Here is a 72,089-nt window from a genome sequence, read left to right as displayed (position 1 = left end):
CCGAGAAAAGCCAAGCCATCCCCGCCCCCTAACAAGAGCGGATCTAATGGGGGGGAGGGTGACAATTCCACCCAGGCCTCGCCTACCACTCTGGGTCTAAATATCCGTATTAGGAAGTCTCCAAAAGAAAAAAAAAGAAATTGTCTGAATTATTTTTTTTCTTTGAACCCTTTGAACAACAGTGCTGTTCTGTAGTACTGAGCATACTCGAACCCCTGGCGTATCCGAGGATGTAGGTGTCTAAACTGTAGTTTATGACGGTCGGGGCTAGAGACAGAGATAGAGAATGTGTGTATAACAGCTAAATGTATATGAAGTATCATTATGAGTTTGATATAAATTATAAAGATATAGATATATGAATATAAAAAAAGAGTGTATCTGACTGTACACCCGTCACCAATACACGCAGACATGCACACTTTGTACATACAAATTAGGCTTGAACTTAAGTTATGAACGAACAAACGCATCGCTGACACACAAACATTCCTGGTCTTGTTGAGGGGAATACGCGTCCAGTGCTTGAGCTGCTGAGTGGCTACGAGACACAAGTGGGCGCCAATAGGCCTTTATTTTGATTTTGTCCCAGTTGCAGAAAAACAAGCAGAACCAATTGGAGCAAAGTTTACTTTCTCTTCCTGAAAACCATGTTTTTGTTCCCCCCGTTTATTACTATTGGTTTGGACTGGACTTCTAAAGCCAACAAGAAACCTGGTTTTGCAGACGACATATTTTGCAGATGTTTTTTTTGTTGAAGCACTTGGCGGTACGGCCGACTGCCCCTTTCCTTTGTCAGTATTACTCCAGGAATACTGATTGTTTACAGCCCATGGCTCCCCACTCCCAAACCACGATACTAGACGAAAGATGAAGTATTCACTGCAACAGTTCTTGTTTGTATAACAGATGTGGCTCTACTGATGTGTATGTTTTATATTCAAGAGTTCATTTTTATTATTTACAAATAAAAGACTGTGTGGAAGAAGAGCGTGGCCTTTTTGAACCCAGTGCTCCCAGGTTATTGTGTACCTGATGACTAAAGGCACATGTCATATGCTGAATGTGATTTTTTTTTTTTTATACGTTTCTTCACAATTTCAGAAGCACAAACTTGGTGAATGGTGGTAATGAGCAACATGATGGTACACTTGTGTCTTAACTGTCTCACTTTTAGATCCAGCCCCAAGTGGCTATAAATATGCTTCAGTAAGGAGAGGTCATTTGGAATTATTGAGCATAATTGCAGAAATGAATTAAGCTTTTGGGCGATTAGTCTCTGATGACCCATCACTGCAGAATGCAATGCCAATGGTAATTGGAATCAGGACAGGACCCCCTGGAGTCCAGTTATTGGTGGTGATGAAGATGAAGATGGAGGGTTGGATGGAGCTCTGAGTGACCAGGGAAAGGCGAAAACTGAGAAGGAGGTGAGTTGCAGAAAATGACAGAGGAGCACTGAGATAGAAAGTATGCAGAGTGCGGGTTGATTGGCATCTAAGGCAGGCAAGAAGATGGCTGGACCTGACCAATGATGTCAGCATTGAGTTGACAGTGCAACAAAGTGGAAGTGATGCAAAGAACAGCGGCCTGGCCCTAATTGCCACCCCCATTGTTAAATGATGAATTAATTGTCATTAACCACATTTTTTTTGAAAGCTGAGTTCACTTTCACTAGCCACATGCCAGACCTGTTGAATCAAGAAAGAAAGCTGCCTGATAAAGTGAAGCCGTGTAGAAGATCTCAAAAGCAATGCACCATGCCATGTACCAATCTAAAGAAAAAGCTAGGACACAAAGTCATTGACAGCTCTCAGTCTGGAAGGGGTTTCAAAGGCACTTCTAAGGTTTTGAGACTTTAGTGAAACAGTGTGAGCCATTACCCACAAATGGAGAAAAACTGGAAGAGTGGTGAATCTTCGCTGGAGTGGCCAACCAAGGAGGTCACAAAGGAACCCAGAACAACATCCAACGAACTTCAGGCCTCACTTTCCTCAGCTATGGTCAGTGTCAGCGCAAAAATGGGAGAGTTCATGGCTCGTCACATTTTACAAAAAAACATTTCGATAATCCCCCAAGACATTTAGGAAAATATTCTGATGACTGACAGTAAAAAAAAGCCAATCTTTTTTGAAGGTTTGAATCCTATTACATGCGGTGTTAAACTAACACAGCATTTCGTGAACATAACATCAAACATGGTTGTGGTAGTCTGGTGGTCTGGGGCTCCTTCAGAACATGGATGACTGGCCATAACTGGAGCCTATCGCAGCTACAATAGCGTGAGAGGTGAGGCACACCCTGGAGAGGTTGCCAGTCTGTCGCAGGGCTACCACATAGAGACAGATAACTATTGGCACCTTTGCGCAATTTAGAATCACCAGTTAACCTAACCTCACTAGGTGCATGTCTTTGGACTGTGGTAGGAAGCTGGAGTACCTGGAGAGAACCCACGGAAACACAAGGAGAACATGCACGATCCACACAGAAAGAACCCGGTGTGAACAGCAACAGTGGCAAAAGTCTAGTTTATTTAACAAAAATGTATTTTGACTTCTACTTCTAGTTTTTAGTTTAGTGTTAGTTAAGTATAAAAACCTTGTTACACGCTAAACTGTGAGCTGATATGAAGGAGGTGCATGTACGAGAGCAGACAGAGGATGGAAAGTTCTCTGACGCATTTATGATTGATCGATAGCAAACAATACATCCAGCCTCCTGAGCAAATACCGTCTTTACACTCAGCCTGTGTCATGATTTCATTTTTATTTCTCGTGGGTTTTGTTTTCACTGGCCACAAAACAAATAGTCTGGCTTTTTTTAAAATCTCACAATTAAACTCATAAAGTTACTAAACTACTTGACACACATACAGTCCGGTGTACGTTAGTGAAAGAAGCGCTTGAGCCCTAGGTGCAACATTCGTAGCTCTTTAGTGCCATCTAGTGGTGACTTGAAACGAATCAATTTGCAAATCTGGCAGAAACATCGGATCTCATCATTTTCCCTCTGTCAGGCGTGGTTTACACTAAGACAGGTGATGCACTGTTGTGCTGACAAATATTTCAGAGACGAATATAAATGAAAACAGTTTGAAAATTATGCCATGCCTGTAAAGTACACACAGTATGCGTTCAGCTTGTATACATATACTGTACATTTTGATAGTTTCTTTTTCAAAGTACTTTTTTTCTGTTCTTTTACATAAAAATGCTACTTTGTGAATCCCGATCCCAAAGCTCCCATAAAATTCATTCAAAATACTAAATGCCTCATATAGTGACATACTCACACGAACAAGAGACAAATTAAAGGAAAAAACGCCTCAAGCTCTCATTAAGGTTATTTTTTGTTTGTTTGTTTGTTTTTATCACCAAAACGTGTAAGTGGAACAGCTACAATGTGAAAACGGACTCTCCAAGTTTGTGGAAGTCCACCGGAGGGACGGAATACCATTCATCAGAAGACAGATTTTCATCCTGGATGAGAACACTCCCATCAGGACAGAAACGATGAAAGTGATGGCTCCAAACAAATTTGTACCCATTTGCAGTGATGATTCACCTCCGGGGGGCAGGTGGAGCCAAAAAGTATTAAAAAGCAAAACATTTTTGCTTGTGAGTTTTATTTTTGCGCCACTGTTCTGAGCCTTTGATCGGAGGAATACAGACTTACTGAGTTTCAATCCCCGTTGTGCTGTTATATGACATATATGCTTAGCATGTGTCAAACTCAGTGCAATAAACAAAGAAAAAGAGGCAATAATAAAAACGGCAAGAGAAACAAGATTTCATTACATTTTATTCTGTTAAAATGACCGAGTGTGGCATCTGTGGTGTTATGGCACAAACTGGTCTCATATACACAAATGAGAAAAGTCCATTTAGCTTCCTAAAACACAAGTCTACAGTTTGCACTGCAGTGAGACAAAAAACTAAAATTCTTCCATTCCTGCTGCGCTCTTGTACTGAACTGTAGACCGACTACAGAACATCTGTAACACCTGCACAGTGTCGAGATGGGCTCCTGGTTCCACAAATAAAAACAAAAAGGTTTGTGGCTCTCAGTAATAAAATAAATACTTTATTACTGCACAAATAACAATGTAGACAAGAAGCCAAAGATAAGGAGTGAAATGTCATGTCTTTATCACAAGTCCCAGTCAGATCACCTGTCCGGCGATCTTTTAAATGACACCGCTAATCAGCAGCCACGTTTAAATTTAACATATTAAGATTTGGTCGGTCTGATCCAATAGTGCCCCCCTGTTTTTTCTTTATTATTAATAATATTATTGTGGTTTCTCTATGCTTTTATTGAACACGTCGTAATAACCAGGACACTGGGCTGCTTCCATCTGCTGCTCTAACCTGAGTGAGTGTGGTCACCTCCTCTTCTGCTGGACGCGGTTCCGCTGTGAGGGGGAGGAGGGGGAGGAGGAGGGCCTGTGGAATGTTACAATATAACGTATAATTGAGCACTTTTGATAATGATATGTTGTCAGCCGTGGCGCGTCGTCCTCTGAGACGCAGTCTGCGAACACACAAGTTATTTTTTTTTCTTTGTGTGTTCGCAGTCAGCTGATTGGGGAAGTGTGACGGCCGCTGGTTAACAGGCACACTGAAACAGAAGGGTGTCATGTCACATTAGATTTGTCATGCAGCCTCACTCCACCAGCCCCAGCCTCACACACGCACACACACACACACACTGCTCCCCTCGGTGGTAATGGTTTGAAACCCACCCACCCCTCGTGGAGGGCTGTGTGTCAGCGCTTCAGAGCTCATTAGAAAGTCGGTGCCGTGAGATCAGTCCTTACGCACTGCTCCCCGCTCCTTCAGCCGGGCCGCACCGCCGCTGTAGGTACAGCTCTGGCCTCCTCTGCCTCACACCCCTTCTTTCTGTGCGGCTTTTGCAAAATATTGATATTCATTTAAAAAAAAAAAAATAAAGAGGAAAAAAGCAGGATTTATCATTGCAAGCTCTCCGATGAGCGGCCCGATTTATGGCGTATGCTATCATTTAGCCTCTGATCACGATTTCTTAGTAATAATAATAATAATAATAATAATAATAATAATAATAATAATAATAATAATAATAATATACAAGACTTAAAATGTATATAAAAGATGTGAAAATATTTTATTATAATAATAAAATATTTTTACAGATTTTTCAGAGCACAGTCTGACAGCTCACTGCACAGATACCTTTACTTAAAATATTCATTTATAAAACCTTCAAAACAATTAAAATTAGGCGCTTTAAAAAATCTAATAAGAATAATATGATCATAAACGGCTCATTTAACCGTTAAGCTGTGTTTTCAGTGAAGATGAGCAGATAGCAGAAAGATGAGCTTGTTTGTGGTTTTGTTTCCGGATTTCTGGGCTCTGAGGTTTTATTTTTTATTAATTTTTTTTCTTTAAAAAAATTCCTGAAAAACAAACAAAACAAAAACGACATTTGAGATTCTTTGTTCTTGCTTGAACAGCAGCTCTCACGCTGCTGCTTCTCTTCTTAAGTTTCTAATCTTTGAAGTATTTCATTGATTTGAGGCATCAGTGAATTTATATGTATATTACGTTAAAAAAAAACAAAAGAAACATGAATAAAACAGTTTTTATCAGAAAGTAAAATCGCCTAATTATTTGTCCAAAACGTATTTTCCTACTATTAATATGAGAAAAAACAAATAAAACAAATACTATTTGTATTTATTTATTTTCATTTGAAATAAATCTCCATTATATTTCCATCCTGAGTCTCCGGGCCCTCTGCGCTTTGTAAAGCGGGGGTCCCTTTTATGTTCTCACTCGCTCTCATACTGATCGCAATTGGACACAAGGGGGCGCAAGAGTCCGTGTTTGGACACGATAAAGAAGGCGAGCGACCGCAACTGGAAGCTTGTTGATTTAAATGGCGGTCTTTATGCTGTTATGTCACAGCGATCATGGAGTTTGTGGTTTTATTCACCCCGACATAAAACACATCAGCCAGGCTTCGTTCACTTCAAGCGCATGCGCTGCCGGGCTCATTCTGACCAGGAAAAGGTGAGTGTCAGAGACCGACGAAGCTAGTCGCTGTTTGAACCCTAATCAGCACCGTGCACCCACACACCATCCACTCATACACCATCCAAACACGCACCCATACAGCTCTTCATTTAAAGCAGCTTTGAAGTTTATTGGAGTTTTGTTTTGCATGTTTCCTCCAGTGTGAGTCAGTGAGCTGTTTCCAATAATACTTGGTCCTAAATTACTTTCCAAATGACTTTGGATTATTTGTCAGATTTCTGAAGTCGAGTTTTAAAATGGTGCTAGTCTGACATTACTGACATCCCTCCCTGCATCTGCAGGCCCGGAGACAGACGAATACTCGGCTGTCCCGAGTGCCCAGTTCCCCTCCTGTCGTCCATCCCCATAGGAACCAATTTAGGGAAAAATTAGCAACAATTTAGGCTTAGCCACCATTAACGCCGCTGTGTATGCTAAGGATGGGTGAATGGAGGTGGATGGATGGTTTGCGGTTCTTTGAGGCGTTCCCAGTTGACCTTATTGGTCGGCAAAACTCACACTAAATGTCTGCTTCCGGTGTGAGCCACACATTAATAACAGACTTCTAAACATTGACTGGAAATTTAAAATCTCTCATCTCTGCTTAATTTGACTGAGAACCTTCACCGTCTCATCACACACAAGAAAAGAAGATTGGGAGGACGAAAGCATATAAAGTTGTGTGTGCGTGTGTGTGTGTGTGTGTGTGTGTGTGGGGGGGGGGGGGTTCTGATAATTTGCTTTATAGCCGTGTAATCCCGCCCGATTTCATCTAATACCACCGCTCCGACGCAACGGCGTGCGCGCACATCTCCAGATGTGATAATGGGCGCGCTGTGGAAAGAAAAAAATCCAACCCGCTCGCGTTATTGTGAAGCTTTGTGGGATCAAAAAAAAGGTGTGTGTGTGTGTGTGCGCGCTCTATACGCGGGGATGTTCGGGGACTAGAGCCTGAAATTCCTCCGCAAAGAAAGAAAGAAGGACAGGAAGAAAAAAAGAATTACAAGGATCTGGAGCTTTTTATCTGTTTTTTTCTTATGGTTTCTTGTTGAGAAGCAGAGAATAAACGAATAAGAGAAGCAGGTTTGCAGGTACTAACCGAGTTAACAATTAATGGAAATTAATGGAAAGGTTTGACTTCTCTAAATAATTCCGCACTTGTGTGTAAATTCAGGAAACAGCCAAGCGCGAATTGTTCGGGTGTGTGTGCTCGTGTTACTGGCAGGATGGAGATCGGATGCTTTCATTTACACAAGCGGGAGCGTTTTAGGCCGCATCCGCGTGTGGAACGTGTCTGGTGGAACCTTGTAAGTGTGTGTGAGGCCGGTAACATAGGTTTACATCGCACGTTCTTACGCACAGGATTCTGGATAATTAAGATTGTTTTAAAAAAGCATCAAAGCAGGAGAGAGGAGGAGAGAAACGGATAAAAAGGAGCGTGGAAAAGGACGGAGGGGGTGTGTGTGGAGCTGATTTATCTCCGGAGCCCCCCCACATTCACACTCACGCACCCCACCCCACCCCCGGTCATTTCCATATATTGAAATGCGCCCCCAGTACCTCAATTTCCCCGGAGCTGTCGTGCGTGCAGAGGAAGGCGCGCATGTGACCACCGCCGATCTGACGCCCTGTACCCCCTCCCCCCTGTCAAAGTGCTCCAGTGTCCGGTCACCCGGCGTGTGTGAGAGTGTGCGTACTGAGGTGTGCCCGGAGAATAAAAGTGCTGAGCGCGAAACTGTGAAGTTAAAAAAGGCGGCGTGTGGCCTACATACGGAGCAGCTAACATCCTGCTGTCTGCTCTTTATCTGCGCGCGCGCACCTGACACCCCCCCCACACACATACATTTACTTTAAACACAGAGATGTAATAAAAGATTAAATATGGACCTCAGTGAGCCACACACACACACACACACACACACACACACACACACACACACACACACACACACACACACACACACACACACTCCTGCTGCAGCATTAAACATGCAGCCTGACTGATTTATGACGGAATCAGGCGACGCGCCGGCCATTTACATATCCCCCCCCCCGGCTCACTCCCCGAGTCCGAGCACCGCTGCGGGCTTTGATCAATGTCCCACCGTGACTTAGAGAGTATGTACGGGAGCAGAGGAGGAGGAAGAGGAAGAGACATTCTTTGTTGCCGACAGATGGAGATGGGTGTAGACAGAGGTCAAGGTTGGCGTTCTCGGATCTGCGCGCGGGGGTAATGAACAACACAAAAACAAAACCTTCTTATATAAGTGCGGGTGACAGAGGACGCTGATGGTCCGGGCCTGTTTACAACCACGTTTTAACGTCACATTCGTGCCCCACTGTGCGCGCAAACCTGAAGCCAAGAGTTTATCACACGGAGCCAATTTTCACCCCCCCGCCCCAAAACAAAAAACAAAAAAACGCTGATCAGGAAGTTAGAACAACCTGTCCACAGTGATCAGTCACGTGACAGATTCCCAGTTTGCTCCTGGATGTTTTCTCTCTCTCCTCTCTCTCACTCAGGTGCACCTCCGCGTGTCACCTTCTACAGTTACAGGATCAGGTTTAGTGGAAGCGGTGGCCGCCTGTCGCCAGCACGAGCAACAGGCCACCCAGGATACCAGATGCCCCGGACCGAGAGCGAAACAACCCCACTCCACCCCAACTCCACCCAGCCCGGTTTATCCCAGTTTGAAACGGACCAAGTCATTTATCAAATGAGAGGCACCTTTAACCCGTGTTTAACGCTTTCAGAGAGGAAACATTCAGCACGGAGTTTTTTTTTTTTTTTTAACACAGCTTTTGAATGATTAATGCACACCTCAGGGGGGAAAAGAGTAAATTTCTAACAACAAATCGCTACAAACGTCTCCCTAACTGCACAGACTAAACCCGGGAATCTACAATGAACGTCCACGTAACGTCTAAGAAAACAAAACAAAACGCGCTCCGTGAAGACAGAAAAATGAAAGGTTTATGCCTCTCTCCGTCGTCACTGGATTCCTTTGCTTTTCACTGCCTGCCTACAATAAATAAATAACTAAATGTCACTTAATGTGATATTTTAATCCACGCAAACGTACATACAGTTAAAATCTGACACGCTGGATTAAATAATCCACAAATCTCTTATTTACACTCACACAGAATAGCTCGTAACACGGATTATTATTATGATTATTTTATAATTATTATTATTGTACTTTTAAATAATAACGCAGATGTTGGAGTTTACTGCTGCTCTCCTGTTTCGTATCAAACTCTGAGCCGTAAATCAAACCCGTCTGCTCCGCTCAGCTTTAAATCTGCCTCAACTTCACCACACGCTCGCAAACGGGATAATCACCCTATGTGGGATAATCGTCGTGCACGCGCCCCCGGCACACACACACACACACACACACACACACACACACACACACACACACACACACACACACACACACTCTCTCGCCTCGCAACCGGTCGGTCTAATAAGCCACGCAGCGAGTTGCAACCTGCAGAAATTTTTCACTCACTGGTCACGCTGAACCTCCGCCTCCTCTTCTTATTTTTCTCCCCCCCACCCCCCACTCATCTCTTCCTCCTCCTCCTCCTCCTTTCTGCCTTGCCTCCCTCCACCTCCACCACCCCCTCGGTATTAAGTGCGCGTCCTCTTCGGTCAGTGCGCGTATCTCCGGGTCTCCAGAAGCAGCCGCCGGATCCTCCTCTCTCCTCCCGCACAGCAGCCGCTGGTGCTTCGCGAGCTTCTACCTTCTTTTCCCCGGGAGATCCTCTCCGTCTGCCTCTCTCCCCCTCCCGGTATACCGCAGCGATCTCCTTCTCCGGTTCCTCTGCCCGGCCCCGGCGGTACTCTCTCCTCTGTGCGTCCTCCGAACAAACCGGCGGAGTCGCGTCTTTGCTGCCGTTCTATCACCAAACCCCCTTTATTACCAGAGTATTTACAAGCTCTCCCCCCTCCTCCTCCTCTTCTTTTTCTTCCTCCTCTTCCTCCTCCTTCTCCTCTTCTCCACCCTCCACCAGCAGCAGCAAAGCACCCTCCCCTGTACCGTAAGCAGCTCGAACCTAAGGCTCATCTCAAAGTTGTTACAGCGGGCACTAACTGTCCCGCCGATAGCGAGAGGCTTCAGTTTGGATAGGGAGAAAGAAAGCAATGGGTTGACCCTGTAGTGCCCATCGTGTGTGGGCACATACTCCCCACACCCCCACTCAAAATACACGCTCATGTCACCGTTAAAGTTCTGCACAGTGTGCGTGACGCTCGCGTGAATAACCCCGGCATGATCTTCAGGACTCGAAGCAGTTTCTTAAAATCAATCAGTACTAAAAATCAAACCCTGTTTGTAAGTTGGAGTGAAGGCTTTGATTTCCTCTGACCTTGTTAAGTCAGGCTGGTGTAAATGATCGCGCATCAGTGTGCTGTACAGTCTGCCTCACTCACTTAAACAGTCATAAAACAACGTTCGAGTAAATAATTTGTTAAACTTTTTAGGCTTTTGGAGTCTGACACTTTAACACTGTTCCAAAACATGAGTGTGTGTTTTATGATTATTGTGATTATTATTACTGCGGGAGGTCAGCAGTGATACAGCCCACTTTGCGCATGTGAAGCCACCCAGGTTATAGACGGTGCCTGTGCTTCTTTGGCTGCCCGACCAGTTTGTCCTGTTCACTGCAACCGGATAGCTGCTGTCTGTCATTTTAACACATGCATCTCTCTGTCTGATACCCCCCCCCCCCAAAAAAACAAACAAACAAAAAAACCTTCCGAGCCTGCACTTTACGGACACATGCTTGTCCGTGCGCATGCCGTCCACGGTCCAGGTGAGCTTGTGTCCGTTCTTCTTCTTTTCTTATTTTTGCGCGCTTTTCTCGAATAGAAGCCGCTACATGCGACAGACTTTTGCACACACACACGCGCGCGCGCTCTCGCTCTCTCTTCCTGTATATATGCAGCAGTATCATATCCGCCCCCTCCAGTGAGCTCCTGTCCGCGGTTTCCCTTGCCCTGTTTTGCGTCCACCTCTCTCTCTCTTTCTGCATATTGCTTTCATTAGACATCTCTGCCTCTCTTTCTCTTTCTCGCACGCACACACACACACACACACACACACACACACACTCCTCCCTCCCTCCAAGTGCCTCTTGTCCGGCCCCCCTGATCTCTGTGTCCATTGGCTTCCACCGGGTCTATTTCTCATGTCCAGCCCCCTCCCTCCGAGCTCTCTGTCTCTCCCTCCCTCTCTCTCTCTCTCTAATGACCGTCCATTGGTGTTGTTACTGCGCGTCCCGTCCGTCCCTCCTCCCACTCCCACTCCCACTCGGGTGCCTCGGCCCTGCCCATGTTTTTGTATGTCGGGTGTCTGTCCATCGCCTGACGTTCAAGTTCGCCGGGAACGTCACGTCCGTGCACTTGAACTTGCACGGCTCAGAGGGGGGTGGGGGGTGGAGGGGGGGGTTGAGGGGAGGGGTGGCGTGTGTGTGGGGGGGGGAGGGGGGGCTTTTGCCATTTTTTCCATCTCTCTCCCCTTCTCTCTCTCTCTCCATCCACCTCTATCTCACTCTCTCTCTTTTTTCTCTCTGCTCTCCTTTCTCAAAAAAGCCATGACGGCGATCCCGCGATCCATCTTCGCCTCCGCGCCATCTTTATATTATTTCTAATTTATTTTTATTTTTTTTCCTCCCCTTGCCCCTCCGCCTCCTCTTCTCGTGGATGTCAGAGGCGTTGGATGAAGATATTTTTTTTTCTGCCCCACCGGAGTCTCCTCTCTAACCCTGGCTCTCCCCGATGTGATCCGCGCTGAACGCCGCCGCCGCCAGCCACCATGTCTCGCCGCAAGCAAGGCAAACCCCAGCACTTAAGCAAACGGGATTTTTCGCGTAAGTAAAAGATGAGAAAAACAAAATGTCATTTCTGGGTCCCTTTTCACTTCATTCAGCTACGATTTTTCGGGGGGGGAGGGGGCGGGAGCGAAGCTGGAACTCCTGGACACCGGACGCACCGCTCGGACCCGCGGTCATCTGGACTTAAACAGCGTGGCGAGAAAGTGCGACACCTCCGTGCGTAAAAGCTGGTCGGAGATCTCTTCCCCCCTCCTCCTTAAAGCCTGTCACAGAGAAAAAGTTTTGCGTGTGTGGGTATAAACCCGCCGCAGCTTCTCGCTTCTGTGGGCTGTTAAATGTACTCGCTGTGGCTCCGGTGCCCCCGCGGTCGCTCCGGTCAGTGGAAGCGCGCAGGGCTGCCGGTAGCAGAGCGCGTCCTCTCCGCGGAGCTTCGTGGAGAACTCACCCCGGAATATCGCTGCCTGCTAGTTCTGCATGCTGCTTGTTCATCTGCTCGCTCTCACATCTCTTCTTTTTTTGGGATTATTTTCAGAAAACCCCCCAAAACAAAAACAAAAAAACTTGGAGGTGGATTTTTGGATCGAGTGGAGGGGGGGGGGGGGGGGGGACAAAAATCTCGTGTCTGACAGTCTCTGTATCAGCAACACGGACGACACAGATCGATATTTTTCTTACACTTAAAAAAAATCCTTGTGCCTCTCGTGTAAAAGCTGTTTATTGATGTTTAGTTTAGATGAGAGGCTTTCTTGCTGAAAGTGCAGATCCTCCTGCAGTTCAGAGTTAAAGACAAGAAACAGCAACAGGACGACAGCATAGCCAGCTCGGTCTTTTTGTTCGTCTTTTTTTCTCTCCTTCCACAGAGATAAATGTGGACCAATTTAAAAAAATAGATTCCAAAGCTATACAGAGCTAAGGTAAGATATAAATGCCAGCCTGTTGGGTTTTTGGAGCTGCAGCGTGTGTGAGGGGAAAAAACTGACAAAATTGTTTGAACTCCGTGGACAGAATCTACTTTTACGCACGGCGTTCTTTTATCGCCGGATCTTTTAATTAATTCCACTTCATCAGAGTTATTTCAGCGTGATATTTTGAGAGAGAGCAGATGAGTGTGCTGAGAAACTGCAGGGCAATTGGCAAAGTGGTGTTTATCACCGCGCCATGTGCCGCACGGTGCGCCGCCTCGCAGCGTTTTCAGCGACGGAAAGTGCCCGCAAACACGAAAACGAGGGAATTTGGGCATCTTTACGCTTCGGTGTTTCGGTATGTTGACTGTCTGTAGTCCGTGTTAGGCTGTTGGAGTGAGACAGAGTGTGTGTTTCTGCATGAGTCTGTGTGTGTGTGTGTCCAGTTGGGTGACAGTCACAATGACCGCGTGCCGTCGCTAGGAGGCAGAGCGCGATCAGAAAATCCAGCTCTCGACTTGAACCTGATGAGTTTCACTGCCGCCCCTATCTGCACGGGCTACTATTTGGCGATCTCTTTAGAATAAAGGGAGAGTGTACAAGACATGGGGAAGGAAAGAGGGAGGGGGGAGAAAACAAGAAAAGCAGGGAGACCCCCCCCCCCACACACACACACACACCACCTCCACCATACATCCCCATCTTGAATTCCTCTTCATCACCTCAAACCTACTTTCTTTTTTATTGTTCTTGTGCATCATTTATTTACACTCAGAATATACATCACCTCTGCAGACTTTTGACCCCCCCCCACCCTATAGCTCTCACTTGACACACACACGCTTATTTTATTTTTGCATAAATTTTGTTACTAAAGCAATTCAGATTTTTTGGCCTCAGAAAAAAAAAAATCAACATCGTGTGGTCAGTTTTCAGTTTTAGCACCTGTGTTTTTAAAATCGATTTTTTTAACTTCTTCTTCTTTAATTTTTATTACATTTCTGTTTTTTATAGAACATCATTTTCATCGCAGCCCCAGTGCTTGCTTTTACACATTGGATTTTTTTTTGTTTATTTCCTCTAGAATAAACTACATTATCAGTCATTTTTATGTTTTGCCAAGATGGTATTTAAAAAAAAATTCTTATTATTCTGGGAGGCAGTCAGCCAGCAGTTTAAACATCTACTTTTACAGATCGATGAGAGAGGTGGAACTTTAACGGTGGACTTGGCTGAAATGATTTTCTAATTGATGAAACATTTATAACTTTATTTTTTACAGTCATTCCACCCCCCCTCCTTTAGGAAATGTGATAGCTTTGTTGTGCATGTTCCGACATGTGGATTTAGACACATAATCCTCCTCTCTGCTCCTCTCTGCCTGTTTATTTCATCTACCTGCACTGCTCTAAAAATAGACACACGGCTCTCATTTAAACACGTTTTGTATGAATTTAGCGTTCATATGCTTTTTGAATCAAATCTTATTTAAGGTCTCTCGCCCTCCTCTCCTCATGCTCTGCTAAACACTCCAGACATCCCCTCTCAAGTTCAACTTTAGAGGTGAGGGGCTTATGCAGCTTCCATTAGATTTTGTTGTTATTGTTGTTTTATCCGGAGAATTTAATGCCCCCTTCTTCTTCTTCCTCCCTCCGCCTCCTGGGAGCTGTTGTGTAACTTGTGTGGCATTGTGTTGACCCAAGTTAAATCAAAGAGAAGTGTGACTGTGTGTGTGTGTGTTTGGGTGGGGTGTGTGTGTGTGTGGGGGGGTGTTGATGGGGCAGAAGCAGCGGCTGCGGTCTTGGTGGAATTTACCATGTTATCTTCATGTCCCAGTTTGCGTACAGATGTCGCGCAGGGTTGCGGCATTCTGATGATATTTCCTTGAGGGGATGTAGTCCACGTTTAGACCCCCCCCCCCCCCACACACACACACACATACACATTCCCACACACACGCAGGAGCTCTAACCTATCCCTGTTATCAGACAAAATCTGTACCAATCAGCCAGACAGTGAAAATTAAAATCTATTTTTTGATTCTCTGTGGTCTTAAGTTCATTAAAATGTGAAATTGGCGGCTGAGTAAAGAAGGTCAACACGCATCAGGCGGCTAGTGCAGAGTCACACTCTTCACCTTGGACTGGAAGATTTTCTTTAAAAGAGGGACGGTGAATTATGTTCTCCCGTTTCGCCTCCCTAATTCGGCCGACTGCGCCGCTCCTCTCCCTCCTGCTGCAGGACGAGTCTGGCCTCCACAAAAGGCTTCTTAAAAAAAAAAAAGCAGCGAGGAGTTAATCCGGCCTCGGAGGGGTGAGGAATCGGGTTGAACGGCTCATTTTGGGGCGATTTTCCCGCTGTACAAGAGCCTGGTATCTAAGAACTATAAGTCAGCCACATGTAATCGAGGCCGAGGATTGAGGGAAGAGTTTTATTTCGCCCACACGCATACATGCACACACATGGGCACGCGTGCACACACACACACACTCTCTCTTCGTGCAGCCTGCCCTCGCTTCCCGTTCCCCGGCACATATGTTGGACATGTTTGTGACAGTTTTCCCTTCTGCTGATTACAGGATCAAACCCTCTACAAACAAGGTTAGGCAAGTCAAACTCGTCCACATCTTTAGTTTTTTTAATTTTATTTTTCTTTCGGTGAATACTGTGTTTAAGCATCATTTTCTAAGCTCTCATTGGCTACCAAATTGTTATCTTGGAGCAATCTGATTGGAGCTTTGCAGATTTTCAGGATAGAATTTCCCACCATTTATTGTTGTGATCCACACCGGCTCGCGTTGTAATCATTTTCCCTGTATTACATGCTTTTCTATCATTACAAGGCACATTTTCTCACCCCCCTTATTGTGCGTGCCGCATGCCGACCTTTTATTTAGCTTTGTGTCTCTCTAACTGTGATCCACACTGAGAGAGGTTTTGTGGATTCTTCCTTGTCATCAATTCTCACAAAAAAAACAAAAAACAACTGTATTAATAGGTTCGAATTACAGGAGAGAGAAAAAAGGAAAATATAAACATGTGGTTTTTGCTTTTCTGTTCTGAGTAAGCATCGCCTTCTAATTTCCCTCTTTCCTCCCACCCCTGTCTTCTTCTCTCCCTCTTCCCCTCTGACTTGCCAGCAGCTGAGCCCCTCTCCACGGCTGTTGTCTCGTCGGAGGAGCTGTCGGAGCGCTGCTCGGAGAACTCGGAGGAGAGTGGCAGCCTCAACGGGCACCACCCGGGCTCGAACGTGGGCCGGCTGGCCCGGCTGGGTCATGACGCTCACCCGTCTCTGGAGCAGGACCTGCTGACCTGCGGCCAGTGCCAGGCCACTTTCCCCCTGGCGGACATCTTGCTCTTCATTGAGCACAAGAGGAAGCGATGCCACGGTCCGCCCTGCCTCACTGTGGGCAGGGGGCTGGACAAGCCCCCCTCCCCCTCCCCCGGCTTGGCCCTCACTCCTTCGCCTGCAATGGGCTCCCTGCGCAGCCGGAGGCTGGAAGTGGGTGTCCAGGCCACACTGGCAGATGAAGATGATGACCGGTTCTCATCACCCCGGGGCATTTGCCCCAAACAGGAGCCCCTCCCAGGTAACCAGAGCTGCTTTCACACCAACCAACACACATCACCTCTTTCTGGATACAAGCACAGCCACCATGTGGCAAGATCATATCCCCAGAGGAGCCCTCAGTATCAGCTTAAGTGTGAACAAACCATTCAAATCAGACAGAAGCCAGAAAGTGACCAAGACACAGTCAGAAATGTCACCCGTAGGTGTTCTAACGCGCTCACTGTCGAGATTATTTCCTCAGTGTTTTGGATGCGCTCACTGCTGCAGATGAGCGGATGTGTGTGCTTTCTGCAGCGTGAGCTCTTGCTTTCATTATTTCACATTTTATGTCCAAGGAAGCTTTTTTGTTTGTTTTTTTTTGTTTTTGTTTTGAGACACACACACGTGACAGAAATCTGATTGGCTGTTAGTGGTTAGAAGGGGGTGGAGCGGGTGAGGTGTATGTGTGTGTGTGTGTGTGTGTGTGTGTGGGGGGGGGGGCTTTGTGTGAAAAACAACACAGGTGTGGCGAGGGTTCACCTGTGTTGACGCCCTGTGGTTTGATTTAGGGCGTCTTTCTCTTCTTTCTTTTCTTTTAATTTTTTTTTTACATGTGTGTGTTTTTATCAACAAAAAGCGTGTGTGTACCCCTTCTACAGTTCCCCTAAAATTCCAGTGTGTGTGTCTGCGTGTGTGTTTGTGTGTTATGGAATGTGAGTGTTTTCCCAGTTTGCCCAGCTTGGCCACAGTGACTAAATCCCACAGGCCAGTTGCAAAGAGCTAAGGGTGACCTTGACTTTGTGGTGCCACTGGTCAGCATTAGTTGTGTGTTTGTGTGTGACTTTGAGTCTGGGGAGTAACTGCGGCCTCTTTTTGAGTTTGGGTGCAGAGAATCTGTGTGCATGAAATGTGTGTGTGCGTGTGTGTGTTTTTCCCTCTCATGTGGCCCTAGCAGATGTGTCCTGCTCTTGGTGTGGTTTTCACCCCCCTCTTTCCCACCGCCACATCTTACCCGCCTAAATGCAGCCCAGCTCTCCATCAGCTTTCATTCTTCTTCTTCTCTGAGTTTACCTCCGTGCCAGACTTCATAGGTAAAGCTGGCAATTTTTCCTCCACTTTAGCTGCACCGCCTCTCTTCCTTTTCCCAGGAATCAAATGAGAGGCGAGCAGAGCGAGGGAGGAGGGGGGAGAAAAAAAAGTTTTGCTCATGGAGGGAAAGTCGTTTATTTAAAGCGTCTTAACGCCACTAATTATTTGTTGCGGCGCCATTTCTTTCTTTCTTTTTTTCCTCGTGCATTTTAATTAGCAGTAGTTTTTAGTGGCGGGCTGCCTGTACTAAATTAGCTGTTACAGAGAGAGAGAGAGATGACACGGAGCAGCGGAAACGCATCAGCGTTGAAACGCAGCACACTTTGCCGCTTGAACGTAACTCGGGAATCCTAAATGTTGCAGTTTGTTTTTTCCGCTTCAGCGTTCGAGGAAACAAACGTGATCGAAACCACCAGCTCAAAATTTACAGTGGAGGCGAGGAAACGGGATGGGTTTGACCTTTGACCTTTGTCTCTACGGCTCTAGAAAGACTTTTTTTCCCCCACTTTCTGTAGCGTCTGCATGTTTGATTGCACACTCCCCCCATACACACACTCCCACACACACTCAGACGCTCACCAGTTAAACTGGGTTATTAGAGCGATTTACATCATAATACCGGCGTCTGGTGGCTTCAATAGCGTTGTGTGTGGGAACGTCTTGGTAGGAACAGCTGTACGCTCAGAAGGCAGCGTTATATATCTTGTCTGATGTCGATGTCGAGGTGGACGGGAGACCGGCCGAGCGTTATTATTAAATGTTGGGAATTTTCGTCTGGAAAAGGAAAACCCCAGCCTTTAAACTGTCCGTCTGCTTTATTTACACCCTGTCCGCTCTCCTTCCCCCCCCCCCCCCCCTTCCCTTCTCTTCTTTTCTTTTCTCCCAGCCGCTGGATCCACACCAGCACAAACCTCACATGCTGAATTTGCGCAACACATTCAGTCTGATAGCCGATAATCAAAGCCAGCGTTTCCCTCCTCCTCCTCCTCCTCTTTCTCTTATCCCTCCCATCCCGACCAAACCCATAGCTTTCATCGTAATTGACCTCAAACTGTCACGGTGGAGTAAATATGTGAAAGAAAAAGTAATAATCTGCCGGAATTTCAGCCGAGATTATTGCCATCCAAAAACAATGACACACACACACAAGCAAAGCAAGGTGAGGGCTGCTGCTTCCTCCTTGCTGTGTATGAGGCCTCTGCTCTCACAGATAGGCCTTAAAACAGCAATGCAATTAATGGCATTAAAAAAAAAATCTACAGACTTGTAGACACATGCTTTGTCATTAATCTCAGTATTTTCAGTCTAACAGAATTTCTACTGGGGTTCAGTTTTTGCCTCATTATTACTCTGTTCATTTAAATCAGATAAAATAGGACCATACCATCTTCATTTTTCCTTCCCTTCCCCCCTTTTTTTTGTTGTTGTCGCTGCGTCTCCATCTGCTTTCTTTTAGAAACAACCAAATATTTTTCATCTCACATTGGAGGAATTATTTTACAGCACCCCTCCCTCCCTTTTTTTAATCGCTGCATACGTTTTCCTGCATGTATCTTCTCATGTATATAATGATACTCCGGCTGCTTGTTGTAAAATATGTCTGTGGTCAGAGAAGCACAGAGTGGCTGTGAGGCTCAGAGGAACACAAAGCGTCCGACTTGTGCCGGAACGCTGCTATTTACATATCAAACAGCCCCGACCGAGTAGAGCTGACACACACCTGTGTGTGTGTGTGTGTGTGTGTGTGTGTGTGAGAGAGAGAGTGAGGACTGTACAGGCAAAATGCCGATCGGTGATGCAAAAAAGCCAGCATAAACGCTCACCCACACACCCACACACACACATACACACACACACACACACACACACACACACACACACACACACACACACACACACACACACACATTTAGTGCTCTCTCTCTCTCTCTCTCTTGCCCATTTATTCTATTAATCCCTGACTGAGATGAAAATTCTGATTATAATCCCTGAGGCATCCCTCATTCAGAAACAGCATCGCTAATGTCTCAAAAGAGTGGGGCTTCCGCGTGTGTGCGTGTGTGTATTTGCGTGTGAATGGCTGAATCTTTGCTCCTTTTACTCAAATTGAAAAAAAAAGAGGCTTGAAAATTGAAATTTTAGCATCAATTCTTCGTGGATTACTTCGACGGCAAATGCATTTTTTTTTTCCCGCGCTGTCCCGATTTGTCAGTTGATTTCTCGTAATTAGCACAAAGGGCTGAAAACCAGTCCTAATATTTGTGTTAATGAGCTCAAATTGATACACGGCCAGTGCGGAGAATTGCTTGTCTTTACTGACCAGTGATTTCACTGAGAATTATTGGCTGATAAGCTGAATTAGCTTATCAATATTAGCTCATTAACCCAGATATTATCGCCGCTTGGACATGATGATAAATCGCTACATTTCTTGAGACAAATTTATCATTCCCATTTTTTTCCCTTCCTTCCTTCCTTCCAAAAAAAAAAAAAAAAAGGCAAATGCAGCTCTTCATGCTAGTCAACCCACTGAGGAGCCATCCTGGCTCAAAGCCTCGTAACATGAGCATTGTTAGTCTATGATCTACTGATTAGCAATTAGCTTATCATCACCGGCTAATGCTGCCCACCTCAATACACATTAGTGCATTTTTAACACCCATTCATTGCCTGGCTTGGTGTCAGATCGCTCGCTCTCCATCTCACGTCTGTCCTCTCTCTTTTTTTCTGTTTTGGCTCTGGCGTCTCTCTATCTTTTTCTTTCGTTCTCTCTTGATCTCGCTGCAACATTAGCAGTCAATGCAAATCCAAGACAGCCAATTGATACTGAATCAATTACAGTACGTTCGGTGTATGTGTGTGCGTGTGCGGCCATGTGTGTTGTGCTGTGGCGCATCCCAGCGAGCCTACAAAGAGATTTCACACGCTGGCTGCCATCACTAATCTATTGTTGCTGCCCCCTCCCTCTGTTTATGTCCATCTTTCTTTCATTCTTTCCCTTCACTGCGTTTTGTTTAGCGGCCTCGAGTGCAGCGTTTGAACAGTGGGAATGTGGCTTTTGTCTTGAAGGAAGCCTGCCGAACGTAAACGCTGCCGGTGTGTGCGAGGAAACATCAGCAGCAGGGTAGAGCATGCTGCACACTGAGATGAGTGGGAAAAGTTCATAATCCTTCAGAGAGGCCTTAATGTTTTCTATTTGATGCTCACAAAAAAAATTCATGATTAAGTAACTGAAGCTCTGCATATGGACAGCAGCAAAGGGGAAAAAAGCCTTTTGGTGCTGAGTGTTAAAGAGTAGCAATAAGACAAAGACAAGCCTGTTGATTCGCCCTTTATCCTGTTTTATAATGCTCATAGTTTTTTGTTTTTTTACATAAGTCACAGCGCTGAACAAAAACGTAGCCTGGATTTTCATTTAGAGAGCCACTCTAGTTATTTATCTTGAACTTCTGCAAAGCTGGATGGTGACACAGCAAAAGCACGGTGTGTCCTGACGTTTGTAACCCTCGCTGCCTCTACGTCATGCACATTATATGTAGTGGAGAGTTCCAAGATGGAAGTAGAAGTAGAACTTTTTTAAAGGTTTATTTTGGGCAAACCCTCCAAGCAGTCTTTATCAGATCTGACTGCTGATTGTACACGTGCAGTTCGTGAGTCCTTCAGACGTAAATCTACGTAATCCTAGAAAAGAGGGGGGCCCTTGCAGCGAGAGATGTTTCTAGAAGACTTTCCCCTCATCCTTCAAACCCGGTTGCTGCGGTTTGTGAGGCTGACTCGTGAGGTAACCCTGATGACATCACAGAAACATCAGCCGGGTTACTTGTGACTCCCCTAGGGGACATTAAACAGCTGATTTCTTGGCTGGAGTAGGACTAACAAAGGAAAGTAAAATGATATTCCAGCAGAGACTCTTTGGACGCATATTAGGTTGACCTCGGCTGCTGTGACCTTTGATCTGTTGAGCTTCTTTGTCACCGTCAGATTCACTTTGTTATAGCGCTTCTTAGAAGATGGCAGCTTTTCAATGAAATGCAAAGCAGATGTATTATTGTTGCAAAGGCGTGCTAGCTTCTACTATTTATGCAAAACATTTTTCCTCCGAATCATCGCCTGGTTGGGCAAGAAGCGTCCGTTTCAATTTGCACATGTTACACTGTTTACATTTACGGTGGTTTTGGAGTAAGTAGACGAGTAGAGAGCGTGTGCACATGTGCTGAGTCTCCCTCTGCACATGGATCGTGGCATAATCAATGCAGAATAAAAAGTGCTCATTATATTAATAACAAATAGATTAAAATCACACAATAGAATCCTTAATGTGGCGTTCTTTCTTTCATACTTTTGTCAGGTGCTTGCTCACAGGGGACTGTCGGATCATTGGGAATCTCGCTCCGATGTCGCCTAGTTTTTACTTTAATTTACCTCTTCACATCCGCCAGGTGAACCACTTGTTTAGGGTCAGGGATAAAATGCATCTCAGCTTCATGCAAAACAGGTATTTCATGCTACTTCTCTTGTACGATTTCCTTTTGAGTATGTCTGATTGATGAAGATATTATACAAAAGGCTAGACGTGAACCTGAACCTAGGCCTGAACAGGTTGCTGGTGACCTCGTGAATGTTAGGGGGGTAGAAAGTGCCTGCTGTTGTGAATTGAATTGACTTGAATTAAGTAGAAGAAGAGCATGAACTGTCTATGAAGTGGGAAATTACATAAGGTGCAATGGGAAGATCAAAACATGGAAGCCTCTTTTTTTTTTGTTTATTTTTTACAGTGCAAATCAGCTTTGTCAGCTCTGTGGGAAACGATTTAAAATGGATACAAGAGCCGTTTCTTTATTTACAGCATTGTCTGCTGAGTCTTCCTGGGACAAAAAAACCTGCTTCCACAGGAAGTGATGAGTTTTATATGTGCAGTGGGTTTGGACTAAATATAAAAAGAACAGGGCATGGACAGCAATCACCACCGCCACCAAGAGACAACAACAACATCAAAGGGTGAAAAAAAGAAGAAAAATCAGAGGGAAAGACGTCACGCTGCCCACACACTTTGACTGACAGCTGATCCCTGGGAAGTGCGGCGCAGACACTCTGCCGCAGCGACGTCGGCCAAACACAGAGACAGATCAGTTGAAACAAAAAGACCCCCGTCCCCCACCACCTCCAGACGATCATGGCCGGCAAAACCCCGTTCCAAAACAGTGACAGCAGCAGGCGTGATGAGAAAAGAAAAAGCAGTTTGCTGTATTTACAGCGGTGACAGCGTGTCCGCGACGTCCGTGACGTCAAAGCCCACTACTGTACGCGCTCTGTGATGGAGGATTGTTTATTGATCTGGCTCTTTGTGTTTATGCGAATGATTCGACATCCATGCTGCATTTACTTCTTCGTGGTGAGAGGGAAAGCTGCTGTTTTTGGCTGCTCGCTCTGTGTGTGTGTGTGTGTGTTTATTCCACACGCACTCGGCTCGGTCTGCTCGGGGGGTGCACATGTAACGCAGCTCTCTTATTATGTTGAAGCCAGTTGAAGGGCTGTTCATAAAACTGTTTATACACTACAAAGCTTATTTATATAGGCCACTGGATTACAGCCTGGCTCTAAACACCACACACACAGATACACGTACACACGCATGCATATATTCACATGTACATGCAGATGTACCTGTCATTACAACAGGCCTGCATGACTGTGGCACAAGTGTGTGTGTGTGTGAACTGGCAGTGTGGATGCAGGACATCCCTTTGTGAAGTGTGCCACAGCTGACAATGCATATGTGTGTGTGTGTGTGTGTGTGCATATGTGTGGAGGAGCCTGGCTCCTTGCTCTGGTTTTATGTTCCCCGCTTGGCTGAACTGCTACTACAACTGCAGCAGAGGGCCGTGCACACACACACCACACACCCTATGACTGTGTGTGTGTTTACTGTACACGCACAGCTCTGTATGAGTGGGTCTAATCTTTTATTTTGGCATTACGTGCATCAGTCTGTTTCTTTCTGTTGTTCCCGCCACCTTTCCCCCTCCACTTTCTGTCCATTGTCAGCAAATTGAAAGCATTTCGTAGTGCCAAATAAAGTCCTCTTCAAAGTAGGATAACGCATGTCGTTCCATTTTTTTTGTTTAACACGTTCGACTCTCGGCAACAGAGTAGACAACCTTAAACTGCCTGACTCCTGCAGTCTAAAATCACCAGAAACACAAGAAGCCCGAAACGCTCCCTCATTCAATTCCAGCAGGTATGTCATGGGCCTCGCTCTTTTAGTTTGCAAAGCCAGTATCATAGTAACCAGACATGCTAATCAGCATTTCCAGCTGCAAATGTGAATTCTTGTAGGCAAAAATAATGTTTTTTTTTTTTTGCTAATTTCTAACATTTTACAAACCAAACAGATATTTTATTGATCTGCATTGATGAACAATTAATACAAGATAATAAAAACTTACTCCTAAAATGCTTTGTCACAAATTCTGAAACAGATTTGACTCTTTATCCACGAATAGCAAAATTTTGGAAAAATGATATTGTTATCAGGTTTGATGATGCCCCCTACTCTTCTCATGAGAGACAGTGCTAACAAGTAGCAGAACTGTGTATCATCTTTTCTTCTTCTTCTTTTTCCAGAACCACTGAGTTGTTAAAAACCAAACGGCATATTGTTACGCTCAACAGTTCCAGTAGTTGCTGTCCTCAACTAAATGGTATCGTGGCAAGTTTCTGAATCCTTTACATTACGTAATAGTTCTGTATGAGACAGCGTTGTTGGATCATAATCCAGGAAAACACCTGATCCCACGGTTTCTGGCAGTATTTGCTCTTTTAATATTGATTATTTGAAAGAAGAAAAACATCACTGTTGGTGTGGAATTACAAAAAAAGAATTGTAGTACATTTCAGACGTATCGTTTAAAAACCTTTAATTGAATATTTCCATTCATGAGTTAAAAAAACCATCACATTGCCACAGAAAATTATTTTCATGCGATATGTCAGGTAACAAACAAACCTGTGATTTTTCTTGTTCCATCTTGAGATGCTGACGAACACGTCGCTTAATAATACTTAAAAAAAATCACACACGTAAACGCACAAACAGCACATATGGGGAACTCCCCCATCGCTGTCACCAACACACCCAGGACCAGCAGCAGCAGCGGCGGCGGCGCTGACTTTTCCTGATAATTTGCGGAGGCTCATTTGAATTTTAAGCACTACTTTAATCTTCAAAGCTCAAATGGCTTTATGAATATGCATGCAGTGGGCAGACTTTAGTTCATTACCTAGTTGTAAATTCTAATGACCATTAGGTCCTCACAGTAATTGCCAATTGTTTTGCATTTTTGATTGGCCTATTACCATGCACATTCGTGGCGCACATCAGCCACGCTTGTCAGAGCTGGCATGTCAAGGGGTGTTTGTGTGTGTGTGTGTGTGTTCTCATTTGTGCCTTGCTTTCAGATATGTGGGTGTGTGTTTGTGCGAGCTGGGTGTGTTTTTTAGGCTGATATAAATGAAAGTAACATTTTTTTTTATTGTGTGAAGATTGAGAGGCGAGCCAGAGATTGGACATATTTAATTTACATGATGTCTCGTCTGTTCCCTCATTACACTGCTCGTCTCACACACACACACACACACACACACACACACACACACACACACACACACACACACACACACACACACACACACACAAATTTACAAAGCACACCCAATGCAAACCATCTGGCTCGCTCCTGTACGTGTCGGTCCTGACATGGTGAAATGATTTCTCAATGCTCATCTCTCTTTCGCTCTCTCTCGTTCTGTCAGCCTATTCATTTTTAGCGCCCTCCCCTTCTTACTGCTTTCTGTTTCTCCTTGAACAAACAGATGTCAGATACCTCTCTCTTCTCTCTCTCTCTCTCCTCGTCCCTCCCCAGCTCCATCTAAGGCTGCCATTTTGGAGACAGCGATTCGTCTTGCTAAGTGAGTTTCTCTGTAAACATCGGTGAAAACTCTTTAAAAAAAAAAAGAGAGACGGAAAGAAAATGAATTCCATTGTTCTGCACTCAGCAGAAAAACATGCACACACAAAATGCAAGCACCTGTACGCACGCCTTCAAAAAGAAACTCATTCTGAAAAAGGTTCCTGTGAGAGGAAGACAAAAGGCGGGAAAAGTCGATGAAATAAAGCCATTTTTTTAAAAATCAAATAACGAGGCTGGACAATTAAGAAAGTGAGAACAGCAACCAAGAAGAACTAACGCGAGGGCGCTAAGCTTCATGTTTTCTCCTCCGCTTCCCTTTGTTGCTTTTCCTCCTCTCATCTTTTTAGCCTCTCTCAGCCTCACACACAAACACACCTCGTTTTCCTCATGTCTTCCCAGTTTGTGTACAAGCGCTGTGAGGGAGATATGTGAACCTACATAGCGATGAAAAGGAATTCTTAATTGCCCAGAAATGAGCAATGTTACAAACGGTGGTGTAATGGACGCAGTCGAGTGGAAGGTGTGTGTTTGTGTGTGTGTTTCGAGGGGTTGTCTCTGGTAGGACTCACGAGGCCTGTTTCCTGAGGTCTCTTTTAGCCCCGTTGCAAACACACACACACACACACACACACACACACACACACACACACACACACACACACACTATATATACCTCTGGCTGCTGTTACTCACTTCAAAGTTGTTAATATTCAGCTGGGAAACTGTATCCAGAACACAGCTAAATTATTAAGCGTATGAACTTTTTAGGCAGTAAGATGAACTGATGGGCCACATCTATGAGATCCTCCTCTTCTTCATGTGTGTGTGTGTGTGTGTATACATGCCCTCTCCTTCTGCCCGATGCTTGGTCTTTGGCCAAGGGCATGCATAATTGATCCTGGACCCGCTATCATTTTCTTGATGTAATTGCCCCAGCAAGATATGATGAAATCTAATGGATAATTTATCCCCCCACCCCCCAAAACACAGATAAAGAACCATTAAAATCTAGTTCTTAGACTTTTTTTTGTCTCGGTGTGCGCGGGTGTTTAGCAGTACACTTGTTTGCTGTGTGTGTGGTCAGTGTGGAAACTGTCACTGCTTTCCAAACACTTTTCAGTGCAGTGGCAGTCATTATTGTCCAGATGTTTAATAAAACTGTTTAAGAACAAAAGGTTTTAAGGTGGACGTAAAGAAGAACAAAAAGTAACTCGTTTCTTTTTTTCTCCTATGAAGGTGGGAACGTTTTTTAAATCGTAAAAATCTTTGAGAGTCCTTAAGATTTCCCAGCCTGCAGCAGAATCACACAATCATTTAACTTCAGCTATGATGACAAAATTGCCCTCCAAATTACACCGGACGTCACATCAGCTGCACTTAACACTTGCTAATGCTCACCTCCGCCAAATAAAAATAAAGTGGGCTTGAAAATGAAGACGTCTTTCTAAATGTAAAATAAATACATAAATGAAGACGTGTGAAAGTAGTTCCTTGAGCTCCTGCCCCTGCAAAAAAATTCATGAGTTTTAAATGTTTTCACCTGCTTTTGATGAACTACTCTCCCTGCTTTTCACTTTCTTTGTCAGTCTTCACCGTTTTTTCTTCACTTTTTCTTCTCCCGTGCTGCAGTTTTCCACAGGAATACAGATGTGTTTCAACACGCTCAGGACTGTAGCTGACACTGCTGATCTCTCTCTCTCACACACACACACACACACACACACACACACACACACACACACACACACACACACACACACACACACACACACACACACACACACAGGTCTGGAAGCTAACTCGTCTTTTGGCCTTTGTGTAATTTCCGTCCTTATTTTTTTGGTTTCTAGCTTGTTGAAAACCGTCCGTTCAAAGGTACTCTCCACTGCATAGGTGTGTGTGCGTGCGTGTGTGTCTGTGTGTGCATGCAACACACCCCGAGCGCCGTCTGCCGACAGACAGACAAGACAAAGGGACACACAAACACACACACACTGTTTATCTTTGCCGTTCGAGGGAAACGCAGGCCCCAATCTGCAATGCTGGGAGAGGTGTTGAGAGAAACGAGGGGAGGGAATGGGTGTGAGGGGGCAGAAAGACAGAAACATGGGGGCTATGAGGAGGAGAGGGCATAGGGGTAGAACGCCCTAGGGGGACAGGGGATGTGAGGGGGAGAAAAAGAGAGAGAAAGACGCAGGGGAGTGAGGTAGAGAAGACTGGGTCCTGGTGGCGACTGTCCATTAACAGATGAACTTGGCCGACGTCCAACTGTTTGATGAGACTGGTGTCATAAGGCTGTGTGTGTGTGTGTGTGTGCTGGGGAAGGGGGGCTTCACATGCACACGCTCACGTGATTACACACACCGTCTTTCCTTGCTCCTGCTCTGCATATTAACCCTCTCCTGGTGTTCAATGTAAGCTCGCATTCTCATTTTTATCTACCTGCACACACAGCCTTCGGTATCTCTCTCTCTCTCTCTCACACACACACACACACACACACATAATGTGCGCTCATAATTCAGCAGGACTAGTTCAGACCGGTTTGCTGGCATGGAAACCGTGCCATGCAGGGTTAAAGAAGGAAAGCAGAAAAGTGAAAAATAAAGAAAAATAAAAACTAAAAACAACAACAACAACAAAAGTTCAAATAGGCAGAGAAATTTACGGCAGAATTTCCACTAATGCCCCTGACCTGCCGAGCCCTTCACTTCAAGAGACAGAAAGACTGAAAACAAGGAAAACCGCACATCGAGTTAGACAGATGGGACAGATGCAGGCAAGGCAAAGGGAAAGCAGGAGGAAGTAAAATATACAGTTTTAACCTCCGTGGAACTGTTGCTTGTGTAACTGAGCGCGAGTTGACAGCGCAGGAGCACGCAGATATTTACAGCAACAGCCGGGGTCAGGAGGATCAGCAGCAAGGGTTACGCACTATGTGTGAATTCACACTGCTGCTGCTGCTGCTGCTGCCCAGCAGGTTCAGTGGGTTTGATGCCTTGCTTAAGGGCACGTTCACGTCAGTTGGCTGTCTGGTTGCAATACAGGAAGTAAGAGGAGAGCTTTTAGCTGTAACTGTCATGGGGGTTGTTGTTTGTTTTAAGATGCATTTACTTTATGCTGTGCTTCTTTACTTCTTCTTACTGTATCGCTCTGGGAATATTTGCAGCACTCTTGTTTTTTTGGGATCAGGTGACAGGTGTTTGATGCTGTCGATTTTTCTTCTAAAAACGTCTGCGTTAGGAATGTTGACTCTTCTAGACTCTGCCCTCTACTTGGATGTGCTTTGCTGTATTTTTCTGCCAGTATAATAAAGTACGGCACGTTCACCTCAACCCATCACTAACAAGGATCAGAGGTGACAGGAGTAGCTGAGTTGCGTTACTGTAAAATGGTTGTTGACATAAAGAAAAGAAGCTTTTTATAGTCAGCAGGTCAAGCACGTGTATGCTCACACCACTGCAGTTTAAAAAAAAAAAAAGAAGTTCCTCATAAAGCGTTATTAAAATGAGAACTTAATATCTTATATCATTTGCTCCTCTTTCACACATCCAAAGAGGCTGTTTGTATGTTTAAAGGCTATTTGCCTTTGCTGCATGTTCAGCTGGAGAAACATGGTCGATACCCGTGGTACACGACAGGTACGATATGTAGGAGCGTGCAGGAGCTCGACCTCACATAGTTGTGTAGAACGATGCCGTGCTCTGGTGAAATGCTTGCTGTAAATATGTACGTCTGGAGAGACACAAATCATTGGTCCTCATGAGAGTTTTAAAAGCCATGACCAAGAAATCTTTATGATTTTTTTTGTATAGATATGGAGCCATGTTTCTGACAGGGCTGTCACATGATTATGTCATTTATCATTGGTTGGCGGAGCTGTACTGTGTGTATGATTTCATGTCTGACATATGATAGGCCAGGTGGTATGTGGAATCTATGTGTGCTCTTACCTTCAGTGCAGCTGTAAACTGGACCCCATGACTTTACACATATACTGAAATACATGCTGAGAATGCTGTAGCGTCTTTTACAGCAAGCTGTCCTGCAGGCACACTATACATTATTTCTTGACCTTAAAAACCAGACTAAACTAACTTAAACTAGACTAGACTTTACTAACTAACCCAGGAGAAGTTTGTTGAGGCTTTCTGAGCTCTTTGTTGGGTGAACCAAAACCTAAAACCCCAGTTAGAGATAAAAGAAATCACAACAGTGCTCATCAACTTTCTCTGTTAAGATTTCTGTTTTAGACTGAAACAGAAAGCCTGCCCATGTTACAGAGCTTGAAACATCACTGGGCCTTTTTACATAACAGGCAGCAGGTCGTGTGTCTCTTCTTCCACACAAAATGATCTCTGTGAGAGTCACCTACTCCAATCAGAGAACTTATTAGATGGTAATGATGAAATGATTAAAAATATATAAAGGACATTAAAAATGAACAATAACCGTTTCAGATAAGAGATTAGTGTTGCAGAAAATTGTTAACCTGGTGAATTGCAAAGTTTCCACATTCTGCTCCTGACCATGTGTTCACCTTTGATTTTGTCAGGTAAAAAGAGCGCCACTTTCATGACACAGAAACTCTGACTTTAAGGTTGACATAGTTCGCTAAGCCATTAATCTCATTTTGTAGTACACCCCTCAGGTGTCTCCACATCTTAGCTTGTACACATTAAACGCATTAGCATCCTCTGTTGGCAAACACTGCCAAGAGAGGAAGTGCCCAGCTATGAAAAGCCGCTTTGTTTCTTCGGTTCTCAAGAGTTGTTGCAGAAGTCTGTTCTTATGAGCATTTAATTTGTTGCCTTTTTGAATCGGTGGCTGAGCCGCAGTCACAGTACCCCCACCTCTGTACACCTCCCTGCCAATGATGCACATTGGAATTTTCAGCTTTAATCCATCACAAGTAAATTCTTTCTCACAAAAAAAGTACACTTCTTAAATCCTTCCAATTATACCCTTAAATGCTATTTTGACAAAAACACCTGAGTAGGGCTTTCTCATGCGGGTTTTTATATCGCCGTGTTGGAAGTGTGGCTAAGATCAGTGACCGCTGCTGCAAATCCAGAATAAGCAGGCCATCGTGCCCACACACACACACACACACACACACACACACACACACACACACACACACACACACACACACACACACACACACACACACACACCCTCAGGCTTGGAAGTGGTGTTACTCACTGGTCCTACCTTTGGCTACATCACTCCTCAGCCCCCCTCCCTCCTGCAGGCTGTTTATGGCAGCTTTTGCTGCATTAGAAATGAGAGCTGTTTGGCTTGGAGCTACCATATCGGCCACCTTCTTTTCTCCCTGTGCTCTAATCTTATGTAAACACAGAAATCAGCTCCAAGCTCACTCTGGCAGATGCAGGCCAGCAGTGATGTCCCACTGTGATATATCCCTCTAAAGCCTGGATTAAAAGTTTGGAGGCAGGGAGCATTTAAGGGAGGAAAGTTTATATAGGAGCTATTTTTTTTCTGGGTGGGATGCTATCATCTCTTTATTTATGCATGACTAAACAAAAGGAAAGACTGAACTAAGGTCAGAAGTCAGTTGGATTGTATTCTGACTTCCAAAGAGAAGGAAGCAGTAATTGTTCAAGAGAAATAAAATCTTGCTCTTTACGCGTTACAAAGCAAATTAGAAAGCCAAAAGTACTATTTTACTAATAGGAGGGTGGTGGGACTACGCTTTTAAGTGCCTGGCCTGCCAGAAATCAACAAGGAGATATGGAAGTGAAGGAGGGGGACGAGCGCTCCCAAAAGAGAGACAAAGATAAAGCGGAAGGAGATGGAAAGAAAAAGATATCTACACCACGCTGCAAGAAACATGTTGTAGTGTGACCCGTGTCCAGCTCTGTGAATGCATAAAAGCATCTGTCTTCAAAGATGCATTTTAGGTAGGTGCATGCGCACGGATGTGTGTTTATGTGCGTCGGCGCCTGTCTGTGTGTATCTGTGTCCGTGAATGATCTATGGTTTGTGTTTACCGTGCCATATTTCGGCCCGGCCTGCCATCAGTGGCGTATGAATGATAAATTGCAGATGTCCATCGGATTCACCCGAGCACCTGTGGTCCTTCTCTCCCCCGGCCGCATGGCAGGAAAGCAGAAATAATAAATAAATAAGCAAAGTGAGAGATAAACAAAAAGGCCTTTCAGGGATGCGCAGAGTTTTTTTTTGTCTCCAGGGCTTGTTCAGGATACAACCTTATTTTTTTTATGTATAAACAGAAAAGTTTATTTCTTTAACCACCTTCCTGTTGTCCACTTTTGACCCAAGTTGAGTCTCTGCTTTTGTGAGTCTGCACAGATAATACAAACCCAGCAGTCAGGGAAGATTTTTGTTGGCAGCCTTGTTTTGAGAGGCCTTTCACCATTGACATGAAAGTCCAACTAATTTCACGATGCAGTGAAGGAGAGTTTACAGCGCTGGTTCATCCGATTGTTTTCTGTATTTATAATGTTCTCTCTGTCGTCCTTCTCTCTCCCCAACCGGTTGCAGCAGATGGCCCCGCCCCTCCCTGAGCCTGGTTCTGCCAGTTTCTTCCTGTTAAAAAGGGGGTTTTTCCTCCCCACTGTCACCAAAGTGCTTGCTCATAGGGGGTCATATGATTGTTGGGTTTTTCTCTGTATGTACCTTACAATATAAAGTGCCTTGAGGTGACTGTTGTTGTGGTTTTTGCGCTGTATAAATAAAATTGAATTGAATTGGCATATGAAGTTAAAATGAAATACTTAATGTTTCATCTGACTTTATACCAACCTAGAACAAAAAAGCAGCATTTCTTCATGTTTGAGAAGTTAGACCCAACATGCTTTTTGGACATTTTCATTTGTTGCACGTTGCTTTTGTGCTCAAACATCCATCTATTACTTGACTAATAATTTTAGCTCAATGCTATAAAAGCAGATTTATTTCCAGTGGCCCTGAGAGATCAAATGAATTGCAACTTAAGAAAATACCAGCAAAAAGAAAAACGCTGCGAAAGCACGCAAAGAACAACAGAAGTAGAATAAAATGTTTCTATGAAGGCTCAGCAAAGATTCGAGGAGTGAATTAAGTGTAGCGGTAAGCAGACAGAGTTGTTAATGGAGGTTAAGAGAGCGTGGTTTCTTGATATATAAGAGCTGATTTGGACGGGAAAGCGGTGCACATGTAGGACGTTATTATGGTAGAGCGGTCAGGAGTGTGTGCAGGGGTTTTTTGTGTGCTGTTTTTGGGTCGCACTCTAATTAATTTGTGATAGAGTCTGCTTCATCATCCACACGCAGGACGTCCAACCCTGCTTTCCTCCCTAAAACTCTAGTGTGTCAGATCTTTGCTCACACCTTTTCCCACCTGCTTCTCCTGCACCACCACTGTGAGACATCTGCTGCTTGAGTGTGTTTTTTGGCGTTAACATGTGTACTTATTAAAGTGCAGTGTAGAGTAGTCTGATGTGCTTTGTTTCCACCTGTTTAAGTCTCTGATGCTGCACACGGCTGCGCTGGTTTTTTAGCCCCTGAAAGGCTCGAGAAGCATCGCGAGCCGTCCTCTTCCCTCTCCACTTTCTCCTTTGCTTCTTCCTCCAGTTTTCCTCTAAGTCGCTCGCCCCACTCGCCCTCACTCTCTCCCCCTGCTGTGTTTGTGTTTTCTCGGCCTGCTTGTCTCAGTAACAGTAAATACCCTTGCTACCTGACACAGATCCACCTTTCTACTTGACCGCGCACACAGAGAAGGGCAGCTCTGTGTGCGTGTGTCAGTGAAAAAGTGTATTCTCCAGTGACCCTCTGCCCTCTAGTGAACGCGGACTGAGTTAACACACATAAGCGCACACACACACCTACACACATGCACGCACTCCCCCCCCCCCTCCCCCAGGCAGCCCCCTTCTCTGAGATAAAACACAGGTTTAATCTTTGACACTGTGTCCAAACTGGCCTCTTTGCAGGTGAGGAGAACCTCCTGGGGAACGTGTGTGTGTGTGTGTGTGTGTGAAGCTGTTAGTTTCGGTGTGACCTAAATGTGGAGGACAATAGCCTGGAGGCTATGTGTGTGTTTGAGTGAACATACCGTGCAGTATGTGTTGTCTTTTTTGTTGCCTCTGTGTGTTTCTGTGTTCCTGTTTCTTTTTTCTTTTTTCTGCTTTCTTCTCCATCTGCCTTCTCACTCTCTGAAGTCGATGATGCAACTATGTCAGATATTGCTTTTAATGACATAGACAGTGTTGGCGAGTCAGTCAGTCAAGCCCGCTGTGCTCGAATCAGTACACAGTGCGCCTGTGAAAATAAACATGGTTTGTGGGGCTTCCTGTTAATTCCAGAATTTCATCTAAAATCCTTCTCCTCACATACAAGGTCTTGAACGATCAGGCCCCATCTTATCTTAAAGACACGTCCCAGACTGCTGGCTCACTTACATAAGGTATTTAAAATTACAATGGGAGACTTCAGCTTTCAGGCCCCTCCTCTATGGAACCAGCTCCCAGGTTGGATTCAGAGACAGACCCGCTCTACTTTCAAGATGAGACTTAGAACTTTCCTTTTTTGAAAGCTTGTAATTAGGGTTGGATCAGGTGACCCTGGAGCTTCCCATGATGCACTGAGTGCTTCTTCTTCTCTCTCCTCTCACCTTTAACTGGTTGGGCAGATGGCCGCCCCTCCCTGAGCCTGGTTCTGCTGGAGGTTTCTTCCTTTTAACAGGGAGTTTTTCCTTCCCGCTTTCGCCAAACACTCATGGGGAGTAGGATCATCTGATTGTTGGGGCTTCTTTCTAATACTGTTGGATTTAATCTTACAATATAAAGTGCCTATTCACAAAACTAAAAATACTTTCTCATTCGTCTCTCATGGCGTAGCACCTGCAAACACTCTAGTTTTATGTTTTCTGGTATGAAATGCCCTTCGAGCATGTGGAAATTACACAAAATAATAGTGTGGGCACAAATTTTTAGCCAGCAGCTGCTTTAATATAACTGTTTCTTTGCAGGCATCTTCAGGAAGCCTTGTTCACGCATTATTTTTGTCCTCAAATATGAATTTGCAGTTTATTAGTACAAGCCTGTCACAGTGTGTAACAATGGTCCCCCTGCCATCCAAACATGAGCCTCTTCTTCATATAGTAGCACAGGGCAGCTCGCTGCTGTTGGTCAGGACAGAATGCTATCAAGCTGAGGCTATGCATTCAATTCCTGCTTGAGCGAGTGATTACTCTGCAGGGTCTCCTCAACATCGCTTCACTCATCCCCCGCTTTCACATACTCTTATGTCATAGGGTGTTATATCTGGAAATTAGAAAAGGGCTGTGACACTTGTAATTGTCTACCAGATGTGGTTTTTCATTGGTTCATTGTTATCATTAATCTCATTCATATGCATGTGGAAAATTATGTAGCTATACAGTGAGTTCCCGAGTAGTTAAAAAAAGGAAAAGATTTTGCATACAGCCCCCAAACAGCGTCTTAATCCCTCGTCGTCATTGAAAATAGATCTCTGATACGCTCCACATGCACAGACTTACTTTACATAAACACCAAATTAAGTTAGTTTCACTCTCAGCTCCTCACACACGCTTGCCGTCTCGCGCTCGCCCACACTCCCGTTGTCTCTGTCTGCTTTGCTCTCTCTCTTTCCCGTGCTCATTTTCAGTCCAAGATCACTTCAATTAAATCCCCCGAGTGAAAAGCGACCGGGCGCCACTGGCGATATTGGTTATGAAATTTTGAATTTCGGAGTATTAAAATCAAATTCAGATCCTCAACATGTTAAACAATCATCAGCTGGACTGCCACAAGCTGACGCTCACTCATTTTGAGGTGGAAAATCGGCCCTGCCGGCCAAATCTTTTCCATAATAGATGCCTAGAAGTGTAATTTTGTGGCCCGAGCTTCTGTAAAATCCCAGAATTCCTGTTTCGTTTGCAGCCCTCTGTGATGATGGTGATGTTTCAAATGGAGATATTGACCTTTTAGGAATATTTACCATGTAATGCAATTATACTACTAATGGATTTGGCCCACTGATCTTTTTATGCACTGTGTCAGCGGGCCAGTAAAACATTGCTGGCTTTATTACAACACACACACACGTACACACACACACACGCCATGCAGACCAGTCAGGCCCTGTGCTCATTTGCGTGTGTATGTTCAACATCTATAATCCTCTCTCCCTTGTGCAATCGCACACGGGCTCAAGCGCACATGCATGCGTGCGCACACAGTCACAGACACACACATGCACACCAGACCCCGCGCGAGTGTGTGTCTGCCAAGTCGAACGGCAGGCTGCCAGCAGAAAAGGGGGCTGTGATTGGGGTGAAGGCTCATCTGGTGGGGTTAGCCAGCTATAGCCACACACACACAGACACACACAAACACACACTGACAGACATACTGACCCAATGCCCAATTAAATTAACAGACTTTATTAGCTCAACACGGCCCCCCAACCGCTGGCCGTCGGTCTCCGGCCACGGTTACAGGAGCGCTTGCTGTTAGCATGTGGAATGCTAATGTTTTCAACCGCTGCTGTCAGACTGGTGCTGAGCTCCACTCTGCTGGTGCTAATGAGCCAAATCTACACCTTCAGGTTCCGTAAGTGGAGCATAATGTAAGTACAGTTTGAGTTAGAGCCCATCCCGATCACAGATACCACATTCAGACCGATAAGTAACAAAAAACTGCACTAAGCAAAGGTCGGACAAATACAGAAAACCATTCAGGCTAATGTTTAATGACGTCTTCAGTGAAATCTGCACTTTCCATATGCTTGTGTTTTTGAGCCTCAAACACTAAATGGACTGCAGTTGGGTAGACTTAATGCGTAGTTAGCTCCTGAAAAATCATTTTTCTTTAAAAAAAAAGCCCTCATAAACGTCCACTTACTTGTTTTCAAAAAGCTTCCAGCTTCACCTCATGGTTTTAATTAGTAGACAGAATTGAAAATCTAAGCAAACTGCTTCTAGTTAGTGTGGATTAGTAATGAGAAGAGTGGTACTGGGACCAGAACTGTATTTTAGTTCGGACCACTTTAGTTAAAAGAAAGAAGTGGGTTGCAGAGCAGCTTGCAGATGTGCAGTTTAAATAGAAGCCGATTCTGAGATTTGCCAGTTGTGTCAGTGGTGAGCTGATGTGGGCTAACGCTGAGGTCAGTTGATCGGCTGTAACTAAAGCTGAATTTGAATTTTATTTTACATTTTATAATAAATTGATTTTTTACGTCTGTGTGTCTGGAGGAGCTTCATCAAATTGGAGAAAATAACTCTGTGATGATGTCATCAGTAATATTTTCTCTGATGCTAAATTGGAGCATTTAACAGGATACATTTATAACACGGGGTGCTTTAGAGGGGAAATTTTGATTTCAAATATGTAAAATGGTAACTGTGTCCATATATTGGATCTGTAGCTCCAATTATGGTAAGCCAGTCTGAACTGTATCCCTGCAACATGCCTGAAAGGAAATAATGTAAAGTCCAAGCTGCTTTAGGAACCCGAATGTACCAGTGAGCTTCAAAACTTCAGCCGCACTGACACCTGCCCCACCAAGTATTATCACTCATACTGGTCACTTCCTCTTTTTCACCTGTGCGTGAACATCTGGCTGCAGGCCTGACGAAAACGGGTAGTGAGAAATGCGAAAGGCCGTTGAGGCGAAACGTGGCTGTGTGCGACGGGATTGATTTGAGCATGATTTGTGTATGAATGAGTGTATTTGTGTCTGTGCATATGTGTGTGTCTGTAATCTCTCCGCTGTGTGTGTGAGTCACGGTGGTTTGTGTTCCGTGCTCTGGTTGTCTAGTCTAAATATACCAGCAGACCATGAGAACGATTCTCCCAGTGTCTTTCTTTCTTCTTTTTGCAGCCACCAGCCCTCTGACACATATTGGCACTTAGTCGCTGCCTTTCACTCCTGATATAACACCATTTCTGTCGGGAAAAGATTCAAATAGGAACCATTTTAAGGCCAGAGAGTGCATTAACAGAGCTATGATGGCCGTCAGTTTTTTTTTTTAATAGATATATTTGCTGCCTTGTTGAGACCTTGAGGCTCTTTTAATGGACAGAAGAGAAAGGAAGGAGGTGGTGGGAGGTTATAGCCAAGACTTTATCAGCCAGACAGAGAGCGTCAGTTTAGGAAGGAGTGACAGAGGAAAGGAGAACGACGTACAGACGCTCAGTGAGACAAAGAGGGAGGGCAGATGGTAGAAAGAGTCGGCACGATGTGTGAAAAGCAACAGTTAGTCGGTGTCTTCGCTCCGTGCCAGTCTGGCCTAAATATGGCATGCTTTTGACACTTTCTCCCCTCGCTCACACACACACACACATTCTATCTCCCGCACAGTTTCGGCAACGTATAAAGAATATAGCTGCATTCACACTGTTTCTGCATAAAAATTACTCAGCTCTGTCGTGCCAGAGTCGGGTTAAAACTGGTCTCTTTTTAACATATTTTAACACGAGAGCTGTAATCACAAGTTGACACCACATTAGTCTTTCTCAGAACACTACATTTACATTGTATTACAGTAACAGAAACACCGTGGCTCACGTCTTTGACACGGTTGACTGTATGACATTTAAAAAAAACGAAAAAAACAAAACAAAACTGACCAGTGACAGTGTTATTGCGAGCCTGTGAGGGATGCCACAGCAGCAACCGAAGCAGAACTCAGTCTCAGAAGTTCTCAAACATTTATACGTACACGGCACACTAGTCAGTCAGGCAGTGCAAGCTCAGTAAACACAAGCTGTGATATTTACAGTCTTCTAACAAAGGGGAAGACTGATTACTGAAAAGGACTACCAGGCACAAGGTGAAGAGCCAAATGCATTAAAGGGGCCTCCAAAACCGCACTGTAACCCCAAAGAATTTGGCAGAACTCAACTTGTCTGAGGCTATTGATGTCCTTGTTTTTTTCTTTTTAAGCTGATGATTTAAAATTCAAATGTTTTTTAGAATTCAAAGGTTTCTGATTACACTATTTTATTACAGTTCAGTTTCACTGATTATCAAGTCTGCTCCAATTTTGTTTCAGTCACGACTTTGTTCATAGTGGGGTTTATGCACCGTGTGTCCGTTATTTTAGGCACTCAGAAGTAACGTTTACCTCACAGTAAATGCTGCAGTAACTGTTCGCTGTGCTTATCGTTTATAAAACAAATACATTAATACCCGGCAAGAAAATTATGATCTGTTTATTTTTTTCTTTCTTACTCTGCTCACTCCTATCTATGCTACTTCAGTGATAATCAATAACTCAACCACCCACTTCACTCAAGGTGTTACTGCGTTGCTCTTCTATCATAAATGTAAAAACTATAACACAGTGGGGGAAAAAATAACGAAACAACTCAACAGAATAGTATATATCCAACATTTACAAGTAGTCTGAAATTATACTTTTAAGCGTGATTTACATAGGTCATGAAATAATATCAATATAATCAATTTCATTTTGAAAAAACAACAAATGTTGCAGAAAATTAAAAAAAAATCTGTCTCAGTATTTAAACATTTTGGTTTACATACAGTGTTTTTTTTAAGGGGGTGAAAAGTGAACTCAAAAGATAGCATATTTATTCATTTATTTGCTTGCTTGATACTTTTAAAAGCCCCCTTTTTGGTTATTATTTTGGTTTCCTGTGCGTTGCTCTGATGAGCCAACATTCAAAGAAGAAAAACGACACCATGGATGGGCGAGCCTATTGTCGCATAACAGGATGTGATTCTGAGAATTTTAATGTTTACTAAAAGAACCTGAACCAGCCTCCTCTTCCTTTACCTGAGCACTCTGACAAAGACAGAGTAGTCCTGAAATGTGTATTATCCATGTTTCAGGACTCTGGCACTTTCAAGCTAATGGCATATCTGTTTTCAAGAGCTGCTGCCACAGCACACTTCACACTGGGTTATGTGGTATGACGGCAGAAAATGTGTCACGTGTCGTTGTTTTTATGAATTCTGGTGTGCAATTTACACCATCAGCAGTCTGTCTTTAAAAACCTAATTCCACTTATTTTGTGTTAGTCACTTTTACTGCTTTTTAATCCTGTACTCAGTCGATGCTGCAGTATGTTGTGTTGGCTTTTCAAATCGAACAGTTCTGCCCTGCAGACTGGAGAAAACAGACATGGCCTCATTCTTTAGCAAAACTGAAGCGGGCACGTGTTTGTGAAAATTGTGTTCGAGGCAGGATTTTAATGCTTTGACTAAGGGAATTTGGGCATCCTTGGAAATGAGTGTGGAAACTGCTTTATGGCCTTATTGGACTTGATTGATTAATATGAAATACCTTTATTGTTTAGGTATGTAATTTGCTGGATCTGGTTATTGTATCTATCACCAGTGCCTAACTTGCTGAAAGAGATTGATGTTACTTAGATTTATGCTCAGATGGAATTTTATAGCTGCTCCTACGATGAAATAAAGTGGCTGTTTATTTTCAACTACTCTTTCTTTCTACATGAAGACCTGCAGACCGTGTGGTTACTTTGTCTCTCTGCACCACTCGAGATAAGCGTCCAGGATATGTTCCTTCAACCCGTGTGACCCTGAAAGATAGCGCCAAACTTAATCCCACACACGCTCACACATACACGCACGCCTCCGTCCCCTCTGGCTCTTCCTCCTCCTATAGGCAGAGACATATAGGGAGGTGAGAAGGGGGCGGTTGGGACACATTTTTTGGCAGTGGTTAGTAGGCAGCATGCAGTATATGGACACACACACACACACACACACACTCTCATATGCAGAGTTATGTTTCAACTTGATTTACAAGGCTCAGCTGCAGGGAATGAGAAAAAAGCAAAAGAGGGAGGGGCTTAGATGGACAGAGAGAGAGAGAGAGAGAGAGAGAGAGGAGTATGGCTTACAGGTAGCAGGTCTGAGAAAATATAGCAATTGTATAACTGATTTAAAGAGAAGTGGTGCATGATTTTACAAGGTCAGGGAGCTTCTGCCCTGTAGTAAAACTAAAGTTTGTCGTTAAGGAAATATTAATTTGTGTACCTGACACATTGCTATATGGCCTCCATATAGAAAACAGGCATGTAGGTTAAATAAAGAGGGATCAATATGTACAGAATATTATGATATCTATATAAGATCTGAGGGTTTTTTCCCCTCCAATCCAATCCACAGAAAACTCCCCCTCTGTGAGCAGTGTCTTTGTCACTCTACTCTAAATAACACACTTCAAGGAGGCTTCACGGCAACTTGTCCTTTAATGGAAAACAGTTCAAACGAAAAGTTTACTCTTCAAATGCCTCTTTCATTAAAGACATTTGTCACAGCGAGGAAATCAGGTGTCATTAATAGTGAGATGAAAAACCTGTTAAGATGAGCCAACACATGTACCGCTCCTGCTGTGACAAATGAAAAATAAAAGTTATTTTATATTCTGAAGTGGAAATGTTAGTTTTTGTAGGAAAATCTAAATATTTAATCAGAAAATCAGTGCAGAGAATTTTTAAGGGTTTAAATATCATTTGTGTTGAATAATTGTTTTGCAAAAAAAGATATTCACACTTTTTACTTTAAAGTAATAGTAATATTTGTGGTAACATGGTCCTGTTCATACTCTCATCCATTGGTGTTGAGTACTATCAAATTAGCAGTACTCTGGTAAAATGACATTAAGTAGACATGGCCCAACCTGTATGGGAGTTTAATCTATGAGAAGGCTTCATGTTTTGTATGTTCTTCATATGCTTTGTCTGCACAAGTAAAGCACAAAGACTCTGACTGACTCTTCAGAGCAGTAATAGAGGTTAATGTCATTATGACACTCAGGGTAGCAACTGGTGGCTCTAATGAGGAGTTCTTTCTTCACGTGTGGCCACTCTGCTGGATTTATGATCAGAAAAACAGCAATAGGCTTTTCTAATAGGCTGACTGACCTTCTCATCAGGAAGCATTTTTCTAAAGATTGCCTAATAGCTGTTATGAATATGATGGCCTTGTGGGTTATTAAAAGCTAACAAGAAGGAGAAAGATATCCTACCCTTAATGTTGTGCGTTCTATGTGTGTATGTGTGTGTGTGTGTGTTGAGCCCAGAGGCTTCTTGAATGTTTCCTCTCTCTCACTTGTGTTCTTTCTTTTATCACGAGGCCGTGCAAATACTGCTGAAGTGCTGAATGACCTGCTGATAAAGCTGAATAAGCCAGGAGTGTGTATGTTTGTGTGTGTGAACATGTAGGTGTGTGTAGGTGTATTTTCTTGATGATGACCAGTGTTTTGTCTTCCTCTTTCGTCCCTCATCTGTTCTAAAGGAGATGGTTGAGAGAAAAAACGGGTTAAAAAACATTAAGGTGCAAAAAGAAAAGGAAGAGGAGGGATAGCAATAAACGGCTACACCAAGCTCGCCATCTCCTTCTAGGAAAAAGTTGTGTCGCGGAGAGTTCAGCCTTAAATCATGTCTGAGCATGAGCTGACGAGATTCCCAAAGCTATCCACTTGTGAGGAACAGAACCTGTTTATCCTGGAACCAGAATTCTTTTCTCCCTGTCGGGAGCTGCTGGAGTTGCTGCGCCTTGGGTTTAGATGGACAGCTTATTAACTACATGGTATTAAATGCTACAATTACACAATGCTTTTTATAGAGGATTTAAAATGCTATAATCCAAATTTGGTGAAACTTCTTACAAAATAAAACAAATCATAATAAAGGAGGGGTGCATAATCCGGAAAAAACACAGATGTTCAAGGTCCTGTGTATAGAGTAAGTCCAAAGGAATCGACAAACAGACAGATGTTTCTAAAAACGCCACTAAAATGCTTTGAATCATTTAGCGTTGAGCGCAGGTGTGTCTGTGCATGGGAAGCATTCTTCAGGGAACTTCACTTTTAAGTTTGTCATTGAGTTGAATGACAGACTCAGTTCTGTGACTGAGTTTCTTCACTTGAACAGTTAAAAGGTGAGGACAATTTCTATGCAGAATTATGCACCACTATCACTACAATCCATCCATGGAAATTATAAAATGTCAAATGCAAATTTTAAGTGTGATGAGGTCCTTTATCACGTCTCCAACAAACACTGTGGTCATACGGTCATCTCGAGGACACAGCCAATCAGAAAGAAGTTAGCTTAAAGGGAAAGGGGGTGGAGCTAAAGGAGCTTGTTTCATGAAAGGGGTTGCACCAAACTAAATAAGGATTGTTTGTAACTGTGAATTATGCAAAGCTAATCCTACCCCCCCCCCCCCCCCCCAAATATACACCAGGGAATGAGCATAATAAGGCAACTTTAACAAATCTCATGAATTATGAGGCCATGGAGGGCAAGTATTTAAGGCCCCCCAGCAACAGTGAAGAAGAGCGAGCTTAAGAGTTAAAAAAATGAAAAGAAATGCAAATTCACAATTAATTGGTAAAAAGAATAAAAGGTCATAAAAAGTATGTTTAAAACTAGAGGAAACTACTGGCCAACTGCTCCTCACTAACAGAGAGCAACATGTGGACACTCCTTTACCTTTATCTCGGGGGGGAAGTATGGTTTCTCAATTATCCTTGTTTGGCTATCCCCTTCCGACCTGTGGCTGTATTTACGCGAACGCCCATTTTATCCATGGCTTTTAATGGCATATAAAAAAATCACTTCCTCATCAAAATGCCCTCTCCTAATAGCTTTTTAGAGTTGTTTGGGAGCTGTTTGGGTTTGGTCATTAGTGGACCATGAATAAGTGTGTGTGTGTATGTGTGTGGTGTTTTGGACTGAGAGGCGCTACTAGGTTGTCCCACTAGGTGGGATAAGGGTTGGTGGAGAGTTGGGAGGAAGGGGGGCTGGAGTGGGTCCCATATCTAGGCTGTGTCCATGAGGGTGGGGTTGGTGAGGGTTTGGGAGGGTGTGTGGTGCAGCACTTAGGCCATACTGGGCCTGATGGGAATGCCAGGCCCCCACACCACTTTCCAAATCACTAATGGAGCATCTTTGGACCCAACACAGCACACACAGACACACCTAGACACACACACACACACACACAAAGCTGCAGACAACAAGATGTTGAACTGCACTTATTTCACTCAAAGTTGACGAGATCAGCAGAAAAAAAGCTCCACATGTACTGTAGCTCCGCCCATCGCCCTCTCCTTTCCCGCTCTGCTTTGCTTTTCACACCTCTCAATTATTTACTGGCCTTTTTGTCCACCGCTGGTGGCTTGGCCCCAGGCATATGTCATTGTGTGTGTCCGTGAGCATGTTTGTGTATGCAGAAATGAATACCGTTTCACACACTAACAGAAGTCTTTTATCATTCAGAAATGTTGTCTGTACCATATGCTCACGCAGGTGCTGACCGGTCACCGGCATGCTGGAACCATTTTTCACAGCCCCAGTGGTGACACAATATAGGAGACGGTGTGGTGGCTTTCGGAGATGTATTCTTTTTTTGTGATATAACATCTGATTTTGCATTTCAATTCTTGCGTATAAAAATAAGTGTCTTATGCACATTTACATCCTACATGACAGAAGTTTCAGAGGGTTGCAACCTCACATTCTCCTTTTGTAAAAATATTGTTTTACATACACATTTACATTACACATGTAAATGAACAGGTGAGGCGTTGTATTATGGGGAAAGGTATAAAACTGTAACTATAATTATTTAACACAAATACATGAATATCGTAATTCAGCAACATATTACTATTTCCAAGGCTTTTTAACCCTTATTACATTATATGTTACAGCAGCCTTTCATAACCCTAACACTTCATAATAACCTCAGTTATAAATTGAAAGCTCATAGTTAATTAAACTTAATTAAATTGTGTTGGTGTTAATAAACAGTAAAAAGCTAATTAATAATAATTATGCTTATGGTTGTGCTAATAGTCAATAGTCAGTGCTTACCTTTGTTATTAGTTTTTGGACTAAAAATATAAAATATCAAAATAATAATGCAGTTCTATAGGTTTATATTTAGGTGACAAACAGTTATATTCTTATAACATAATACTGTTTATATAGATATTTTGTATACATAAAGTAATGTTATATTGCATGTATAAAAACAATTCAAGATATTTCTATGTGTCAAAGCCAATAAGAGATGATATAATAAAGTGTTTGTTAATTATTACTAAATGTTACTGTACAGATCTACGAGCCTGTCAGATACTCAGAGGGATCTTTTTCTGTTACTGGTTACTTTTGAACCCAAACTGTAACTTTTCCCAGAGTCCAACCAAGAAAGTGTAACGCTTACACCAAACAGTTAGAGAAGGTGAACAGGCCTCTGTGTCCTGTGAGTCACATGGTTGAACAAACTATTAATAACTAATAAGTAAGAATTATAAAAGATTATTTCACCATTGGTTAGTAGTGGGGAAAAGGATTTTTAACTACAGTTTAATTAACTATCAATTTGTTATTAATTAACAAAGTTTAATGCTTTATGAAAATAGTAGAAGTGTATACCCCTGCTTACAACAATTCATAAAGTCTTATATAAATGTCTTAAATGTTGCAAATATAACGTTTTAAAAGCTATGAAGCATTAAATGCAGCTTGTAAAGTCTAAAACAGGGTAAATGGTGGTAAACGTTGTGATGAATAATGCATATGTTGGTTGTTCTTACTCGACAGAAATCAGATTTTTTTTGTCACACTGTCTTCACACTCACACTGTATGTGTGTGTGTGTGTGTGTGTGTGTGTGGGGGGGGGGGGGGCAGCGGGTTTGATCAGTTTGCTTCCTTATCAGAAAACTCACCCTGTGTGTGTGCATTAAAGAATTACCATAGCTCCTCTGATGATTGAAAGCTGACACTATGCTATATAAAAAAAAAGTTTTTCGGGGGTGTGAACCAGGGTCAAACTTTCTCTCACTGAGGAGGAGTCAACCCCCCCAAAATACTAACCCTCACTGCGTTTCCAATGTATCTGACTGGTGGTTTCACACAAACCCCACAAAATCTCTCCATCCTCTGACTTCAGTTCCAGCTCATGCACACCTTGTTTCTCTTGGAGAGAGAAAGATTTCCTTTGGCGACGAGTGGGGGGGCTTTTCTCTCCGGGCGCCGTCACAGTCGCCTCGCACACTAGAATGAATTTAAAGAGGCAGGTAAACTGCTGCTCGCTCCGTATTAACAGAGCCATATATTCAGCCTGTCTCTTTGGCTTTTTTTCCCTTCTTCTTCTGCCCTTCCTCGGTTTCTCCATCTTTCTCTGCTCGTCTTTTTTTTCCAACAGCCTGTAGAAAACGTCTGGGGGGGATCGATAGAGCTCTCGGGGTGTAGTGACTGCAGCGCTAATGAATCAAGCCTACAGTGTTTGTTAAGTAGACAGGGCTGTGAAGGAGTGCTGAAGGGGAGTTTGTCTTCGTGCTTTATCTCATTGCAACACTCCTTTTTGCTGTTTGTCTCTGAAAGTAACAGAACAGTGGGCAAACCTTGAAACTTTGATAGGCAATGTAATATTGAACTCTCCACAAACGCACGACTTGTCCTCTTTCACGAGTTCACGAGGCAGCAATTTGTGGAAATAGCCAGAAATGGCCTTTTTAAAACGCAACTTATTCAACCCTGAGAATGTAAAGTATATCATGTTGCTATCTTAATGGCACACTCGGCTTCTGTTTTTGTAATTTCCCCCAGTGGAGGAGCAGTTTATCACACTCAAATCTGAAAATAACCAGTCGATATAATTATTTATTGTGCCTGCCAAAAATTGCTGCTGCGCCGGAGTCCATTCTGAAATCCTCTTGTGAACTGTGCACTAAAAATCAAATGCCTTTACAAAAAAAAAAAAAACCCAAAAAACTCCCAAATACACCCGAGACCCTCTTGAAGTTAAAGCTTTTTCTGAAAAGGAAAAAGGAAGAAGAAGGAAAAAAAATCTTGAATTCTCATGTTTTTTCCTACAGCTTAAACCATATCTCTCCAAGGTCGGACAGTGAGACTGTGGGAGGCTGTTTGTGTTAAAAGCAGGATGGCTTGTATTTCCTCTTCCTCCTCCTCCTCCTCCTCCCCCTTTCTCTCTTTCACCACAAGCAAGAGCTATCTTGGAAGGAGAAAAAAAAAGGCTTTTTATCGCTGATGGCTGATAGTCATAAATTTGTATTAAATATGTCCTCTATCGATTGGCCTTGTCGGATGAATACAATTAAAGAGACGGCGCTGAGTGCTTCCCACCTGGGAGGGGAAGATGGAGGGATTAAAAGAGGGGAGGGATGGAAGGATAGAGGGAGGAAATCGAGTAGGGAAAGTGTAAGGGAGTGAAAGAATAGGTGAGCGAAAGGCTTTTGGCAGCTTCTTCAGTCGAGTCACAGCTTGTCCACATCTTGTGTAAATTTTTATGTGTGTGGGCGCTTAGGGTTTGTGTGGGGCTCTTTGTGTTTTAGGCTCTCATCGTGCTCCTCTTGTGTCTGCTCACACACCACCTCCTTAATTTCCATGGATTTGCCCTCCCCTCCCTTTCTAATTTTTATTTTGATGTTGTCGGGAAGAAGACAGGCAGAGAACGGAATCAAGGTGTAGGAAAAATTAAAAAGTGGGATGGAGGGATCGAGTGATACGGGGTAGAAAGAGTGAGGACAGCCACCTGTATGCAGTGTTGATGGACAGATGGAGGGATGAAGCCGACTGGACATAGGAGGGATTAGATGAAGAGAGGAAGCAAAGTGCTGTGTTGTGTGCGTGCGTGATAGTGTGTGAGGGCCTCCGGCCAGCTGAGGTGTTTGCTCGGCTCAGAGTGATCTCCCACTGTGGTCACCGCAAGACACACACACACACACACACACACACACACGCACACACACACACACACACACACACTGATGACTAAATTGTCCTACTTGGCAGCTGTTGCAGGTCCCTCAGATCACTCAATACCAGACTGGCTTTGTGTATATACACCAGTGTGTGTGTGTGCGTGTGTGTGTGTGTGTGCGTGCGTGTGTGTAGGTGTGTGTGCGTGTGCCTTTAGTGACCACCAACCTCTTGCTTGTGGCACTAGAGAAAATCTGCTTCTTCTCAGCATGAGCTCTTATCTCATCAGAGATTTTACACATGAGTGTGTGTGTGTTTCTAGGGAAAACAAAGCATGTGTATTTTTTAAGAAAAAGTACATCAACCTATTCTGATCAATCATTTATGTTAACCTACTGAATCACAGCTGCACATCACTGAATGACTGAGAATATTTGACAGACGATCCTGTGACAGAGAGACTTTAAATTGTCTTTACAGCTTCCCGCTGTCCTCAGACTCCCTGAACAGTGTTTTAAATGTTTAGTTCAGATCATTTAGTGACTTTATGAACAACCAGCTGACAGCATATCCATTGGATTGCACTTCCCTACATTTTTTTTGATGGATTTTATGTGAACCTCCTAATTTTCACCAAATCAAAGGTGAACGATCCAGGGTTATGGTTGGATTTTGCTTTATCCACATGTTATCGATTTTCAGACACCAAAGGGGAGTATGGTGGCCCTGAGAGGTCAAATGCACTACAGCTGCAGACATGTTCAGAAAGCACAGAAAACACAGCAGAAGTACATGCTTAATACCTGACAGTGCATTTGGCCTGTCAGGGTCACCACACTATGTTGTATTTCTTTGTTTGGTTGTTTTTACCTGTTTGACATAGTCATGGAAATCTCAGAACAACTGAAAAGTCAAACTGCATTAACCGTTCATTAAAAGGTGACTCTAGTGTCTGAAAGTATCCTTGTTTAGTATTCTGTTAAATGCAGTCTACCTCTAATTGGTTCACCTGATGAATGCCATAAGTTAGCGTCACCATTCAGAACACTGTTACATAATGTAAGCTTTTGAATGTGACCTATATCCAGAAAAGTGATTGTTTCTGTGGCTTTTGGTGTTAGCCAGTAAAACCTTCTCCCCACAGCGAGCCCTTCGGTGGTGCTTACAGTCACTGGTGAGCTAGACTGGTGATCAAGAGGTTTCCATTTAGGGACTGAAATAACAGCCGTTTGGTTTATTGAATAGAACATCGATTATATTCATGAACACTTGGTGCCAGGGCAGTGGCTGGATAATTTTGCATTGAGTTGAAGCAAATGTTTCATGCCCAAACTTGTTTTTACTTTTCGTGTGGACAGGACTCTAATTGTTGCAGTATTTTGCATATTTCAGTCTTGCTGCAGTCAAATCAGTGAGCCTGTCAGCCTGGATATAGCCTAAGAAATGTCGCCTACAACTGTACGTGATGTATTTTATTTACTCCATCTATAGGAAGTGATACAAAAAAATGCTTTTACATCATTTACTAAAGGGTCTGATCATAGACTTTACATGAAACACAGACATAGCCTGCAGTTGGTGTAGTTTAGAATTGAATACGGGGTATGATTCGAGTGTGTGACTACCTTATGACTGATAAGTTGCCATCGTATAAGTGGACAGTGCCCTTGGTTTATCAGTCAGAGGTAAACCTTTGCATTTTGGCAGTCATCCGCTTGCTTTTTTTGATACCATATCTGGCAAACAAACATGACTCCACAAACCAATGGGTCCATCATTTCTGTAAAGGATATGGGTTTAATAAAGGATGTAATCGATCAAATATCTGCACGATTCTCCCAAATCTGATTAAGGTCAGCAATCTGCAACAGATTAGAAGATGAAGGAAAGTTTCTACATCATGGGTTTTAAGTATAAGTCAACACACTGAGTCACTGAGTATTGTGTGTGTGTTTGTGTGTCAGGACCAAGTTTCCTCTTTCAAACCCCAGTCTCTCGCTCTCTTTCTCTGCTCACATAAGTGCTGTAATTTGGATGCTCTGTAATTTCACCATGGCGGTTTAGGGTTAAGTGGAGGCTGTCCCTGCCATCATGAGCACTGGTCTTCTAAATGGACACACACACTCCCTCACACACACATACACACACACTGGATCATTGCTACAGTGTGCTTGGATGCTTCTACAAAGGCCGGTGCATTTAATTACATTTATAAACACAGTTTTAAGGGCCCAGGCTGTGTCATTAGAACAGGCTTTACGAGATACATTACTGTGTGTGTGTGTGTGTGTGCATGAGAGACAGAGAGCAAGCGAGCGGTGGTGTGTGTTTGTGTATGCCATAAGGAGAAAGAAAAGGAAACTTTGTCACATTGCAGCTATAATGGGTGGCTGGATGGACACACACACACAGACACACACGAGTAGAGTGGTGAGAGAGTTGCAGATCGCACAGTCTGTAGCCCAGCAGGGGTTCCAAACACAGAGACAGAAGGTATTGATATATCCTACACACACACACACACACGCACACACACACACACACACACACACACACACACACACACACACGCACACACAGACAGTGACAGACGGTATTGGTATTTTTGCTCATCAGCCTACAGTGTATGGCTGTTTAGCAGGACCACACTGACATGCACATTCTCGGGCACACACTCACACACACACACACACAGCATGTAATCAGGCTGGCTCAATAATTCATTGTTGTTTTTGGTAATTCAAATGCATTCTACCTTCTTTCTCTCACAAAAATACCGGCTCATTATTGTCAGGTCTTCTTTTTGTTCGCAGCTATTTTAAGTTCAGATTGTGGGTCTTTGCCATTGGCAGGTGTTTTTATGTATTATTTTATTTGGATGTTCACCTTGATTGAGCATCTATAAATCTGGCAACTTCATTGCCGATTGATCTGCCTTCTTTTGAAGATAAAAATATATATTTTTTATTTTGCAGAGTTTCTGTCTTTACTTTGGAAAACTTTATTCTGTTGCAAAGAAAGCTGATAGTCCATGGGTTATATATTGATTTTATCAAGACATTCTCAGATTAACTGGGGTATAGTATGAACATACTCAAGCATGAATGCAGTTATGGCATTGAGTGCCATGGGTGGTACTAAAAACATCCTGGCATTTGCCTTAGTTTTACACAACAGTTTTGTGAACAGTCAGACAGGGTCAAAGCAATGCTGCGATGAACATTCCTTACCTGTGTGTTTGCACAGCTGTTTCTTTTTTGTAAGGAAAAGAATCTAGATGAGGTCAAAGGCCTCCTGGACCAGCAGATGCAGACGGCAATGAAAATGTATGAAATGTAGAAATAAAGTCATTACATTTGTCAAAGAAGTCGAGTCCTTGAGTCCATCTTGAGGGAACAAACACTTCAGGGTGCGGTGTAACAGCAAGAAGGAGGAACACTGAACCTTTTTCCTATCTTGCAAGGTAGTTGGTGTTGTACGTTCCCCCCGGCCTACACATCTGTTCTTTGCAATAGGATTGACATACTTGCCTTGTAAGTGCAGTGTTTGAGGAAGTTCCTTTGAGCTAGCTGGTGACTCATAGTTGTTAATGGTGGCTGATTTCCTTCCAAGCATAGTGCCGTTTTTTTGAGCAGTTTCTGTCATGTTATTATTTGACTGCGGCGTTCCCCTCAGTGAGCGGACAGGACACCAGCTGCCACTGTTTGCATTCCAATTGTTTGCCGTCCAGTTAGTAAGAAGGCCCGAGCATAAAGGGGAAAATAATTGGAGGACAGGAGGATTGTACAGATCGCTTTTCTATGGACTGCACAGAAAGGAGCTGCAGGTCGCAACTCGCTACACGGGCAAGACAGCAAATGATGGCAAAATAACAATTAGAGGAATTTAGTGACACTATAATAGGATGACACTCAAGTATGCAGTGCAGCCAAACTCTTATTTTTGTTCTTACCATGGTTTTGGTAATTGCCTTGTTTTTAACTTGACCGCCTCATCTTTCTGAATTAAACCCACTCGGTCTCAAGATGGTTTCGTTTAGAGGGCACTGATCTTCAGCCCGAACAAACATGCTGCTCCGAGATGACAAACTTGAAACGCGACTATAATTAGGGTAGCAAGATTTTCACACGACAACAATGATATGGCTAAGTGCTTGCGAGACGTGTAGTAGGCTGGAAGAAGCAGCAAACCACAGCTGCTACACTTTAGTGCTGTATGATGGGGGAAAGATGGAGGGAGGTGAAGACGATGGATGGCTTATGACAGGGAAGTCAATAACTTCAATGTCCTGTTGAAGCCATTTAAAAATCATTTTCTTTGGTATGGTTTGCTCCCCGTGCCACAACCGACTTTTTATATAGTAAAGTAAGTAAGTCAGTGTATCAAGTATGAGACCGAAGTATCTGAGTCACTGAGGATGTGTAGAGAGAGTGAGGCCAAGGGTGAGCAGAACTCGTTATAATAAAATATGTTAGATGTTCCATAGGTGTATGTATGCATCACTGCAATATAGATTTATTGCCTATATTTATGTGCCCTTTTTAAAGTTACAGTCTGACCAGCCCTGAATTTGACTGTTTGATGGGGAACATTTAACCCAAGCCATGATGTTTCTTTATTGCCCCAACCAAACGAATCACTGAAAATATTAAAGCCTTTAATTGTTAGGTTTATTAGTTATTCATATTTATCACTGAACTCAATCACAGGCATTAGCTGTTGCAGTTTTTTTTGCAGATTCTTCTAATAGCATTCTGTTAGATTCCTTTAAAATCAGATTGACCCGCACTGACTGGCTTACCTTTTACCAACATGTAACAGCTCAATTATTTCTATTTTTATTTGCTTTGGCACATTCCTCATTCTTTTTTTTTTTCTTTAAAAAAAAGGAAAAGACAATTAATCTGACAATAAATGAACATAACCCCAGCTTTGCAAGACATGCTTGGTGAAGCATAAGGAAAGAACTGAAGTTCTAGTGAAATGTTGAGGTATCCCTTTAAGGTAAAGCAGGGGTTCATCAGGGTGAGCAGCGATGCCCAGATGTAAATACAAGCAGCAGATTCTGAAAGCCTGAGGCTCCGATGGAAATCCCAAATTGTATTAAGGGACATTGTCCCTCACTCTCAGTATGCGTACCTAATCCTGTTTTAGCGATGTTCCATTACCTCAATTACTATCATCTCGCCCAGAGGTGGACCCAGCCAAGGACACCACCAGAGAACTACCGATGGGTGGAGGAGAGAGAGAGCAAGGGAGGGGAGGGCTATAAAGAGGAGAGTCCTAGCTTGTACCAAAAAAAAAAGAGAAATGAGAAAAGAAAGGAAATAAGGAGGATAGATTTATGGAGAAATCATCATAAATGATAGAGAATTAAAATAATTCATGTAAAGCTACAAGGATAGTTGTAGGTCTGTCTTAGAAGGTAGCCAAGACCTGGCATCCATTTCTGTTTCCCAGCTGGTTGTGGAGGGATGTAATGGTGGCAGTCCAGCTAATTTACAGGCCAGAATTCTGGCTGAAGGACAGACCAGTATGCTGGCTGACGTTCTGAGGTGGATTCAATAAAAATCATTTTATACTGTAAATGTGCTGCCATCTTAAAGATACACTGACGCTTTTAATTTAGTGCCACCGACATGTCTTGTTCTGGTTACACAGACATGCATGAAACATTTGGAGGTAACAGGTCATGTGTCACTGCAGCAGAAAACAGTTTCAAACACTGTAAGCATCTATCGTTCAGGTTTTTTTTTTAGAATATTTAAAGATAAGAAGAGTTTTTTTTGCCATTTTAACCTTCAGAATGCGACTACATTCATCAACATGCTGGTATTTCACATTATGTCTTCACTGTGGCCGACAACATTATAAGACTACCAAAAAAATGCAGTTTATACTACGATGTGAATTCCATAAATTTAGGGTTTTCCTACTTGATATTTAGTTTTTGTTGTTTCTGTTGAAATCTTCAATTTGTTTCAAGGAGGAGAGAACATTTACCCCTAATATTCTGATGTCGGAGTTTTCATGAACGCAGCTCTGCACTGAAAACTGTTTCTCTGACTGAGGCCTAAATAAACTAAACAGGCATGTTCTGACTTGTGAGATCAATCAATCAAGTAGAAATGACTTCTGCATCTTTTTAAGTTACAGTTATAAATTCAAAGACTGCAGGTGTATTAACTACAGTAACACACTCGGTGTTACTGTCACATGGGGGTTGCTGCTTGTCTGCAGAAGGCTCTTATTTCATGATCGTTAAAAGCTGACCATATGCAAATGAAGCACAGCAGCTGAACAACAAACACTAAAATGAGAAAAGCAAAAATTCCTCATTTGAACTTTGTAATAAAGTTTATACAAAATACAAAGAAGATGATTGTTCTGTAAATGCTTTCTATCAGTGATTCCTGGAATACCATTTGCATGTGTTCACAGCGACAGGATAGAGATGACGCTCGTCACTACTCATGGTTGCGCTGTCCACGTCACAGGCGGGCAGTATCATTACGGCCATCTATCTACCATCTATCAGTTGGCAATTGGTCAGGATTCCATCCTGGTCCTGTCAGGGACGAGGCGGCCATTTTAAGTGGCTGTATCTGTATGACTGGGGAAAAAGAAAAAAAGTATTACAGCACAGTTGACATAAAAATTATAAAGCAAAGGAAAAAAATGTTGATAACAGCAGAAGAAAAGCTGAAGTAAGACAAATTAGCTTCAGAGAGAGACTATCAAAGTGCAGCACCCTGACCCTAACCCGGACCACCAAGCAATGCGTTCAATTTTTTTTTTTTTGATGTGTTTGTTAGAATAATTATTTTTCACCTTCTGAATGCCAAGACTTATAATCCTGAACCACATATGATGCTCTGGTGTATTTTGGTCTCAATCTATCCGTTTTGTCGCTGTACGCTTTGGTGCACTGGCTTTATTTCAGCCCCTTGCACAGCCATTGGCTCAGAGTGTTACACTTCGTCGTTGAGAGGGATGGGTAGAGCCAGGGGAACTTGCTGCACTCTGTCCTTCTCTCTCTCACACACACAAAGGAGTTGTGAAACATGAGCCAAGCTGTCTTACTGCCTCCCTCTCCCATCTAACACCACATAAGTGTCCAGGCAATGCCCTTGGCTTAATAAGGCTTAATGCCTGCGCTTGTCACTGTAGCATGGCTGGTATTGAGTGCTAGGACATTTCTGAAACTGTGTGTGTGTGTGTGTGTGTTCTCTGGAGTCTCACTAGCAGCCACACGGCTCTGACATTTACCCTCGGTAAAGAAGCGGATGTTATTATTTCCCCCATCTGCCCACCCGTCTCCTTCCATATACCTGGTGCACACGTGCAGCCGAACTTTAAAGTTGTGCGACGTATTTGTCACCTCTATCTAAACTTAAACCACAGAGATTACTTCTATTGCATCTTCTTTCTTTCTCTTTCTCTGGCTCGATCTGTCTTCATTCCACCGTCTCCATTCCACTTTCTCACTTCATTTTTCTACCTTGGAGTGGTGGAGAGTTTGCCTAATGAAGTGGCTGATGGGAGTATATTACAGGGAGACAGAGTGGAGCGGTCGCCTACTCTAAAATCCATTAACCTTACAGTTTCAATCAGCATGCAGACAAGTCTGAGCTACGAGTCAAAAAGGCGCATATTAGCTTAAGAGTTACACTATTGTGCCTTTTACTTGTTTTACTTAATACTTTACACACATCTTTATACAGAGAGAGGAACATTTTTCTTCTTTTGTTTTCAGACAGTTTGTAAAGTCAACATTTTATAATCCTACAAGTCTTTTTTTTAACTCAAATGACAGTACTTTCCCGGGGACAGACACAGAATGAATCAAAAATTATGAATATTCAGATACTCATGATTTAATGACATAGTTGAAGATTTACACTAAGTGCACATTCACCGCATTCCTCAGAAAAAGATTTCTGTATAGTGTTGTAGGAGTATCAGTTTGAGCAGAGCCACACATACAGAGAGAAACTTTTCTCTGATAAACCAGTGATTCCCAAGCATTTTGCCACAAGATGTCTTAAAACAAAGCTTATTGTGAGCGTCTGCACAAATGAAATGATCTGCACATGTGACCGCTTTAGCCAAAGAGGCATTTTTGTCAGAAGCAAAGGCATGAAGGTTATTCCTTATGAGAAACATATTTCCTATTTTGTCAGATTTGATTTGCATCTATTTGTAGGGTTCCCAGTCCCACTGGACTAAATCATATGCACATTTTGGAACTCCTGAGAAGCTCCATTTAAGTTTTACATAACAAGCGTTTCTGTTTTTTACACAGCAAGTAAGACAAATATTAGACTTCCTTCCTACTAATAGTCGTATTTTGACTGCTGCAAAATCTGCCTCAGATACTATTCTGCCTGAAAAGTCATAGAGTAATAGAGTGACATTTTTCAGGGAGATACAGGGCAGCTTTTGTTCTTAAACATGCTCACACTGTGCTAACTCAGTACACATTGTACCTTTTTTCTGTTCTGTTGGACTAATTCATTTTGTGTGTATGAAAATATAGATGTCAGACCGGCACCTTGATGATTGTATTCAGAATTACTGCTTGAAACTGTAACTGCTTGAAGGGGACCTATTATTCTCACTTCCAGTTCCATATTCTTATGCTTGGATTCTTCGAGTAGCTTTGTACTGAGCCTCAGTTCATCCTCTGTTCAACCACTGAATGAAACAAGCAGTTTTAGGCACCTTCCCCGTCTCTTTAAGTCAGCTTTTGTCGGAAACCAAGTGTTTAGAGGAGTCTGAAGCCTGAACTTTTAGATTACAGATTCTATTAAATTGAAATTAACAGTCGCCACAAGGAGATTTATATTGTAAAGTAAAGACCCCACAATAATGGAGAAAAAACCCAGCGATCTAACGACAACAGTGGGAAGGAAAAACTCCTTTTTCACAGGAAGAACCCTGTAGCAGAACCAGGCTGAGGGAGGGGTAATCATCTGTCCAATTGGGGACGATGACAGATGATGTTAGATGCCTTTAAACCTATTGGCTCTAGGCTAATAGGACCTCAACTCTCACCCTAGTTCTGGGCTATTGGAGTATTATTTTAAATTGTTTTCCAAAGTTGTGGCAGTCAGGGGAAAAAAACAAAACAAAAAATAGATTCACCTTTAATTTAAATTACTGTCTAGTCAATAAGGGGAAGGCCAAATAATGTCCAGGTAGAAAAAGTGCAGTTTTATTGTCAGTGTCCAAGACCAGAGCAGATCAACCAAAGGGAAAAACATGAATAAATAAATGAATCCTCCCTGGTCCTGATAATGCAAATGATATTCACAGGTTAGATCCTTTGCAGGTGCCTACAATTAGTGGTAATTTGTGCCGATTTTAATGATCCATAATTTGGCTGCTTTTGCAAATGGTTGGTCATATGGGATAAGTGTGTGTGTGTGTGTACAGAAAGAGAAGCCGGGAGAGGAAAAGGGAAGGGAAATGAAGGCGAATCTTTCGACCAGATGCTGAAATGCACAGACAGACAGACCCCCGCGCACACGCACTTTAACTCAATCATGTCTTCCTTATGACGACAAGCTATTCTGTCGCAATTCATTGTCGTTTATGTGAATAAAAACATTTCTTTTGTCAATTTAAATCGCCGCCTGTAAGCTCTGTACTGTCAGTAAAATTAGACCTCATTTAAACACACACTAGTACACAGAGATTTTCTCTTTGCATGTATTTGTTGAAGTATTTTTTTCCATCCCCAAAACCTCTTTGACTTTCTCTTTCTGGCTATTAGAGGTAAATTGCAGTGTGCCGACGTCTAAAAGCTTCCACTAAACCATGACATCCTTTTAGTATCACTGTTAATTTGCCATATTTGTTCTGCCGGTAATTAGCAGGTGATACGTCCCAATTTAGTGTGTATTTTTACAACCCACCTAACCTGTTTACATATTAATGGGGTGTTTTGTAATTTATTGTCCACGACACGATTCAACAAAATAGCTTTTAACCAAAAAAATCATCTGAGATAATTAGCATCAATATTACGACCCCGAGAATGACACCCATTTGCTTTTGAAATAATATTGCCTGTTTCAGCTTATTATGTGTTACAACTTTTTGACTTTTTTTTCATTGCAGTTGTTGTTATTCCTTAAATAACTCTATTTCTACCCACACGCTGAAGACAGCTCAAGCATTTTATGCATTAAATGAGATATTTTACGATTGTTGGTAGTGAAAGGAACAAAGCTATGGTGTTAGTCATTTAGTACACATATAGAGCTGTTATGCTATAGCTACTTTCTGTTTTAGTGTAAATTAAAATTCCAGACTGACCTCACACTAGCACTGTCTACCTGAATATTTTCTCTTTTGCTTTGGGCTTTTGATCATGCATAAACTCGTTAATGTATAAAATGTGCATATCTGCATGTTCACTTTGTTTAATGTACCCTTGCTGCACAGTGCTTAATAGTGGAAGGCACTCTGAATGGCAGTGATGGGGGGGTTTGTTTATCATCTAATCTTGTAAACGAGCTGATGGCCGTCCATCAGTGCCCTAATGAGATTACACATGCATTGCGGGTCCTGCCACAGGTCATCGTCACCAGGGCCATTCAAAGGCAATTACTGTTTTAGATGTTCCTCTTGTTGCTGTCTCAAAGTGACTCTACATGCTTCACTGACAGAAGATGCTTTGAAGCAGACTGAAGGGGTTATTTTTCCTCTCCAGTTGGAGCCTAAATGTTTTCGCACTCCTACTGTTATACCATCCTTGGGCGATTGAGCTGCTCTGTTGTGTTTGTGTGAATAAGGGTGTGCATGCACATTTGAGTGTGGGCAGTACATATGACTCTAAAATACAGTCTATATCAATGAACTTGCATACATTTGAGATAAAAATAGAAAAGCATTTCTGACTACTCGTGGCTTGAATTTTGCTTTAACCGTATGTGTAATAGGCAAATTTGCAGAAGGGAGAACATGCTACATTTTGAATGAAGTCACATATTTTGTCATTGCAGTACACCGCCTGGCAGGTAAAAAAAAATCTATAAAACAGGATGGATCTGCTCTTAATTGTAACCCCTGACAGGTTTCCAATGACCTAGTGAATCAGGTGGTTAATGTATTTAGGTTGTTGCTGGAGAAATAAGGAAGTAGTAAATTACAAGTTTGGAGGATTCTTCTGTGTTGTCTCTCCTGTGTGTTCGGGAGTGTGTGTGTTTGTCAGTGAGCCTCTGTTTTGGTAGATCAGTGGGAAGTGGTCGTCCGCTGGGATAGCCCCGTTTCTTTGTTCTCCTGCTGACAATGGAGGACTCACAGTCAGTCTAAAGGGAGAAATTATGTCCCAAAGCAGTCTGGGAGAAAAAGAGAGAGACACACACACTTCTCACATGCTACTCATGTGGGGCATGACCTCAATAAAAGCTACTGTTGTATTTGCAAAGCCCTCAACACCATGTGCCGACCACTTTTAAAAGCTGTAACAGTTAGGCCTTAGGTTTAAAGACTGGTTCAGCTGAGAACAAAGTTGCTCTTCATGTGTTTCGTTCCGTATATAGCACTGTTCATGTACAGCTGTGTAATTGAAAATGAGTCAAATGAAACTAAATGAGCAGCATTTGAAAGGCATTAAATGTTTAAAAGAATCCAGCTTCCGTACAAATACATTAACTGTTTCCGATGCAACAAAGTCTGCATCATGTTGAAGGTCACTGATCATTTCTTCTAACCCCCATTCTTTTTTCTTTGTCACAACAGGTAAGGAGGAGCCTACCACTTATACCTGCACTACATGTAAGCAGTCTTATGGCAGCGCCTGGTTCTTGCTGCAGCATGCTCAGAACACCCACGGCTTCCGTATCTACCTGGAAAGTGAACATGGCAGTCCTCTGACCCCACGCATGGGTGGCCCTTCCTCCCTTGGCGGAGGCGCAGACTGCCCTTCCCAGCCTCCACTTCATGGCCTTCATCTGCCTCCTGATGCAAGCCCCTTCAACCTCCTGCGCATCCCTGGCTCGGGCTCAGGTGGAAGGGACAGTGTTGGAGCAGGAGGTGGCATTGGTACTGGCGCTGTTGGTGGTGGCCATCATCAGCGTTTCCCCCCAACACCACCCCTCTTCAGCCCCCCTCCAAGGAACCACCTGGACCCCCACCACCTGAGCCCAGAGGAGCTGGCGCTGGCAGCCCACCACCCGAGTGCCTTTGACAGGGTGCTGCGCCTCAATCCTCCTCTGCCTCTAGATCCCCCTCCAACAATGGACTTCTCAAGGCGGCTTCGGGAACTGGCGGGCAACACCTCAGGGTCCACTCCCCCGCTGTCCCCAAGCCGGCCAAGCCCCATGCAACGCTTACTCCAGCCATTCCAGACAGGAGGAGGAAGTGGAGGCACAGGAGGTGCAGGGGGCAGCAAACCTCCATATCTTGCTACTCCACCGCCTCTTCCAGGTTCCATGCAGTCACCTGTGGGCTCTCAGACCACGCCCACTACCCCTCTCCCCTCAACAGGGGCTACACCCTCCTCTACCACCCAGTTGAAATCAAAGTGTTGTGAATTTTGTGGCAAGGCCTTCAAGTTTCAGAGTAATCTCATCGTGCACCGGCGTAGCCACACAGGAGAGAAGCCGTACAAATGCCACTTATGCGATCATGCCTGCACACAGGCTAGCAAACTGAAACGCCACATGAAGACACACATGCATAAATCGTCCTCACCAAATACAGGCAAGTCAGAAGACGGGCTCTCTACAGCCTCATCCCCGGAGCCTGGAACTAGTGAGCATGTGGGCAGCGCAAGCAATGCCCTCAAGTCAGTGGTGGCCAAGCTGAAAAGTGAGAATGACCGTATGCTACGTGAAAATGGAGAGGAGGAGGAGGAGGAAGAGGAGGAGGAGGAAGAAGAGGAGGAGGAGGAAGAAGAAGAGGAGGAGGAAGAGGAGGGGGAGGAGGAGGAAGAGCAGAATGGAGAGAGGGTAGCAAGACGAAACAATAACAGCTATCACTTTGGCTTGAACCTTGAAACGGCACGTCAGCATGAAAACAACGGCAGCATCGGAAGTCGACTGGGAGGAGTGGCCGATGAGGCCTCGATCCCTCGTTCGCTGCCTGAGGTGATGCAGGGAATGGGTCTTGCTGCGAGCATGCAGCACTTCAGTGAAGCCCTAAATGCACACAAACGAAATGCCATGGCCCAAGAGAACCACCTGCACCACCACCTCAACCGAGACCATCACCACAATCGTGAGATATGCGATGGAGACTCAGTGCTGGAAACCGATCGTGGGGAGGAGGGCTCAGTCTCAACAGTCAACGGTCGAGGAGCATCACCTAATGAATCCGCCTCCGTCGGCCTCTCCAAGAAACTGCTTCTAGGTAGTCCCAGTCCACTCAGTCCTTTCTCTAAACGTATCAAGCTGGAAAAGGAGTTTGACCTGCCCACTTCTACAATCCCTAACACTGAGAATGTCTACTCTCAGTGGCTGGCTGGCTATGCTGCCTCCCGACAACTCAAGGACCCTTTTCTGAACTTTGGGGATTCCAGACAATCGCCCTTTGCATCCTCATCGGAGCATTCTTCAGAGAACGGCAGCCTGCGTTTCTCAACCCCTCCGGGGGAATTGGATGGTGGGATGTCAGGCCGTAGTGGTACAGGCAGTGGGGGCAGCACACCACACCTCGGTGGTCCTGGGCGCCCCAGCTCCAAGGACGGCCGCAGGAGTGATACTTGTGAGTTTTGTGGCAAAGTGTTCAAGAACTGCAGTAACCTGACAGTGCACAGGCGCAGCCACACAGGGGAAAGACCGTACAAGTGTGAGCTGTGCAATTATGCATGTGCCCAGAGCTCCAAACTTACTCGCCACATGAAGACCCATGGTCAGGTGGGCAAAGACGTGTACAAGTGTGAAATTTGTCAGATGCCCTTCAGTGTCTACAGCACCTTGGAGAAACACATGAAAAAATGGCACAGTGACCGTCCTTTGAGTACCGAAATTAAGTCAGAGTAGAAGGCCGAACAATGGGACCTTTTCCCCGCAGTTATGTCCACCATCAGTCCCCGGTTTATTCCCTGCCCCTTGTAGATTTGCCCCAATCCCAACACACCACTTTTGCCAATCTGGCAGAAGTTTAAGACCATGTGCTTTGCACCAGCACACCCTGTTTCCATTACTCATTGAATGCATGATCTGTATCGGGGCAATACTCTTGCATTGACGCAAAACTTCGAGCCTTTCTCTTGTGCAATAATTTACATGTTGTGTACTATTTTCTTTTATGAGTTTTCCTTTTCCATTTTTAAGAATTAGTCAGCATGCATAGTATGTTTTTGCTAATCAAAGAAAAAAAAAAAAGAAAAGAACTTGTCCCTGGTTGGTTAGTTGTTGAGTAAATGTGTTGCTGTTTTTCTCTTGTTCAGTTTTTTTCTTTTTATTCTTCAAAAAGAGAAAAGACAAGAAAGATACATCCATGCTGCATACATTCTGTAACACATATCATGTACAGTTCTGTTTTGTAACATGGAAAGTGAACATTCTTTGACTTGATCCATTTCTTACAACCCTGGAAATGCACTTATCCTGATCTTTCTAAAAGATACCATGTTCAGACAGGGTTTAAAAAACAACAACATGCATTGGCTTGAGGACTAAACTATAAGTGGGCCTTGAAATTTCTTAAAAAAAAGACAAGGGTGTGCTAGAATTCAATTTGTACTATCATTCGGTAGAATAAGAAAGAGTGCCTTTGATATCTTTAGACTGCATTGGCCATAACCTTATCTGGCATAAGTTTGGGGTCACATAAGCCACCCAGCGAAGGTCCTTGCATCAAGCACCTGACTGCTCAAATGGACTGTGATGATTCATGATGAAAGATCAGCGAGTTCTCTTTAATCATCATTTAGCTACCTATTACATGTTCAATAGGCTATCTTTAATATGTGGATTTCATGGCAAGCATGGTACAAGCAGTATTGTGTATATCTGAATTATTTGTAGTTTTGTTTTTTGGTAAGGAGGTACTTTTAAAACAAAGGTAACCTGTAGTGTACAATCCTGAATTTGAGGGATACAACGCATGGCTGAGAAGTGTCATGTATCTGCGTTAGCACAAACCTACAACGCTGCTTCAATACGTCAGTGTGTGGAACAATGCATAAAGTAATATATGAGCTCCAAATGAGGCTAACTTTATTTGAGAGCATTGAAATAACTACAAGCTAGACAGACAGAAAGCTACACAGAACTGGAAGCTACATATTACGGGGATTAGAGGCAATGTCTTTCACTTTACATTTCCAGTATCAAAACAGGGTCATAAGTATTATTGCAGAGAAAAAAAATAGAGAATTGCAAAAAAATCTATCTGTACTCTAGGGCTCTTTCAAAAAAATCAGAATGAGATCATTTTAATCAGTGTGTATAGGCTAATGCAGAGCATTTTTGTTTGTTTGCTGTTGCTTTTTAACCCAAAGGCAGATTTTTTTTGTTGTTTCATTCAAGCCGTTCACAGTTTTCACTTGTCACGCCGCCTGGGGTACGTACTGACGTCTCTCGTGCATTGTGCCACACCAATGCAGGTTGAGTCTAAAAGCTAGATTGTCATTTATAGGACATAAAGTGCACTGTTTCCTTTTTTTCCTGTTTACAAGTTTACGTCAAAGGGGACGAAAACCTCACTGAAATGCTGTCAGACAATGAGGGTCCCATTGTTCTGAACAGTAAAAGATAAGACACATAATATGTTGCAACTCCACCCTCATGACCTCTGTACCCTTGCCATTTCACCTTTGACCATTTGTCAAATTGTTACCCCTGGAATCCCCAACATTTAGCCTGGGCTGATATTTCATTGTTGTCAGCAAGATCTGTAAATTCAAAGGTTCACAGCGAGTAACCGATGCTCCTACACGGCCGTCAAATGGACGCAGTTTTCATTCCTGCTGGCCACTGTAACAACCACTTTTTTTCTTTCTTCTTTATTTTAAAGGAGCTGTTGTTGTTGTCGTCTGTACCTGAATAATCTATAGACCTTACTGGCTTGTCAACTGACACTCCAAGTTGTGTTGCCCACACTGCAAGAATCTGTTTTTTGTATAAATCTTCCTTTAATTATAGATATGAAAATAAACTTTTGTTTTCAAATAACACTTCACGCTCTCTTAGGGGAAGATGTATTTAAGTTTAATTGTCGTTTCTCTTTTCCTCAGCGTCTTGGTGGTGTTCAAGACTCCGATCACAGTATATATGAAATGATACAAAAAAAAGATGAAAAACAAACAAACAAAAAACAAAACAAACAAAAAACAAACTCTGTGATTTTTTTTTTCCGTATTTTGTTTTTGCCTTGGCTCTTCACAGCTCTTCAGGTTGAAATACATTGGGGAAAGGATTAAAATTATATATGAATATATAATAAAGAACTTAAAATATAGGAAAATGCACACTCATGTCGATTCCTATGCTTAAACACATTTATGGTCTACTTTTTCTGTATTTCTAGAATTGTATTTGAATTCAATGTTCACTTAGAGTAGGCACTATAGTATTTATATTGAGGCTCGTATTTTTAACTGTTGCTTGTTCTCTCTAAAGGTATTTACCATACCTTCTTTTGGTAGTGGAAAAAAAATCCCAAGCTGCCACGGTATATTTTTTTAATTTGGCAGGATAATATAGTGCGAATTATTTGTATGTTTAAAGAAATAAAAGAAAAAAAACATAAAAAGCAGCTAAAATATGTGGTATTGGGAGGCGTCGTGGGGCCATCAGATGGCCGCTGCTGTTTCCTGTCCACAGAGGTGGTTGTACATATGTTTGCTTTTTGGTTCAGACCTCCTTCCCTTGTCCCCCCCCCCCCCCCCCCCCCCCGCTGCCATTCTTGTATGCAGTAATGCAAGCTGACGTCGGCCTGTTCTGTTGTGTGCTTCTGTCTCTCTCACCCCTCCCACCTGACAACATTCCAACATCAAGAAGCTAGGGGGGAAAAACAAAAGAAAAAAAAACTTCATATGCAGTACATGGATTACGAAAAAGCGTCAAAATAAATACGTTGAAAAACAAATTTAATGTTTTGCAGTTTTTTTCATTGCCAAATACTAAATGGTGCTTTATATTTAGATTGGGTATACTTTCATATGCAAAGCATATTTAAAAATGACCCGGGGGACGTGGAGAAGCCTGCTTGAGTTGAGACTTTTTTGTAAATGGCAATGCGGAATATTTTGTTATCAGCCTTTTCTATTCCTGTTCTGAGAGCTGTTTGTTGTAACTTGAACTTGAACTTTATCTTTTACTATGGGAGTTACTATTTATTATTACCTATATGCTCTGTTTAAAACAGAGACATGGAATGGATTCTTTTTGGTCTTTTTGGTTTCTTATTTGTTTTGGTTATGTTATAATTTTAATTTTTTAAATTTTAATTTGTTCTTTTTTGTAATGGTGGCCGATGGTCATTGGAGCTCTTTAATTTCTGTTGTACTTGTTTGGGGTCTCTGTTCAGTTGTATTGGGAAAACCACTGTCTGTGTTTTCTGGCAGATGTCTGCATAATCCTGTTCACACACCCATTTTGTCCCTTTATCAAAAAACAATTAATAAAAAAATGAAAGTATAATGGCACTTGTTGCTTATCTCCACTGTGTGTGTGTGTGTGTGTCAAGTTATCTCAAGTATGCATGCATGTATGTGTATGTAATTACCCCCACCCCACCCTACAGCTATGTTTTAGTTGCAAACTCGTCATCAAGCAATTACTGTTGTATCTTTTTGAATCTCCTATTTTAAAAAATAGTCAAAACTCTTCCATTAAAAGCCATTTGTAACAAGTCCATATGTTCAGTTCCCCCAACAGAGTGAGCGATGTAAACTCATTTACATCGTGGGCCACATATAACCCACTTTGACCTGGGCCAGTGGGCCAGACCAGTGAAAATCCTCTTTCTGTCAGTAACAAGTTTAACCACACATTGAATATAAGAAAAAACTGTTTGTCTGAATAATGAAGAAATGGTCATGGAAGAAATCTGACAGCATATGGACTCTTTGGGACTACATTTTAAGTAGGTGTATATATATATATATATATATATATATATATATATATATATATATATATATATATATATATATATAAAGTGAAGAAATGTGAACTTTTCTGTAATTTTTTTATGTCAGTTTTAATTGTTCATTTCTTGCTTAGTTACTTTGGTGTAGCTATCAGTGTGCTGTCTCTATCAGAAGGAGAAGCTCAAAAACTTATGAAGATACAGTTAAAAGTCCAAAATCTTTGCTCATCTTCACATCTTCCAAAGACATCCAGTGGGTTGAATTGGAGTGATTTGGCAGGTCAGTTCTAGCCCCTGATGGACTGATGTTTGACATACTTGCTTCACACTGTTCCTTGAACTCAGCTCTCCACCCCAAACGTCACCCTAGCCTTTGCTCAAGTACTTTATGGCCACTATATTACTTGCTCTGTGTATGTGTGTGTGCGTGTGTGTGTGTGTGTGTGTGTGTGTGTGTGTGTGTGTGGGGGGGGGGGGGGGGGGTGTATGTGCCATTCTATCTGCTGGTCAACACAGCCCAGCTGTTTAGCTGTTTTAGTGCACGTGGGGATACTATTTCCACTTAGTTTGCACACTATCTTAAAGCACATGTGTGCACTATGCTGTCACTCCTCAGACTACAGTGAGTGTCTGTTGCTGATAATAGATGTCCCTTATGGGACCTCAGTCTCACACACACACACATGTGTATATACATACAGCGTATGAATGCATATACTTTCACAGAATGTACTTAAGTAAATATCATTATCTACCATTACCCCTCTGTTTGTTCAGTAGTCACAAAGGCTCATAAAACTGTCAGGATCAATCAGCACTGTGTCCTTCACACACCAACCCTCTCTATCCAGCTCTCACACACACTTGAGCGTCCTTATAAAACACCAGCATACCTGCTATTACATGTAAGATTTAGTCATTGTGAATATCATTTAGTGGGAATCATTCAAAACAGGAAACGTAATAAAGGATTTCCCCGATCACCTAAAGCAGCATAAGAAAAAATCAACACATCTTTAAACAGTCCAGAAATGTGTACACTCTCTGTTGTTTTATATTTTTTTCAAAGCTATTAATAATATAATATTGATCAATACTGCACACACTCTTTAGCATATGCATACAGTGGATACTGATCACAAAATGAAGATTTTCTTCATGTGAGCCATCTAGAGTTAGGATTAGTCTTTGGTTAATGTTGAGTCCTTTATATAGAATTTTTTTTTTTTATCTGTCTGGAGTTAAAAAGTCTTTAAACATTCCTGTTTAAAGACTAGTGCTATGATGTGTGAGACTTTAATTAACTCTAATGTGCTTGACACAAAACATAACTCTTGCTGCATACAGGTCACTGGTAAACTAGTGAATGCTAAGACATTAAATGAAACCTGTGTCATGGTCTTTTTAGTCTGTTATTTAATCTATGTGGCATCCTGAATTTTATTACATTTGGGTTTGTATTGAATTTCGATTCTGTACCTTTTGTGTTCATCTTTGTCCAGAGCTTATTGTTTCTTTCCCAGCTGCCATAGGGCAAGAGGAAGGGTATGACCAGGACAGGCCACCAGTTTGTTGCAGGACCAACACAGAAAGACAGACAACCATTTGCACTCACATTCACACTTATTGTCTGTTAAGAATCATCAGTTGACTGCATTGTTTTTTGACTGTGGGTACCCAGAAAGAAGCTATGCAGGTTTAGGGAGAATATGCACAAAGAGGTCCAGGTCAGATGGTGCATTGAAACCCACCATCTTGTGAGGCGACAGTGCTAACCAATGCACCGCCGTCCTGCCACATTTTCCACGTTTGTCTGTATTAAGATGCCATTTTCTCCCTCAGTCTTTGACAGTTTGTCGTATCTTCCTCTTGTTTCTGTTCTCCTTTGTTTTATTCTCCCATTTACTACTGTTAGCTTGGATTTCATGCATAGATTTCATCACTGTTTTGGACTTTCCCATTACTCCACACAGTGCCGTTATCAGCAAGTTATTTATTAAATTTTCCATTCCCTAACCAGTCCAGATTTTATCTGCAGCACATCAACTAGTGATGTTGTTAATTATTTGTCTTTATTATTTACTGTAGCTGTAGCGAGCAATGTGACCATGCTGTATTATGATAAAAATAAGACTTATGGTCAAAAACAAATTTATGATTTGTTCAGGTCCTATCCAGGCATGCTGTTACTGACCTAAACAGTAGAAGTGATTCAAAACCCCACAAGAAGTGGGAAATATTGCTGAATCAGAACCAAAATTATCTTTAAAAGACAGAGTTATGTTAGGTTGAAATACATTTGCACAAAACATAGCAATTCAGAGATGATCTCGGATCTTTAACTTTTGTCAGTGGAAGGATCCAGGAGTTTCTCTGTGAATTTCACATTCCTGTGGCAGCACACTCTGTGCTTGTGCGGAAGTTTAGGGGTTTTTCGCTGTAAAAAGAAGTTTTCTTCCCACGCAGTGAACAGCGGACGCTAATGTTTTTGTCACTTTTTACGGAATCAAACTCAAAGTAAGGTCAGTACTTCCACGCTTTAAACGCTGCACGCTCATACTCTCTCCCGCACTCGATATATTATCCATTTTTGATCTGCACACAGCTGTTGCCACGAACGTCGGACTCACTTACGTCATTGTCATGAGACACTCTCGCAAACGAAATCACGGTTTAGTAACGCAGTAACGCAGCGTGCTTACGGGAAAGTAACAGTAATCCAATTACTTTTTTTGCAATAGTAATCCCTTATTTTACTCGTTACTCTGAAGTAATCGGATCTCCGGTTGGGACTTGGAGCAGGTTTCTAACATCTTGCAGTCACTGCTGCTGGGGGAGTAACAACTTCTCCTGCTACTTTTTAGGTGCCCTTGACCAAGGCAGTGAACCTCAGCTGGTGCAGAGAAGAGCATTTAAAGATGTCACTTGTACTGGGCAGCCCTCAGGTGCAAAAGCCTCGGATTTCCCTACAACAACAAAGGCTGCAAAGGGATGCAAGGAAAACAAACTAAAAAGCAAAGTTTGTGCAACTAAGTTTGCTAAGTTACTTTCATGTTCTGACTTTTAGAAGATTCACTTCTAAAATGTTCCAATTACTACCATGGACACAGATATATAAAATCAAACACCTAAGCACGCAGACTGCTTATACAAACAATGATGGTTCGCTCTCAGGAGCTCAGCAATTTCCAACATGGTACCACGATAGGACGCCACCTGTGCAACAAGTTCAATCATGAAATTTCCTCACTATTAAATATTCCACAGTCAGCTGTTAGTGGTATTATAACAAAGTGGAAGTGGTTGGGAATGACAGCAAATCAGGCACAAAGTAGTAGGGCATTTAAAATCACAGCGGATGCTGCGGCACAGTCTGCACAGAGGTCTCCATCTGTCTGCAGAGTCAGTCGCTACAGACCTCCAAACTTCATGTGGCCTTCGGATTAGCTCAAGAACAATGTGTAGTGAGCTTCATGGAATGGGTTCACATGGCAGAGCAGCCGTATCAAAGCTCTACACTATACAAAGGATGGGATGCAGTGGTACAACGTGTGTGAACTCTACATCAGTGCACAAAGCCAGACCCATAAAGACATGCAACATCATGAGTGAGTTTGGAACTCTATGCTGAATGGTCAACATAGAGTTCTGACCATAACCTGACAGAACACCTTTGGGATGAATTAGAGATAAGAATCTTATCCAACAGTGTCTGACCAGGACAAATGTCCTTATGGAATTCTCAAAAATTCCAATAAACACACTCCTATACCTTGTGGAAAGCCTCCCTAGAAGTGCTGAAGCTGAGAAGGGTGGGCCAACATCATATTAAACCCTGTGAATTAAGAATGGGATGTCACTCAAGTTCATATACTTGTGAAGGCAGACGAGTGAATGCTTCGTGTATATTGACATGGTATATATAACTTGTATAATAGTCAATAGTATATATTGACATGATAGGACTAAAGAACTGGTCACCAGCACCACTGACTGGACAAATAAAACAAATCAGCACCATTATTTCTTCTACCACTCTCATTTTCTCTTTCTGTGATAAATTCATGTTATAAATGTGTGAAGCATTCAAGTCATTTCTGCTTAAGCGGGCCTCTCCTGTGCTGGTTTATGTGAAAAGTATAATGTATTTGTCACCATTATAAAATCTATAAGACCATGACCTGCAGTCCTCCATAAACTCCTGTGGATTTGTCTTTGGCCTGCAGGATTTCAACAATAAGAGATTCTCCAAAGACTTTCAAAAGCATGTTTTCACATTGCTTTTGTCACTGTGTGGCCTTGACATGACAGTGTTGCAATGGAATCTTGATAAAGAAAAGGAATTTATGTGTGTGCATGAATGTGTTTTGTCTGTCTTACTTCTAACTCATTATAAGTTGGCATCTGTACCACAGAAGTGCATTTTGTGTGGCCAGCTTCCCTCTGCCATACATAGAAGAAGCTATGTCTATACATATCGAACAGTTTATTATACACTGACCCCCGTAGTCTATAGTAAAAGGCAGCAAAGTAAATGCCTTTTACTATAATGGAAAGTCATTGAACATTACTTAGCACTTATAATGACCACAAGGCCAGTCCACTATATAGAAAAATGCAATCAAAGCCAGTAAAGGAATAATGACTGCCTTTGACCGCAGCACACTTAACGCTGCAGTGTAGGAGTTCCAGTTTAACACACTGACTTAAGAACCACAGAATAAATCTTTGTCCACATCCTTTGAGGTGAAAATAGAGTTATTGGTTCATGGTGGTGATGCCATTTGATTAACTTGAATAACCTGTATAGCATGGCTGAAACATATAAAAGGTAGCTAATCTATCATGTGAAAGGAAAAGAAAAAAGTATTCAGCCAGCTTCTGCAGAGATATTTCTATACGTATTTTTCTTATCGTCTTCGTATTTTTCTGTCCTTTTGACCAACGGTTTTTATAGTCATAACAAAACACTCACCATAAGATTAGGCAAGACTCAAACCCATCACAACCAACAATGCATTGTTTTGAGTTGAAATCAAACTGTCTGTGAGCAAAACAAAGAGATGCAAAAGTTCACATAGCCTCCATTTTTGTGGCAGCTTCAGATACTCTTTGACCTAACTATCCATCCAGTTTTACTTATCTGGGGCTACTTATATACTTTTCACATAAACCAGCACAGGAGAGGCCCGCTTAAGCAGAAATGACTTGAATGCTTCACACATTTATAACATGAATTTATCACAGAAAGAGAAAATGAGAGTGGTAGAAGAAATAATGGTGCTGATTTGTTTGGTTGGGGCAGGAGACATCACCCTGAGCAGTTAAACCCAGAACTCCCTCTCTACAGACACCTCTTTAGTCAGTGAGGAAATTGATGCATTCCCAGGTCAATTGGAAAATATCTCTCCAGCATCCCTGGGTCTACTCCAAGCCTTCTTAAGTAGGACAAACCAAGAACACCTTGCCTATGAAGCACCAAGGAAGCATCCTGGTTGCCCGGGTGTTCATATGTTTGAATCACCTCAACTGGTTCCTTTTGAGTAGTGACACTACTCTGCGTTACTCTTGAATGATTGAGCTCTTCACATCTCTAAGGAAGAGGCCACCCACCCTTCGGAGAATAGACATTTCCACTGTTTGTATCCGGGATCTTATTCTTTCAGTCACTACCCAGAGCTCATGACTGTGGGTGAGGTCGGGGACGTACATCGACCTGTAAATCGACAACCTTGCTTTTATATTCTTCTCTCTCTTAACCATGATGGACTGATGCAGTGTCCACATCATTGCATTCCAGCCCCAATCCATGTCTCAGTCTACAGCTTCCCTCACTTCTTAGCAAGACCCTGAGCTACTCAAGCTCCTCTACTTGAGGCGCCAAATGCTCCCTTGCCTGGAGTGGGTATTCCACCCTTTTCCAGCTGAGGACCATGGCCTCGGACTTAGAGATGCTAATTCTCATCCTCAACTCTTCACACTCATCTGCAAATTGCTTTACTGAGGCCACCATGGATGAAGCCTTCCACCGCTTGGCTTTGCCACTTGACTGTGCCTAGAAATTCTGTTCATAACAGATTCAATGACAAAGAGCACTGATTCTGCAAAAGTGATGCAAACACTGCAAAAGTTAATCGCAAACGTTTGAATCAACAGTATTATATGATTAAAATTTGTATTTGTTTCTCCCTTACAACACTGAAGAATCTTCCACTTCTTGTGTCTAAGTGCAAACCTGTGTTTTTCCAAGTTGGAGTGTGTTTGACCTCCCTGGGCCACAGTACAAACTGCATGCTCATATATGCGGCTTTTGATTGTCAAACATTAGGAAAAACTGCTCAGCAGACTGCTGGACAAACCCCATGTTTTCTTCAAATATTCCTTTGTGTTGGTACCCCTATTTTGTGTTAACAGAGCAAAAATTTGGAGGAGGCAGTGCAGGAACTTTTCACAGGTAAACGTTCCATTTTAATCCACTCAAATAGTTGTAGGTGTTAGATTCCTTTTGCATTTGTGATAAATCAACCGACAGACAAAAGCAAGCCACAGGTACATCTGTGTAGCTCACTCACAAAACAACAGCATCTTAAGCTCCGCTATTAAAACGCTGTGATTTCACCAACTTGTGTCATTACCGTGTGCCTTGTTTTGATGAGATTATTGATTCTTACAAGAGGATTTTTGTGTTTCATGAGCACCAAAAGGTTTTTATTCCCACAAATAAAACTGTGTTGAATGCTTTATTTTTCAAAACCTGTCCTTGGTGTAGCTGCTGGAATTGTTGAGACTATTCAAAGAACACAGTGGAAAACACAGCGGCGTTCGAAGTTACTTAATCTCATGTCGAGCCTTATAATCATGCCCCCACTGCCCATGCTTTGACTGTGTTTCTG

The 72,089-nt window shown here is 42.9% G+C and overlaps 2 protein-coding genes across 23 annotated transcripts in view; both read left to right on the top strand.

Moving 5' to 3' along the window:
* rims1a (regulating synaptic membrane exocytosis 1a) overlaps positions 1–988 on the top strand; it is a 119,041-nt gene extending 118,053 nt beyond the window's left edge. For all 21 annotated transcript variants that reach the window (XM_085182871.1, XM_085182873.1, XM_085182870.1 and 18 more), the window contains one exon: positions 1–988. This exon is cut by the window's left edge and continues 1,410 nt beyond it. The gene's annotated coding sequence lies outside the window, so the exon portion shown is untranslated.
* Positions 989–11,552: 10,564 nt separating this feature from the next.
* bcl11aa (BCL11 transcription factor A a) lies at positions 11,553–64,748 on the top strand. Of its 2 annotated transcripts, none has more exons than XM_085182549.1 (3): positions 11,553–11,939; positions 15,949–16,395; positions 58,894–64,748. In XM_085182549.1, the coding sequence occupies exons 1-3, from the start codon at positions 11,885–11,887 to the stop codon at positions 61,134–61,136; spliced, it is 2,745 nt and encodes a 914-aa protein (XP_085038675.1). In that variant the 5' UTR covers positions 11,553–11,884; the 3' UTR covers positions 61,137–64,748. The 2 variants fall into 2 exon arrangements, with proteins under 2 accessions (XP_085038675.1, XP_085038674.1); XM_085182548.1 differs by having other exon boundaries at positions 15,946–16,395.
* Positions 64,749–72,089: the final 7,341 nt, after the last annotated feature.

The sequence above is a fragment of the Neolamprologus multifasciatus genome, chromosome 13 (genome assembly GCF_963576455.1).
Source record: "Neolamprologus multifasciatus chromosome 13, fNeoMul1.2, whole genome shotgun sequence".
Classification (NCBI taxonomy): domain Eukaryota; kingdom Metazoa; phylum Chordata; class Actinopteri; order Cichliformes; family Cichlidae; genus Neolamprologus; species Neolamprologus multifasciatus.
Note: the sequence above shows the minus strand (reverse complement) of the source record. Positions and strands in the feature narration are given on the sequence as shown.

Bases quoted from the DNA above. Each gene is read 5' to 3' on its own strand.
- bcl11aa (XM_085182548.1), top strand. From the start codon at position 11,885: ATGTCTCGCCGCAAGCAAGGCAAACCCCAGCACTTAAGCAAACGGGAT. The intron at 11,940-15,945 runs GTAAGTAAAAGA...CTGACTTGCCAG, and splicing joins AAGCAAACGGGATTTTTCGC to CAGCTGAGCCCCTCTCCACG. The intron at 16,396-58,893 runs GTAACCAGAGCT...TTGTCACAACAG, and splicing joins CAAACAGGAGCCCCTCCCAG to GTAAGGAGGAGCCTACCACT.